The sequence below is a fragment of the Hibiscus syriacus genome, unplaced genomic scaffold (genome assembly GCF_006381635.1).
Source record: "Hibiscus syriacus cultivar Baekdansim isolate YM2019G1 unplaced genomic scaffold, ASM638163v2 tig00109923_pilon, whole genome shotgun sequence".
In the NCBI taxonomy this organism is placed as follows: Eukaryota; Viridiplantae; Streptophyta; class Magnoliopsida; order Malvales; family Malvaceae; genus Hibiscus; species Hibiscus syriacus.
The window spans coordinates 564,200-621,366 of record NW_024062529.1 but is presented as its reverse complement, the minus strand read 5'-3'; the positions used below and the strand labels follow the sequence as shown (position 1 = coordinate 621,366).

The 57,167-nt window shown below is 33.1% G+C and overlaps 5 protein-coding genes and 1 long non-coding RNA gene across 7 annotated transcripts; 2 read left to right on the top strand and 4 right to left on the bottom strand.

The window, feature by feature from the left end:
• The first annotated feature begins 227 nt into the window (after nt 1-227).
• Nucleotides 228-6,619, top strand: LOC120210354 (cullin-4-like). The gene is made up of 17 exons (XM_039209112.1): nt 228-673; nt 1,201-1,316; nt 1,429-1,775; nt 2,618-2,798; nt 2,987-3,109; nt 3,203-3,490; nt 3,630-3,755; nt 3,871-3,972; nt 4,059-4,112; nt 4,860-4,966; nt 5,069-5,129; nt 5,228-5,359; nt 5,465-5,602; nt 5,702-5,782; nt 5,869-5,949; nt 6,064-6,144; nt 6,263-6,619. Exons 1-17 carry the CDS (start codon nt 358-360, stop codon nt 6,374-6,376), a joined length of 2,448 nt encoding a protein of 815 aa, XP_039065043.1. The 5' UTR covers nt 228-357; the 3' UTR covers nt 6,377-6,619.
• Nucleotides 6,620-7,178: 559 nt separating this feature from the next.
• On the bottom strand, nt 7,179-7,628 carry LOC120210283 (outer envelope membrane protein 7). Its single transcript, XM_039209047.1, has one exon. It carries the CDS (start codon nt 7,541-7,543, stop codon nt 7,322-7,324), a length of 222 nt encoding a protein of 73 aa, XP_039064978.1. The 5' UTR covers nt 7,544-7,628; the 3' UTR covers nt 7,179-7,321.
• A 3,023-nt stretch (nt 7,629-10,651) lies between these two features.
• LOC120210351 (F-box/kelch-repeat protein At1g30090-like) lies at nt 10,652-12,467 on the bottom strand. The gene has a single exon (XM_039209109.1). It carries the CDS (start codon nt 11,917-11,919, stop codon nt 10,777-10,779), a length of 1,143 nt encoding a protein of 380 aa, XP_039065040.1. The 5' UTR covers nt 11,920-12,467; the 3' UTR covers nt 10,652-10,776.
• Nucleotides 12,468-15,390: 2,923 nt separating this feature from the next.
• On the bottom strand, nt 15,391-19,939 carry LOC120210352. 2 transcript variants are annotated; one of them, XM_039209111.1, is made up of 4 exons: nt 19,624-19,939; nt 18,917-18,990; nt 16,027-18,743; nt 15,391-15,944 (listed from the first exon to the last, which is right to left on the bottom strand). In XM_039209111.1, exons 3-4 carry the CDS (start codon nt 16,631-16,633, stop codon nt 15,667-15,669), a joined length of 885 nt encoding a protein of 294 aa, XP_039065042.1. In that variant the 5' UTR covers nt 16,634-18,743; nt 18,917-18,990; nt 19,624-19,939; the 3' UTR covers nt 15,391-15,666. The 2 variants fall into 2 exon arrangements, with proteins under 2 accessions (XP_039065042.1, XP_039065041.1); XM_039209110.1 differs by having other exon boundaries at nt 16,015-18,743; nt 19,624-19,935.
• A 1,170-nt stretch (nt 19,940-21,109) lies between these two features.
• LOC120210353 lies at nt 21,110-22,961 on the bottom strand. Its single transcript, XR_005524498.1, has 2 exons — nt 21,593-22,961; nt 21,110-21,506 (listed from the first exon to the last, which is right to left on the bottom strand). It is a non-coding gene; the product is annotated as an uncharacterized LOC120210353 (long non-coding RNA).
• An 11,934-nt stretch (nt 22,962-34,895) lies between these two features.
• Nucleotides 34,896-36,974, top strand: LOC120210350 (9-cis-epoxycarotenoid dioxygenase NCED2, chloroplastic-like). The gene has a single exon (XM_039209108.1). It carries the CDS (start codon nt 34,987-34,989, stop codon nt 36,763-36,765), a length of 1,779 nt encoding a protein of 592 aa, XP_039065039.1. The 5' UTR covers nt 34,896-34,986; the 3' UTR covers nt 36,766-36,974.
• Nucleotides 36,975-57,167: the final 20,193 nt, after the last annotated feature.

Genomic DNA, 57,167 nt, shown 5'->3' with positions numbered 1-57,167 from the left:
TTTAAAATGAGGACTGTAGTTTGAGAATGTGTATTACAATTAACTCTATTAATTTTAGATTTTGATTTTTTTTGAAATGGGCCTATGTATACTGAGCCAACTTTAAAGAAAAATCAAAGACTCCAACTACAATGGCCCAATTAGTCCATGGAGGTCGAGGTAGGCAGCAATGGGTAAAATTTTCTCTATTTTGTTGTTCTCTCTTCTTCTCTCTGAAATCAATCCAATTTCATTTTTGTTCATCTTCTGCTGCTGCCTTCTCGATATCTTCCTGTACTGTAAAGAAAGGAAATCAAAAGGGAGAAGAAAGAAGAGGGAAAGGTAAAATTCAATGAAAATGCTTTGTTGATCACTTTCATGTCTCTCCCCCCAACCAAACGCTCTCTCAGCTCCAACGCCGCTTCTTCTTCTTCATCTTCTCACTTCCAGCCACCAATGCAGAAAGCCAAGTCCCAAGCCATGGCTTGCTCTCTCAACCCGAATAAGAACGGCCTTAACAACCACAACAACAACGACCAAGGCGACGACGACGTCTTTTTCGACTATTCTTCTATGGCCATCGACGACGATTCCAAGTCCGACGATGCTCGTGCTCCAGCCGCCGCTAATTTGTCTCGCAAAAAGGCTACCCCACCTCAACCCGCCAAAAAGCTCGTCATCAAGCTCGTTAAGGGTTTGGGTTTCCTTTTAATTGATCTCATTTCTTTGTCTAATTTATTTTTTTGGGTGTTCTAATAAAATCCTTCTTTCTTAGTTAATTCGAGAGTTTGATCTTAGCAATTGAGTGGCTTTGGTTGTTGGGTTATTTTTGGAATGGAAATAATTGGGGATTAGAGGAGTTTTAGAAACTCAATGTTTTGTTCGATATTAGGATCTTGGTACTGGTAAATTTATGTTTATTGCTTTTACTGTTATACTGAGCTAACACTAATTAATTAAAATTTAGTTGTGCCATTTATGCCTTGTAAATTGAAATATGTTTGTTTATAAGCACATTTGAAGTGTGCTTGCATAAGTATAATCAGTTAACTGATCTTTCCAAACGACTAAATATGGCTTTTAGTTAGTAGGTGATTGTTATTACTAAGTCTACTTGCAAGGAATCATAATGTGGTTTGAAGTAGGTTTGTTTCTTTGTGCAAATCAGACATTGAAATATTTAGAAATACAATTTTGACTTCTTGTTTTGGTTCTTTGTAGCAAAACCGACTTTGCCTACGAATTTTGAGGAGGAAACATGGGCAAAGCTGAAGTCAGCCATTAATGCTATATTTCTGAAGCGACCAGATCCTTGTGACTTGGAGAAGCTCTATCAGGCAAGTCTCGCATATTTCTCTCTCTGTCTCTATATATAAATTTATATTTTGATTATGATAGCCATTTTCAGTGTGAGTAATATTGCCCCTTGATAATTGGGTGTTCTTTCAGGCTGTCAACGATCTTTGCCTGCACAAGATGGGAGGAAGCCTTTATCAACGAATTGAAAAAGAGTGTGAAGAACATATATCTGCAGCATTAAGATCTTTGGTGGGGCAAAGCCCAGATCTTGTGGTTTTCTTATCACTTGTTGAGAAATGTTGGCAAGATCTTTGTGATCAAATGTTGATGATTCGTGGTATAGCCTTGTTCCTGGACAGAACATATGTTAAACAAAACTCAAATGTACGTTCTCTGTGGGACATGGGCCTGCAACTCTTCCGTAAACATCTTTCTCTGGCTCCTGAAGTTGAGCACAAGACTGTCACTGGTCTTTTAAGAATGATTGAGAGTGAGAGGTAATTCTATGAAACTCAGTTTGAAATATGCAATTATTTTGTTCTAGTCTCTTTTATGTGTGTTCCAAAGTAATAACCTATGCAAAAGACGCATGATAGTCTTAGATGGACATTGTAATGGATTGGGTATCATTGAGTGTTGCAAAACTTATGGATGAACTATCCCTCTTGTGATGCCGTGGATAAAAATCTATAATAAATTGAAAACGCATACTTGTTGCCTGTTGTTGTATTGGTTTTACTATTTGCATAAAACATTTTACAATCGGATGAACAGTACAATTGAGATAAAAGAATGCTATGTTTTTTAACTTGTATTAGATGCCTTCCCACCAAGTTGATGACGCAATGAAATTTCCGTCCAAGTACAAGAGGAGAGGTAAAAACTGAAAAAGTAAATCTGCAACATTTTGAGTATTTGTCAGGTCAAATACTCATAATTTTGTTCTTTCAATGTCACTATTCCCTTGAGTAGTTTAGTTCTCTTTCTGTGATTTTAGAGGTACAAGGGGATTGCATATTTTCTATTGTGGAAAGAAGTCTCTTGAAAGGCTGATTAGGATGTCTAACCAGATGAACGTTAAACTTCTTCTTTCTGGATCATTTTAATCATCTATGTTTCCATCATTATCAGGGAGGAAAAATAAATCCCAGAAATGGTTGGGGAACGCACTATTTTGTTGCTTTCTATTTTGTAATTATCTTTCATTTTCCTTGTTACGTATAGTTTCCTTCCAAGTAAATTTTGCCTCCTAATTTTCCTGAATGATGTTAGTCGTCAATTCCCATCTTTCAAGTGTTAATTAAATTTGTGTATTCACTGTGTATCTTTGATCATGCAGGCTAGGTGAAGCAGTTGACAGGACACTACTTAACCATCTTTTGAAGATGTTTACTGCTTTAGGCATTTACTCGGAAAGCTTTGAGAAACCATTCCTGGAGTGCACATCCGAGTTTTATGCAGCTGAGGGAATGAAATACATGCAACAATCAGATGTCCCAGATTACTTGAAGCACGTAGAGGTGCCTCTTCATATTTCACGTTCTCTTTTAGAAGTGACTGGTACTCTGTATTTGACTTTTACATGCTTTATCCTTCTAACAGGAACTTTTAATTTATCATATAATTGCATATATACGGAATATGCATGTTTATCCCTCTATGATTTTTGTGTAGGTTTGTATTAGTAACATTTTGTGTACTCTTGCAGATGAGGTTACATGAAGAAAATGAACGATGCTTTCTCTACCTAGATGCTATTACAAGAAAGCCACTTATTGCAACAGCAGAAAGGCAACTCCTTGAAAGTCATATACCAGCCATTCTTGATAAGGTGTGAATATGAATTTTTAGTTTTCCTTTGTGCTTTGAAGACCTGCTTGGATTTGCATCTTTTTAATAGTAATAATTTCTCTGATTTCTGCAGGGATTTATGACGCTGATGGATGGACATCGTATAGAGGACCTTCAGAGGATGTACTCACTATTTTCAAGGGTCAATGCTCTTGAATCACTCAGGCAGGCCCTAAGCTCGTATATTCGGAGAACTGGTCAGGCCATTGTCATGGATGAAGAGAAAGATAAGGCCATGGTCTCTAACTTGTTAGAATTCAAGGCTTCACTTGACTCTGTATTGGAAGAAAGCTTTTCCAAGAACGAGGCCTTTTGCAACACCATTAAGGACTCATTTGAGCATCTAATTAACCTCCGTCAGGTTAGCATGTTTGGCTTTTGTATGGGGAGATAATTTTTTTTTTAAACTGCATTCTTCCTTTCCTTTTCCTCAGTGAATTGTAATTTAGATCACCATATTTTAAACTTGACTGGTGGTTGGACTCTGATGTGTTTAATAGAACCGACCTGCTGAGCTGATTGCAAAGTTTCTGGATGAAAAGCTTCGTGCTGGTAATAAGGGTATTTCTGAAGAGGAATTGGAGGGTACACTTGATAAAGTTTTGGTTTTATTCAGGTTCATCCAGGTAGAGTTTTCCAATAAAAAATATTAGATTTACTTTCCCCCCAAATAACAGTTTACTTTTCTTGCCCTACAAGTTAATGCTAGAGATGTGAATAATGTTTTTGTTGATAACTAAGGGCAAAGATGTTTTTGAAGCATTCTATAAGAAGGATCTTGCTAAAAGGTTGCTTTTAGGAAAGAGTGCTTCTATTGACGCTGAGAAATCCATGATTTCTAAGGTCAGTATCTAGTTCTTCGCATCAAATGACGCGTGCTCTAAAAATTTATTAAATTATTAATTTGTTATGTTATTACGACACTGCAGCTGAAGACAGAGTGTGGCAGTCAGTTTACGAACAAACTTGAAGGGATGTTCAAGGTTTACCTCTATATCTTTTTTGTATAAGTTCGTAAAAGAAATGCATTCTATATATGTTGCCATTGGAATTTCTAGTCATGAATCTGGTAAAATTGCAGCCTTTAGGGTTTTGTAAAACATGGTCATTTCATAGCTTTTATAAGCATTAAGAATATGTTACTTGTTGGCGGATGATACCAGGAGCATTATTCCTCATGACATGAGTTGGATTAATTATATGTAATTCCAGCAAACAGTATGTATTGAACTAATGAGTAATGATCATATAATAAATTTGTCATGCCTGAGGATAGATCATACAAATAAATGTTAAAGGAATAGACGAGAAGAAAAAAGGATTCTACAAGGCAAATTATCTTTTAATTCTTGGATTACCTGCTTGTGTACTGGTTAACATAAAATCAAACAATCTAAAAATTATGAGTTTTTTGTGGTACTGGAATATATTTCTCTGTGACTCGATTTTCATGTTCAGAATATGCTTACACGCAAAATTTACTCCTAAATTTTTTGTACCTCAGTGGTTGGGCACCTGGATTAGAACTATGAGGTTGTGTTTGTAATTAAACCACCGCCTGTTCCATGGTCAATTTTGCTGTATGCGGTTTATGGAAAAGAGTTCTTACACTTGCCAAAAATACAGTCCTTGTTGTATGCGTATATGCATGCATGTTTTGTTTGACCTATGAGAAATTGCAATTTAAAACTTAATTGACTCGTATGTGGATTCTTGCAATATTAAACCAGGATATTGAATTATCGAAGGAGATAAATGAATCATTCAAGCAATCATCCCAAGCCAGGATGAAACTACCATCAGGAATTGAGATGAGTGTCCATGTCCTAACAACTGGGTAAATCATACTTAAACCATTATTTGAGTTAAACAAAAGCTGCTTAAGCATTTAGTTTATTTTCAAGGTATTTGATTCCCTTTTGGTTTTTGAGCTGGGCAGGTACTGGCCTACATATCCACCTATGGATGTTAGGCTTCCTCATGAATTGAATGTCTATCAGGTTTGTTTCAGGCGTTGTGATTGAATGTTTACTGTTATAGACACCAGGAAGCTTTTATCTAAACTTACCTAACTATTCTCTTCTACTTGGTCTAACAGGACATCTTTAAGGAGTTCTATTTGAGTAAGTACAGTGGGAGGCGACTAATGTGGCAAAATTCATTGGGTCATTGTGTGTTGAAAGCAGATTTTCCCAAAGGCAAAAAGGAGCTGGCAGTGTCCTTATTTCAGGTTTGTCTCTTGGTGTCTCATGAGCCATTTTTCTCCTGTCTTATTTTCTCTACAAGCTGACAAGTTCTTGACAATTTTTCTGGTTTGTGGCCGTTAAACCTCTAGACTGTAGTCCTGATGTTGTTCAACGATGCCCAAAAGCTTAGCTTTCTAGACATTAAGGACTCAACTGGCATAGAGGACAAGGAATTAAGGAGGACCTTGCAGTCCCTTGCATGCGGGAAAGTAAGAGTCCTGCAAAAGGTATGACAACAATATAATTGCACTCACCATTTTACTTCCGTTTTTGTGCTGGTGAAGTAAGTGACATGCTTTTTTATGTGTTGACCTCGTGTGTTGCAGTTTCCAAAAGGAAGAGACGTCGAAGACGATGATTCTTTCATTTTCAACGAAGGATTTACTGCTCCTCTCTATCGTATAAAGGTACATCTATTTTCAATTTCAAGCTATGGTGGCGAAGTAATATTTGTAAGATAAACATCGAGCTGACTTTTCTTTTCCAAATGCAGGTAAATGCAATCCAGATGAAAGAGACAGTGGAGGAGAACACAAGCACCACCGAGAGAGTATTTCAAGACCGTCAATATCAGGTTCGGGTTTGCTTCATTCTAACATTCTCTTCCTTTTTAGCTGTCCAAAAATATAAAATAAAATAACACATGGAGCTTAGTCTAATATACATATTATCACTTGATTTATCGCAGGTCGATGCTGCTATTGTTCGGATAATGAAGACGAGGAAAGTGTTGAGTCACACTCTTTTGATAACTGAACTCTTCCAACAGGTATGCATATTTGGAAAATCATGTATAACAAACACAACAGTTGTCTAAAGGGATAATATGATTTTAAGTTGCATTTGGGCATAACCATTTCTGAAAACAAGTTTCTTTCATTGAACAGCTTAAGTTTCCGATAAAACCGGCCGACTTGAAGAAAAGAATCGAGTCTCTCATCGACAGGGAGTACCTGGAGCGCGACAAGAACAACCCTCAAATATACAATTACTTGGCATAATTTACCATTTCTTTTCTTTTTGCTTTTTATAACTGATATCACCTTGTAAATGACGGTAAACATTGGCCTTCTCCATGAGACCGGAGCTGAAATCCCATGTCAGAGCCGTGTACAGTAACTTTGTAGTGTTTGTTTTGTTGCAATCGACATTGTAATTGTAAAGCATATTTAGCCTCTGCATCTGATACTTTCTTGTTATGAAATTTACACTTGAGTTACTTGAAATATGCTGCATTTCTTTTCTATTTTCGGGTTGCTTGTGTGTCCCTTTAATTCAGGTTTTGTTTTATTTTAGTTATTTAGATTCATCTATTAGTGTTATATTTTCGTATAAAACTAAAGAATGTTACATAGATTTTATTAGTTGTGGGGATAGGGACGAGAGATGCATATATTAAAATTCGGATACCATTTGTGGCGTTCTCACAAGTTATTTTTATGGTTGTTCGGTGAATCAGTCTCTCTGGAACCAGTATTTTTAAAAGAACGTGTATGATAGGATAGGATAGGATAGGATAGGATACTCTTTCTTAACGTGATGTTTTCTTCCATTCAAATAGCTAACAAAATGAGAAAATTTGTCTAAAAAATCTTTATATTCAGAATAAATTAATTCTGAATAAAAAATTGAATTAGATAGAATAGAATTGTATAATATTTAATCCAAAATAATCAAATATCAATAATTATATAGAAAATAATCCAGATGAGTAAACTTTTGGAGTTCTGTTATGTTTGATTGAATTAGATCAAAACCTTAACCAAAACCATAATGAAATTAAAAATAAAAAGCTTATCAGTATCGTAATAAATCAACAGCACCATATTCATTCATTCAAAGTTCAAACATAACAATGGCGAAATCACCTTGGACAAAGAGCAAGAAAGTAAAATCACCTATAATCAAGTACGAAAAACACACCCAATTCTCGTATTTTGAAGCGATCATTTAAGGGTTTGAGTTGAAGAAATACCGGGGGGAGACTGGGGATCTGGGTTTGTGTTGAGAGGAGCTCGGATATCCTCGTCAGGGTCGTAATCGGGGTTAAGGGATCGGTCGATGGCTTCACGGCCTCTCTCAAGGCAAGGCTTGCAAGCGATCTCGATTGCTATCCATCCTAATATCACTCCCGCTATTGCTATCACTGCCGCTGTTACTGCTGCCATTGATGATATGATTGATTGCTTTCTCTCTCGATCTACACGATGATGATCAGTTCCTTTCTTCTTCTCTCTCAAAATAATTTATTTTGGGTTTCTTTAGAAATCCTTCCTACTGTTATTTTTTTAAGTCTTCGGCCCATCACATCTTTGATCGGAGATTTCTTTGGACTTGATGGATTTTTCTTGGGCTCTTTGGGATTCCACTAGCTTTCGAGTAAATTAATTTTTAGTTCTAATTTCGAATTCCATCCCCCCACTTTACAAAAAATTGAAAAATTGGTCTATTTTCTTTAATATATTAGAATCCAACTCTTTTAACTTCACAAAAATTACGACGTTAATCAAAATGCTCATAAACATGGGAACATAAACGATTGATTTTGATTAACTATTTGCATATAAATTGCTGGACTGTTAAATTTTAGGTGAATGATTTTAACATGAAGATTTAACAGTATTATTATTTTTTTATTAACACAGCAAACAGAATAATAGATTAGCTAAACTCCAAGCAGTCCTTCTGCAGCAACAAGGAGACCTTCTCCGGTGGCTCTAAAAAAACAGTAGTTTCGATGGGAGCACCTCACCCCAGCACTGCCAACCTATCAGCAACAACATTTCGCTCCCTACGAACATGTGAAACTCTTTCAACCCAATCTCGATCGCGGAGATCATGGACAGCGGCAGTCAAAGCATTTCCAGCCAAAGCCTCCGATGTGTTGTTGAAAATGCGAGCAACTTCAATATTGTCCGTTTCAAGCTCCACAAATCTGAATCCTAACCTGCAAGCATGCATTAGAATGTTGTGGATGCCCAAAGCTCACCTATAATGACTCAGAATCGTCCTAAACTCCTTGTAAAACCAAGTACATATATTAAATTCTAGTAAATTAAAGTCGACGGACTAACTTCTCAAATTTCATAAAATAAAAGATGAAATTCATTATTACAATTTAATTTTTATTTTGATATTATTAAAAAAATGATAAAATGAGATGAAAGTAGTTTGAACTTTGAAAAATTAACAAAGTAATTGAATTTAAACGTAGTGACATTTAATTATAAAAAGGGCGTTGATAGACTTCTTTAAGAGTTGTATTATTTAGAAGAAGAAGAAATTAGGATAGACACATTAATATTTCATATATGATAGATATCATTAGTAAAATAAATAAATAACATGAAAAAATTAATTTCAAGATGAGAACATGTCCACCCGAGCAACCCTTACATCCGTTATTGGTATCACCCGTCTAAATCAGAAGACATGTCTAAAATCTAAGAGAGATTTGATAGAAATACTAGACCCATGAAAATGAGTTTAGACAAAAAAAAAATCTAGAATAGTTTATAATATGAATTGAGGTTGAGTATTATTATTTAAGGTTCTTTTATACGTTTATAATATATTTTGATTGCTTTTACTAATGCTAATTAGTTACTTTGACCAAATGAAGTAAACAGCTAGAAAAGCCGTCAATGTGCGAGATTTTGGATTAATACAAAATCTTCAACAACCTTAATATATTATTAGTTTTTTCATGAGAGAATTAAACGGCACAATTCTCTCTTAATTCAGTAATAAAGTGCAATTAATAACGTGCCTTCCACGTTGAATTAAAAGAAAAACAAGGTTTTCTCATTCTCTCAAACAAAAGATACGGATTCATTTCAATTTTGGTTTCAAAAATTAGAAAATACTAAGAGAGGATTAACCTTCACTGCAAGTCAGTCTCTACCATGAAAAAAATATTACTTTTTTTTCCCTGCTTAAGACTCTTTGTTAGGTCCCGTTTTAAAAGATACATTCATTTTCGTATTTTCCTCAATAACTCGTGCACAAATCAGAAACAAGTTGTTTTATTAATCCTACGTATAATAAATTTGATCCGTATTTGATTATTAGAATCAATTCATTTAATCTAAGATATGACATGGACTCGAATGGTTTAAGGGATAGTTGGTTGTTGGTGTATTTACGTTGATATGACACTCTTTTTTCTCTATACAGAATCAGAGAGGTTTTTCAAAGAGATCGATGTTAATGTTTTGTATGTGCAATTTGAATTAAATCATACAAACCTTTCGTTTCAAACATATACATATATGGACTCAACATGATGATTCGAATTTAATCGAAACTTGAAACAAATTAAACTAAAGTAAAATCAAACCAAATTTTAGCATGATCGATATGAATCATATCAAAATTGATCTGAATTGAAAGTAACTTAAATTTGATTTATCCAAATCTAATATAAATTAAACATTAACATAATTTTGATTTGATAATTGAATCAAAATGAAAGGATATTTTAGTGGTTCAATATTATTATACCATTAGTTAACCACCACTTTTTGTATTATCTATTTTTTAAAACTTGATTGGTCTTATACTAACTCGACCCAAATTAAACTGAAGACCCAAAAGTTTACCCGAATTGAAAATCGATCAACCCGATATTAATCTGACTCGAAAGTCGGTTGATATGATATTGACCTAACTCAAAAACTGATCAATTTGATATTGATCCAAACAAAAAACCAACAGATCTAATATCAATCTAACCTCAAAACCAATCGATGCAATATTAACCTGATCTAATATTCAACTTAACTCAATTTATCATAGATTCGAACTAAATTCGAACCAAATCTATGTTGGTCTAAATCAAACCTAAATCGAATACAGTCGCGACCAAAATAATCTAACCCGAGCACGACCCCATTTCCAATTCTAACATGTAGTAGTCGGCTTTAGGCGTGAATGTTGAATATGAGAATCTATTCCATATAGATATGTTATTTTTAAAAAAAGATAAAGACTCACGTATTTGGATAATACAATTATTACTTGTATATTTGTGTTTGGATATACATTGAATATGAATATTTGGAAGGGAAAAAAAGAGTTGGATTGGCATAAACTATTACTATAAACAAGAATCTGATTAGTTGAAGGGAAATTCTGTCCAACCATAAACTGAATATGGCCATGATTGCCATTTCAGGAAGTATACATTTAAAAAGAAACAATTCCAAGATCATCTTGGGTTTTGTTAGCAGTGCAGCAGACAAGAATCAGATTTGTTATTTCTTCAGATTCTGCCATTGATGAACAAGATCTTGTATACAGTACATTACCAATCTCAAACCATAATTAACACAGAAAGTACATTAACCAGAAGATTGAGAGAGCTATGGTTGATACATACTGTTACTATAATTTATTAAAGCTAAGCAAACAGAATCTGAGAACATGAGGGTGTCAAGTCCGAAAGCACAGGGCCATCGATAACGTGCCATTGAACACCGAAGCTCCTCTTCTTCTCGGAGCTGTCTGATTGATTCAGGTTTGAGATGTAACCCACGGCAACGTGAAGGTTGCGACCGACTATGTATATTATGTTATCGTATGCATTAACAGCAAATGGTTTGCATATCTGCTCGGGTAATGGTGGACCTCGTATTGTTTCCCAGGAATCAGTGTCTGGGTAATAAACCTTAAGCTTCATTCTTTCGAGGTCGGAAACCACAAACAGGTGACCATAAACCACCACACTTGAGCCGGTCCAGCCTTCTCTCAATCCCACAGCCATATTCTCCCAATGATTAGTCGTTGGATCGTAAACTTGACCCCTTGGAGAGACAAGGAATGGCCATAACCAGCCTTCTGTCACATGAAGCTTTCCATTGAGAACTGCAGAGTCATAAGATGCCATATGTGCACCCATGTTGGCTATCGGGTGCCAATTTCCAATCACGGGATCTAAAACCTCAGCTGAATCAAGCTCAAAAAGATCCGCAGTGTTTCCACCAGCAACATATATCATCCCATCGATCACCCCACTTGCAAAAAACGATCTCGCAGCGTTCATATTTTTCATCACAGTCCAACTGTCTTTACGAATCTCATACTTGAAGACCAAGTCGAGGGGGCAATGAACGTCAGCGACCATCCCCCCACAAACAAAGAGCGCACCCTCATGAGGAAACGAAACACAACTAATGCCATGGGGACTAATAATGTCTTCGCACGGCATCGAAGGGATGCTATGCCAAGAAAAGTTAGTAAGGTCAAGAACCCGCCATCGAATTTCCCCTGTGCATTTGTGGAAGGCAAACACAAAGAGCCAAGGGTCTTTGAAACCTAGTTTCTTCCTCAGGGTGAAAAACCGATCTTTATTACCGAACAAAAAATGCCATTGTTTGCATACGGCTTTGCAAGCGGTATGGCTATCGATCGGAAGCCTAAGGAGACAATTAAGGGATACATCATCAGGAAGGCCTGGAATTAAGGGTTCTCCTTGAAGAGACAACTCGAACTCTAACAACAATGAAGATCTAATCAGGCTTCTAAAATCAGGGACAAATTTCATCTTAGAACCCCCTGAGCTTATACAACTATCTATACTTGAACAATACTCAAAGGACCTTGTTTGAGCTTGAAATTTCCTTTTTTCTTTCCCCTTCTATTTCATCAAATGGATTTACCTAAGAATTCAACAACTTAAACATCCAAATCCCAGTAATTACACACTCAAATTCCTATGTAGCAAAGATAAGAAATTGAACACTTTTCTCTTAATATAGTACCGCAGTGGCCAATCAAGATATCAAAGTGAAAGATGATAACACTTAATCAATAAGAAAACAGGCAAAACCCATAATTTATTTTTGCTCCTATGAATAAGAAAACCAAAACCCCCCATAAAACCCTGATACTATGGTCTGCAGAGATTGATAATTCAGAAAACAGGCAAAACCCAGAATTTACTTTGGCCTACAGAACTTGAAAACAAATAAGAAAGCATTAAAAAGAGACGAGAAACTTATATGTGAAGACTTACAAAAAGGAAAGGAAATTTCTTTTCTTGAAAAGTAAGTTAGTCGGTAAGTTGCTATAAAAAAAAATGGCGATTTTGTATTGAGATTTAAAGCTGGTTTTATTATGAAAGAGGCATCTTGGCTCCCTACCAGAGGTGTTTCTGGGCCGGCCAAGATCGAAGCCCGATTACAGAAAGTTTTATAGGTTCGACCCTAACTGCGTAAACAAAATATATATATTATCAATAATAATTACAAAATATTCTAAATAAATACCTTATTATCGTCACCACTAAAATAAATAATTCCCATAACAAAAGGTCAAAATACCTATTAGGTTACTCAATTATATGGATTATATCAATGTACTGTCTTTATTATTAAATTGATCAATTTAATCCCTTTGTTATGGAGATTGGTTCAAACTAGTTTCTCCTATATAGAGATTAGTTTAAATTAATCTATCTACTATTAAATGGGTTGATTTAATCCGTATACCAATAAAATAAATCGAATAAGGCCAATCTTTTACAGAGTTATCATTTTCTATTTAGAAAACGTCTATTACTAGTTAACCTAATTTTAATGTTAATTTTTAAACATGAGACTGAATGGGAATTTGGATTTATTTCATTCTTTTTACTAGTAATTGATTAAATAGATCTGTTTAATTCAATCCAAGTTGAATTCCCCTTTTATTTAACTTATAATTGATTAATAATTTATATAATATAAAAGAATTACTTTACATAATAAAATAATGAACCAAATATTGAAGGTGAAACTAAGCCCTGCATCATCATTCAGAACCAAGTCCAAAACAATCCATTATGATTCTGTAAAACCAACCATAAGAACACAGTTACAATGTGTTCCATTGCCTTGGCCTGGTCACAATGTAAAAGAAGCAGTCTCAAAAAACAACAATTTACAATACATAAGCTATTGCTGTAATGAGCATATTTGAGGACAGTTACAATAGAGCCAATACAAGAAAAAACCATGAAGGTCAACCTAAGCGTTGTTTTGCTGCATCTATTTTCAGAACCAAAGTCCAAAACAAACCATGAAATTTCCAGTTTCTATAAATCCAACCATAAAACACAATTACTACTTTTTGAAATCGGAATTATATCATGTAAGGAAAAGGATTGATAAAAAACCACATAAATTCAGAAATGCAAGAAGAAATCTAAATTAGCTAGACCTTCTTCCTCTTCAGCTCCAACACCAATTTCTACAACAGATGTCGATTAAACAAAATTACCGAAAAGAGAAAGATCGCTTAAGTACAGATTCTCTGATTTCACATGAACATTGAGGTCATTTTTTTTTTGTCATTCCATATGTTATTAGCTAATGCATGATCTCTTGCTTCCTTCACCGGTCAACAACCTTGGCTTAGATTAGCCATGAGAGAAGCTTATCAACTAGCTAGGTGAAGCAAACGGTCCTACATACCCGACAACACGGTTAATGCCAACGAAAAACCAAGAACTCCCCCAATGCTCATATGGAACCTGAGAATCTACAGCTAAGAGAGCTTTCTCTTCTCGACATTTTTGTTGAATCGACATCTACTAGAGAAACTGATGTTGGTGCTAAAGAAAAAAAATATCCAACTGATTTAGATCTGTCCCTGCATCTCTAGACTTTTGTGGCTCTCTCTGTGATATAACAAAATAATACTAGATCAATGAAGGAATGGTTTCTGCTGCCTTCCCAATCCTGCATATCGGAAACTCATACACTACTAATATATCTACAAAGTCAATTTATACTAAATTTTATGTTCAATTTTTAGATAAACTATTTCTCTCCTTTTATTTAATAAAAATATTATTTATATCAACAAATATTTAATATAAGAAAAAATAATAAAAAGGTAACCAAAATCTGCCATATTTAATATTAGTAATAAAATGGTAAAAAAGGTAGCCGAAATCTGCCATATTTAATATTGGTAATAAACTAGTAAAAAAGGTAACCAAAATCTGCCGTAGTTAATATTAGTAATAAAACGGTAAAAAAGGTAACCAAAATCTGCCATATTTAATATTAGTCATAAAAAAGGTAAGGAATCCAACTCAGCCAAAAACAGACAAAGAATAATAACTATGGTGATGATGCAATGCACCATATGATATATTGCAGTTACATAATACTTTAAAATAATTATATTTACGAAATTCACAAACCGACTTTCCTAAGTGGTTAAAGGAATTAATTCGAGTACCAGTAACTGTAAAGGTGATTGAACGTTCATTATCAAATGGTTAAAAGTAATTAGAACATATACTACTTTGTAATCACCTTTAGCTTAATAAAAAAATATATATGTACGAAATTTTAATTTTAAACTAAGTATATATATATATATATATCAAATTTAATATGTTAGATAAATACAATTTATCTACATATACAATACATAAACATAAAATGATACTGGATTGATAATGATTTGAAAAAAATTGAATCATATCAAAATAAAATTTTATGTATGTAATTATACAACATCCCACTGCTAAGCAGTTTCTTTAGTTTGTAACCAAAAAAAATTATACAACATCAAAATTTATTTATTACTCACACATTATACCAAAGTTTTTGTATAAATAGTTTTGATATAACCCTTAATGTAAAAGGCTACAAGTACAATCACAATGAATATGCATCCAAATCATATGATTATAAAAGCACTAATGGATGTAACTTAGAGTAACTTTAGAAGGGAGTCATACATAACAAAGATTAAAATCAAAACAAACACTTCAGCATCTCAATCTAACATGTTCCATGGTTTGGCATGACCGCAGTTCAGCATCTTTAATGACCATACTCGAGAACAGTTAAAATAGAGCCAATAGGAGGGGGAAATGCAGGTGACAATTCCAAATATTGAAGGTTAACCTAAGCATTGTTTCCCTGCATCTATTTTCAGAACCAAAGTCCAAAACAAACCACGAAATTTCCAGTTTCTAATGATTCTATGAATCCAACCATAAGAACACAGTTACCACTTTTCGAAATCGGAATTATGTCAAGCAAGGGAAAAGATTAATCAAACACCAGTCCACAAGAGATTTCATATCAACTAACTTCATATAAAATAAGTTAAAAACAAAGTGAACAACTGACCGTGCACTTTGTAGATATATCAACAGTCAGTGCATAGCAACATTAAAACTTGAATCACCAACATGAGTTTCCAAAGCACGCTTTGCCAGGGATGGGGAAGGTAACAGAGACCATTCCCTTATTGATCTAAATATCATAGAATGAACCACATAGGTCTACTAGAGCTGCAGAGACGGATCTAAATTAGCTGGACATTCTTCCTCTTCAGTACCGACATCAGTTTTTGCAGCGGATGTCAATTCAACAAAATTGTCGAGAAGAGGAAGCTCTCTTAGCTGAAGACTCTCTGGCTCCACCTGAACATCATGGGGAATTCTTGTTTCTTCGTTGGCATTCAAAGTGTTGCCAGCTATGCTGGACCTCTTGCTTCTTTTGCCAGTTGACAAGCTTCTCTCAGATTGACCACCTTTTTCCACACCGGAGAATGGAGGATGACCTGGCAAAAGTTACAAACAAGTGACCAAGGTCAGTATTTGTTATAGCCAAGGTGGGATTTAGAAACTTACCAAGCGTATAACCTTGAGTTCTCTTCAAGGCATCTCGAGAGGTTGGTAGCAGACCATCCTGGATAATCTGGAATTCACCGGTATTAAACTGACAAACGCCATTTGGGACCAAATATGACGAAGAACCTGTAGGAAGGCCAGTGGTTACAACACTACCAGATGGAACAAATACTGCAGAAGACATGGCTGCACTGGCACCAGCAGGAACAAATGCTCTCGGAGCCAAATTGTTACAGGGTAAAGCTAAAACAAAAGAAGACATGAAAATCTGAGTTTGAGGAAATCGGAGATTACCGCCGGTGGATCTCTTCCTGCCAGCCTGGTTTGCTTTATTCGAGCGGAACAATGTACAGAAATCAATTGTAGGCAGAGCTCGAGCGTTTGAAGTAGGGCTGTTTGCACCAGCCAAGTTCTGCTGAATGTTCAGTGGGGGAACAGGATGGTTTCTATTTACATTGATGAACTTACTAGGTTGGCCAGGAAAATTCAAGTCCACTGATGATCCGTTCTCCTGATGAACCCTAAGATGGCCAATTAGAGCTCGATGGTTTTCAAATACTTTGTTGCAATAGAAACATTTTTTACCATCTGCATCTTCGCTGCCCGAAAGGAAATTCATGATAGAGTCTAAGAAAGAAACACAAAACTAAGCACCTATCAAGAAGAGAGAGACTAGAAAACTATTGTAACCCTTGCAATGAGGACGACCATTCCTACCGTTTTATAGGCCTTCAAGGTGAAGAAAGAAGTCATAGTGGTTAACACCAATTGATGTAAACGAAAATTATAATAAAAGCCATTTAGGAAAGTTAAACCATAGAGGGCATAAATGGAAAATAAAGTTGCCATAGGCAAGATCCAGAATAAAAAAAACTCCGCCTTGTCCACAATAACACATATTTAGGGTATAGTAATAAATGGCAATCTAGAGAATCAAAATCTTGCTAAACAAATGTCAAAACAACACGTAGAAAGGACATCAACAACCACAAGGTCAAGAAACAATTTGGCACCTACTATTGAGAGTCAGTTAAGGGGTAACTTTGGAACATCAAGTTTTTCTATGTGGCCCCGACTTTCATATCTGTGTCCAATTCGTGCTCGTGCTCAACAGATATATGTTCAGTTTTTCTTTATTCTTTTCTTGATATTTAGAAAGACCTAGTAAAAAAAAGACGTTGTCCATTTAAGGTATCTGATGTATCTAGCATTACTAAATTAGAGGAAACCAAAGAGCTAGGATAATATAAGTCACATTAACTACATATTATCTAACCATACCCAACGGCTTCAGCATTATCCACTCTAGAATTAAAAAAAATTAAACTAGTGATTTGACGCTCTATTTAAGTGTAAAAAGTGAGTGGATTTTGCAAAGAATAAAGAAATGTCACAAACACCTAACTGAATCATAAAGTTAAGTAGAGCCATTCATGAGAGAGAGAAAAAAGAATGCAATAGCACATAAGACTTGATTTTAAATTTCCGGTCCATACCAAATGCATCCACGAGAAGCCCATGAGAAATAAAAAAACCACTTAACATGTTATTTTAAGAAAACCCCATATTACTTGATCCCATTCAAGAGAGAGAAGTAAAGAATGATCCCATTAAAGAAAGAGAAGTAAAGAATGCACATCAGTCAACTCCTCAAGTACACACTGCCAAACTGAGATTCTTATAAATTTTCTTTCCCAATTCTTGTGAAGGTCCTTGTTCTGAAAAAAGTGAAGAATCAGACTATCCTTCTTAAACGTATTTTACGAAAATCCAAGAGTAGGAATGGAGAACATCCCATGTATAAACTCCTCTAACAATATTTTAATTAATACAAGTCAATCAAACCTAAACAAGGAATAAACATAAAGTAGAGAGTTTCGTGATTCTTTCTCAAGTTCTACCATGAATTTGCATTTGGCTAGAGAATATGCAAAGAAGCATGCAAATACTAAAACATGCTTCTATTGCAACAAACATCTGGAGAATGGGTCATTAAGGGACTTGAATTTCCCTAGTTGTTCTAGTAATTCCATCAACATCAACTAGAACCCTCTTGTACCCCTACCAAACAAATAACAGAAGATGTCCTTGTACCAATATTAGCATATCTTTTTTCACAAATGGCTGCTACTGACACAAATGACCAAAAATAAATATCAACAAATCAAAACTTCCTCGTTTTTGTGCAATAACCACTTAGATACATCTATAATCCCGTGACAGATAAATTGAAGTGTTAGAGAATGTTTTCCTCCACGAGAAACTATGCATTTCTAATGGATATTTATTGTACAAGAGATGTTGTAATCTACACTGGTGCTTGCATTAATAATAAGTAAACTATTTTAAGACATAAATTATAACAGCTAAGCCACATCTTATTTGAATTTGTGCAAACCACCATAAGCTGATGCAACATCTGGTTAAAAGGATGTCGTTTCTCCAAAAACGTTATAGGCACAAACCTGAAGGATCCTAACTATAAAGCACCAAACATTGATTCATTCACCCCCATGCCCTAATCACTAGTCTGTTTTTTTTTTTTTGATAGCTAATCACTAGTCTGTTAAATATTCACAAGTCTTCAATAACTACAACTCTATGGTCTATCTTATTGAATGTGGAGGATATCATATATATTAGCTTTTTCTGCTGTCCCTAGTCCTAGAAGACCATGTATCTGTCCAGCATTGCATCACATGTAACCAGCTAGCACACGTAATCTGAATCTGTTATAACAAAAGGGAAAAGCAATGAAGCAAATGCACGATAAAAGGAAAGTGTTGGAAGGAACCAATTGTTAAAATAGATAAACGATAAGCAAAATAGGCAAAACAAAATTTTAAGATATTCATTTAAGAGTAAAGTTAAATTGCTATAGTGTCAATTGTAACTTACTTACCATAATAAGGATGTCCTCTGCATTAGAATTCCCATTAAAAGAAGAACCCACACACAATTGACCATAGCAAGTACCTGCAATTATTAAAATTACTTATCACAATGATAAAGATAGAATTAGAATTTCAGCAAGGAAATAGCTAGACTTGTCCGAAAAAGAAAACAATAAAAGAACTTGAAACTTGCATTCTATAGGAAGGCACAAACCGTGTATCATAATTCATAAATGTTTTATAGCTTATTACCAGACATAATTATCTACAAGAAATTCAGAAGTTATCTTCAACAACTCAACAAATCATAATAAGATAAGTTGAATACAAATTACACTATCTAATTAGCAAATTGTAGGCTATTTTTTCAGCATAACTTCAAGACATAGATGATTCCCCATTGAACAAAAGTTTGCCATGAGGACTAATGGAAACTGAAACCCCGTTATTCACTTTCCCGGAAAAGAACACCCCCCCCCCTTCTTTATTTTTTGCTTTCATAAATGCACAAATAGAATTCTAGAGCTTTGTCTTGCTAAATTGATAGATTCCCATTTACAGATCATTAACTCGCAATTCCCACTAATAGAAACAATATATGATAATAACTAAACAAAATGAAAGAACATAATAATAAAATAAATGATCGAAAATTTTCCCTGCACCTTCATATTCCCCAAATAGATGAACAAAACAACGAAATAAAGCTTCTTACCAGAGGAAATTTCTTCAAGAGACGACATGGATATTCCTTATTTTCAAAGGGAACGAATTGCCCAGAGCTGTACAGCGCTGATGAGTGATCGATGGGGAGGGAAAAAAGCTGCAGAAACTCAAACCACCGAGCAAAACAATTTCCTTTTCGTTCTTCTACATTTTCTTCGAGGCCGTCATAGCCGATGAGAGCATAAAATTTTCAATGTATATAAATGGGCTTCTTTCAATCTGAGACTACAATCTCACCATTAACACAATTTCAAAGCAAGTTATAAGTTTTGCAAGCCTAACCCATATCCATAAAACATAAAGCTTGGGGAAGTATTACCTTTCTTTCTCTACTTGATCTTAACACATCTTCACACGTCATCAAATATGTGCACATTTTAAAAGAAAATACATCCATTTTTATATTAAATAAATACAATTATTTTTTCATTAAACTGAAATGATTACAGTATATATTCTAAAATTCTAATTTTTTTATAATAAATGCTCAAATATTTTACAAACGTTAGTGCACGGCTCGTGACATCTAAAACTAATAATAATTTTTAATCACTGAATTAGTTTGATTCACGCAAATAAATACAATTATTTACATACATAATACTTGAAAAGTAAAATGATGTTATATAGATATTAGACTTGTGATTTATGAAGATTTAATCAATTCAAAAATTTTATTATATCATTAGACATAAATTAGAATTTATGTATCATATTGTACATCATGTCAAAGTTTATATAAAGTTTTGATACTCTGTTTCTTTATGAAAAAGGATACAACAACAACAAATGCACATCTACATCGCATTAGAACAAATAATTACAAAAAACATTAGTGAAACTAAGTTAAAACTAAAATAACTCTAGACAACACTCACAAACACATGATTTAAGCATCGAATTTGGGAATTTGAGTAACAAGGTCTCAACCTTTGGAGGAATTGCCAATGTGAATAAGGTGTTCGGGAAATAAACATAGAAAAATATTTTTGTTGTGATACAATATTTCCAATGGATGTATAAATCCATATCCATAGACACATTTTTGTTGTATTTTTATAGTATAAGATAAACACAATTTTCAACAATATCAATCTGAACCAAACCCTAAAACCATATACAAAGCATCTCAATCTAACACCGCCATGGCCTGATCACAGTGTAAAAGAAGTATTCTCCAAAAACAGACAAAAATTCCAATACGTAAGCCGTTTTTCTAATGACCATACTCCATAACAGTTACCATAGAGACCAAAAAGAAGAAGAGAAAAACTGTAGGTGACAATGGCTAATATTGAACGTCAACCGAAGCATTGTTTGCCTGCATCTACTTTCAGAGCCAAGTCCAAAACAATCCTTGAATTTCCCTGTAACTTATGTCTATATGATTCTGTAAAACCAACCATAAGAAGACAGTTACAAGTTTTCGAACTCGATAGAGACTAGGCAAACACCACAGTCCACAAGAGAGTTCATAATAAGTAACTTCTTATAACAAAGGTTTAAAACAAACTGAACATTCACTTTGTAGATCAGTGCACAGCAACATTAAAAGTTAAAGCATCAAGGCGAGTTTCTGAAGCACACTTTGTCGAGGGTGGTGAAGGCAACATGACTCTAAAGATGCAGTGACAGATCTAAATCATCAGGTCCTTCTTCCTCTTCAGCACCAACACCAGTTCCTGAAGCAGATGTCGATTCAAAAAATTGACGAGATGAAGCTCTCTTGGCTGCAGATCCTCCAGTTCCTCATCAACATCGAGGGAAATTCTTGGGTATTCTTCAGCATTCACTAGGTTGCCAAATACAGAGGAACTCTCGCTTCCTTCGCCAGTCGACAAGCTTCTCTCAGATTGGCCAACATTTTCGTGCCTGAGAATGGAGAAAGACCTGGTGAAAGGTACAACAAGCAACCAAAGTCAGGATTGTTACAGAAAAGATGAGATTTGGGAGCTTACCAAGATTATAACCTTGAGTTATCTCCAAGGCATATCGAGAGGTTGGTGACAGACCATCCTGGCTAATCTGAAATTCATCAGTATTAAACTGATAAATTCCATTTGACCAATATATGACCAAGAATCTGAAGCAAGGCCAATGGTTACAACACTTCCAAATGGGACATATACAGCAGAAGAACTGGCTGCACTGGCATCGGCAGGAACAAATGCTCTCAAAGTCAAACTGTTACTGGATGAAGCTACAGCATTCTGGGTTTGAGGGACTCTGGAATTGCCACCAGTTGGTCTGTTCCTGCCAGCCTGGTCTGCTTCATTCGAGCGGAACTTTGTACTGTAGTCGATTGGAGGTGGAGCTTGAGAAGTTGGAATCGGGTTGTTCGCACCAGCCGAGTTCTGTGGGCTGTTCGGTAGGGAAACATGAGGGTTCTATTTATGTCAACAGAATCACTAGGACGACTGGGAAACTTTGAACCCCTCAAAGATGGGTCATCCTGATGAGTCCTAAGATGGAAACCCAAGATCTATAGTTGTTTAACTCTTTATAGCAATAGAAGCATGTTTTACTACTTACATGCTTCTCTGCATCTTCACTACCCGAACAAAAATTCATTGTAGAGCCTGACAAAGACAGAAAACTCAGCTACTTTCAAGAAGAGAGAGAGAGAGACTAGAAAACTAATGTAGACCTTGCAATGAGGACGACAGTCTTATACTTCGTTTTATAGGCCTTCAAGGCGAAGAAAGAAGTCATAGTGGTTAACAACAATTGATGTAAACGGGCAATGACAAAAAAGCCATTTGGGAAAGTTAAACCATAGAGGCATGAATGGAAAATAAAGTTGCCACAGGCGAGATTCTCGCTAAAAAAAGTTAAAGTCCGCCTTGTCCACAATAAAACACATTTAGGGTATAATCATAAATGGTAACCCAGAGAATCAAAATCCTGCTAAATAAATGTCAAAACACCACGTAGAAAGGACACCGACTACCACAAGGTCAAGAAACAATTGGGCACCTAATATCGAGAGTCAGCTAAGGGGTAACTTTGGAACATCAAGTAAAACATAAATGCTCTCAATGTCATATCTATATGGCCCCAAATTTAATATCAGTGTCCAATTTGTGCTCTTCAACAAATATATCTCCAGTTTTTCGTTATTCTTGATATTTAGGAAAGACCTAGTAACAAAAGGCCATTGTCCATTTAAGTTATCTGATATGTCCAACATTATTAAGTTAGAGGAAACCCAGGAGCAAGGATAATACATGTCACTATAACTACATATTGATAATCTAACCATACCCAACAACTTCAACATTATCCGCTTTAGAAATTGAAAATTTTAGACTAGTGATTTCATGCTCAATTTTTTTTTTTTGATAAGATTTGAAGGCCTCATTAAAAACCTCCTTCTTGATTAATGGAGCTTGTATAGAAGCTTCTTAATCATCTGAAGGAGGAAAAGAGTGCCTTATAATTTCATTATAGAAAATAGAATTACAACCTTGGAACAACTATTCCAAAAAACCCTTACAAACAATACAGGAGCCAGAAAACCAAACTAAAGAAGCCAACAACATAAAAATCAACCTATACCAGCCTTTGCTAAACCATCAGCATCCATATTCGCTGTCCTTGCAACCCATCTAACAACCCCCGAAAGTTCTAAGACTATCAACAATATCTCTAACAATAAAACCATATACAATTGGACATGAGTCAACATTATTTATCCAGACTACTGCAACCCTGCAATCACTCTCAACGATCAGCCTATCTTTAACCCTCCCTTGAAAAGAGGCAAAGAAAGAAATACCCCTTTGAATAGCTTTAAGTTCCTTCAATGTTGGAGGTCCTGAACCAGCAGGCTCCTGAAAAGAACCTAGGATTGCACCAGATTGATCCCTCATAAGACCTCCAAGACTTGATTCCTTCCAATCACTGCTAGTGGCTGCATCCACATTTACCTTGACGAAACCCATAGGGGGAGGTAACCAAGGGATTATAGAAGACTTCAAGAAATTGTAGGACGAATAGGAATCTCCTATAGAAGGATCATAAATTAAAGAGTCCTTAGTAATAGAAACATCCTTATTCTTTGCTAGAAACCAAGAGGCCAGCCTAACTCTTGTTAAGAAAAATAATTCAGACTGATCAAGCTTTACCCCTTCAAAAAAATAAAATTTCTGATTTTCCAGATTGACCAAATAACAACCCCAGGAATGAAAGTCCTTATTACAGAATTGGATTTCAACTCATCCCAAGCTAGAAGAAAACTTTTTGCTTCTGCAGGAAACACAGAACTAAACCTCCAAAAATTTAGAAATTTGTTCCACAAAGACCACGCAACCGAACAAGAAAAGAATAGATGCGATGAAGTTTCTTCAACCATTCTACAAAGAGGGCATAACTCATCCTCAATACCTTGAACACCTCTTTTAACCAATTCGGTTTTAACAGCAATTTTGTGAAGCACAATTTGCCACACTAATGTTTCAACTCTAGGGGGACCAATCCTCTCCAAACAATTTTATTCCAGAAATGAACATCTTCTGAACCTGATCCACACCTCTCAACACAAGAACCGACTTTATAAACACCATCCCCACTACCTTTCCAAATCAAACCATCACTAGAATCAAGAGATAGAGAAAAAGAAGAAATGATGCTCACCAAATTACACCATTGTTCAAGCTCCCAATCATTTAAATTTCTTCGAACTTGAACATCCCAAATCCAACCCGAAGAAAGAAATTCCCCAAACTCACAATCAAAATCGAGAGCAAGTTAGTTTGGCAGAGAAGAGATGTCACAAGCATCTAACTAAATCATAAAATTAAGTACTACATAGGGTTAGTCTATTATTATTACTATCATAATCATCATCATTTCTCAAGTGTCGCAATGACTCCTATATTGAGAGCCATCAAGAGAGAAACAAATAATGCATCCACGAGAAGCCCGTGAGAAACACAAAAATCACTTAACACGTATTTTAGGAAAATCCCCCATAGTACTCAATCCCATTCGATATAGAGAATTGAAGAATACACAACAATCAACTCCTCAAATACAAATTGCCAAATTGAGATTCTTATAAAATTTTCTTTTGCAATTTTTTAAAAGTCCTTCTCCAGCAAAAAAGTGAAGAATTGCACTATCCTTCTTAACACGGTATTTTAGGAAAATCCTAAAGTAGGAAAGGAGAATATCCCAAGTATAAACTCTTCTAACAATATTTTAACCGACACTAGTCAGTCAAACCTAAACAAGCAATAAACATAAAGTAGTGAGTTTGATGTTTCTTTCTCAAGTTCTACCATGAATTTCCGTTTGGGTAGAGAAGATGCAGATAAACTTGCAGATAATAAAACACACTTCTACACCAGTAAAGAATTTGACAACTATAGAGCTCAAGGTGGGCCACCTTAGGATTCATCAAGAGAAGGTTCATTGAGGTCCTTGAATTTTCCTGGTCGTTCTAGGAATTCCATTGAAACTAACAAGAATCCCCCTGCATCCCTACCAGACAGCCAACAGAAGATGTCCTTGTATCAATAACAAATCTCTTTCACGAATGGCTGCTAGCAACACAGAAATGCCCGGAAATAAATATTAGCAAAACAAAGCTTCCTCATTTTTGTGCAATAACCACTTAGATACATATACAAATCCCATGACAAATAAATTGAAACTGCAGAGGGTGTTTTACTCAAAGGATAAACTCCGTATGTTTATTACTCAAAAGGAATTTCAAATTCACTGCTAAATAGGCATCCAACATCGTAAGAAAAATAAATGATCGAAGATCTTACCTGCACCTTCATGTTCTCCTAAACGATGAACAAAACAAAGAAAAAAAGCTTCCTACCAGAGGAAATTTCTGCAAGAGACAACATGGGTATTCCTTATTTTCAAAGGAAACGAATTTCCCAGAGCTGTACAGTGTGATCGATGGGGGAGAAATAAAAAAGCTGCAGAAAATCAAACCACCGAGCAAAACAATTTCCGCTTCTTTCTTCTACATTTTCTTCGAGGCCGTCGAAGCCGATGAGAACATAAACATTATTCAATATTGGTAGATAAATGGGCTTCTTTCAAATTGAGCCTACAATCTCACCATTCAAAGCAAGTTTGGGTCTATAAGTTTTGCAAACCAAACCCATATCCGTAAAACTTAAAGCTTGGGGGAAAATATTACCTTTCTTTTTCTATTCGTGATCTCAGCCCATCTTCACATGCCATGAAATTAATTCAAAATTTTTAAGAAAAAGGAAGACGAGTTATTTCGATATGGACATTAAGTAGAATCAATTTATCTTTTTTTTAAATTTTTTTAATAGACTAATATCACTCTGTTGACGTGTCATTGAACTGATTCAATAATATTTTGTCTGATACAATATCAAAATCATATAATAATTAATATTTTTTGATTTTAGAATGAAACTACAATTCATCAACATATTTTTCAATTTTTAGAGTATGAAGTTAAAAGCTTTCAATTTATTCGGAAAATACACTCTCAGTTAACACCTCTTATCTTTCTTAGATTGTGAATTCAATACTCATTCTTATCAAAATTCGATTTCCTCTCTCCCAAACTTTCCTCTCTCCTCTCTCTATTCTCTCTCAAATTTAGACTATCGAATTTGAATTCAAATCTTAATTGTGTCTTTAACAATCGTAAATCACGACCCTCCACTTAAATCATAAAAGATGAATCCCCTTGCAGGATCACAACCCCTATCTATATTATTAATCAACAACAAATTTAATAAACTAAATTAAGCTGAATTTTATTTCAAAATATCGAAGATTATTTTCTTTAATCTTTCTATTTATCACATACCTAAAATTTATTTACACGACAAGAACTGAAAAATAAAAAATAAAACAGAACTTTAGATTTGGTTGAAACATAAGGGGGGAGTTGTCAAGTGCAATGTCACCAAACATGATATAACAATATATATTCTTCCGTTGTAATAGTTAAAATCCAATTGACTTTTAATTTTGGTTCTTGTAAGCCATTTACTTTGATGATGACCCCCACATAAAATTTAGGCACTTGCAATGAACCATGTACCTTGTCCATGGTAGTGCAATTTTATTTTCCCCATTGTATCTCCATTTAGTCAATTTCTCTTATATAGAAACAACATTTGGTATTAAATTTTATCTTATTTATATATTATTGTCTAATCAACTCGTGATATAATTTCAATTAAAGATTTTAGCAAAAAAAATATTTTAACATTAATTTAATTGCCAATTTTCATTAATCTTTAAGAATTGATATTAAGTGAGAATATATATTATATTTATATACAATAGAAAAACTATTTAATTTGGAGATGTTTCAATTTACATAGAAAGTAGAATCAAAATTTGGCGTTGACGCAAGTATAGTCTCCATATATGGTTTTTCAACGTGCCATCACTATCTAGGGTTAGCAATTTTCTTAGGATTACCTTATTGAAAGAAATTATTATTATTTTAATTAAAAAAATCATTTGATCTTTATGAAGAATAAGATTGAAAGAGAAAGTCATATGTGGGAGAGAGCCATCTTGTTATTTTGTTTAGATTTAAGTGGTCGATTAATTGCATTTGCATTTTGTCTATGACTGCATGCATGGTACATGCAACCCTATTTGTACCGTAAATAAGACAAGATATATCGTAAGTTATTTGAGTTCAATTTGATCAAAGTTTGGTCAATATTTGAAATGAATAAATTCGCCTCAAGATTGAACTTGACTCGAGTTCTTTGCAAGTTGAACGACTACTTGATATACGACTCGAAAAACTCGTAAACAATTCGAAAAAAAATTATATATTAAATTTTAATTTTTTAAATATTCATATATTCATATATTTTTGTTTTTAAAATACAATATAAGATTTTCATGTACTTAAGGTTTAGGTTAAGTTTGAGCTCAAGTTGATCTTGATAATTTTTAGCTCATGAGCTTTTGAGTCGAACTTATCTTTGAACTTTTCGAGTTGAGTCGAGTTCGACTTGTTTACAGCCCTAACCCTAACACAATCGATTGCAATCTTAACATTTGTGTTTAAATTCCGACATTGTAAATGAAACAAACTGAGTTGAGAGGGTTATTTATATAATGAATTTATATCATATATCGAATTTGAATTAGTCAACCAATAAACTAAATACGAACAATTATAAAAAAATCTTTTGATTAATTCGAATCATTCTATTTAAACAAGAAGATCAGACTCCACTTTTGTGCAATGTAAAAAGGTTATGCGTTTCCCAAATGCAATTAGAACTAAAGAAAACCTGGTTCATGCATCAGGACAATGAAAACATCTCCTAGGATACTTCATCCCCAAGAAGAAGCAAATTTCGAAGAAACATTCATGGAATATGAAGTTTAACAGATTCTGAGGAAATATCGTGCGAAACTCTTTGTTTGGGAAATATTGCGTGATTATTTTAAATACGATTTATCATGAAGAAATATCAAGGGATCGATTCTTTTTAATTAAATTTCTTTTTAATTAATGTCCCTTTGTGAAAGACGCTATGGCTTTGAGGTGATGAAGAATATCCAACAACTTTCACATTAAATTCTTCCACCATGTTTTGCATACCATGTGCTTACCAAACTCAAATCTCATGATGGAAATCTCTTTCGGAACCTAACTTTGCCTAATATTCTTATTTTTAATTGTTTAATGTAATATTTATACTACCCAGATTCCTTATCATTCATAAATCGAAGAATATTAAATGCTTAAACATGTTTAATCTTACCTCTCATGTGTATTGTGCCAATGAAAATATCAATCGAATTAACTTGAACCGATAGTTTCTTTTAAGTTTTAACCATATTTAGATATAGTTTCATGTATAACTTCTAGGGTGCGTTTGGTTCACGGAATGTAAGATTACCAGTGGGAATAAAAGATTACCAGGGAATAGATTACTGGGAATGTTGTATTTTGTGCTTGGTTGGTTTAGCAGGAATGTAAGATTACCGTGATTGGTTAAAGGAATAAAAGATTATTGGAATGTATATTTGACCAAATTGTCCTTATTATATATTTGTATAATATTACAAATTGTAAAATATTTATATATTTTCTTTAAAATATTAAATTCATAATATTTATATAATTTTTTTACAAAATTAAAAATATAAAAAAAGTTTAATGAAAGGGTAAATTTTTTTAACCCCTGAACTTCATATAAAATTTTAATTATAGATTTTTTTGTAAATCTAAAATAATTTAAGGATAAATTTGTAATTTAACCTTCGTAAATTTTTATTATTCAATGACAGAATAATGATATTTTTGAAAAAAAATAAAAATTTAAGGGCATTTTAGTCCAAAACGCCGGTAATGTTACAATACTTAAGGGAAGGGAAGTAATGACATTCCCGGTAATATACCCCAAAAAATCTACTATTAGTAATAAAACATTACCGGGAATGAATTCCCAACCAACCAAACATTGGAATGTGGATTCCCATGAGAATCACACAATCCTTGAACCAAACACCCCCTATATGTTATATTATTATACCGCATCGTAACGTTTCATTAAAGAGAAAATAATTTTTATTTTTTTCTTTAATCCTAAATAATATTATTTATATTTATTGTTTAGATTTTTTAAAGTTGTAATTAACTAACAAAGCACAAAGGTATATATATATATATATCGGTTTAGGTATCATTGTGTCTTAATTTATGAATGAGATGTTTCCTTAATTATAATAATAAATTCATAAGATTTTTGAGGTTTTATATTCGAACCCGATCATATGAAATTATTATATGTTATGTGAATTCTTGATCAAAATTTTATTTTAATTTAAGTTTTACTCTGTGGACAAAACACTATTTAAATATATTTAAATTATCAACCTAATCATACTTTATTATGATTAAGTTGAATTATACTTATTTAGATCTATATTATATATTATTATTATAATTATACTAGTAAGTCAAATAACTATTAATTCATAATGAATATCTTGGTCTATCTTTTTTCTAGAAGAGTTTGACCCTCTCTTCATTGGTTCATGAACATTAAAGAGAAGGAAATTAGGAGAAAATGGAGGAACCATATCTTACCCACTTTCAGAATTTATTTTCTCTTTTCCTTTTATTAATTAGTTTATTAAGTCTTTGTCACCGAAAATAACTATATATATATATAAGTTTAATACTTCCATTTTTATGATATTTAAATAATTATTCGATTGATATATAAATTTATTATCAGTTAAATGTAGTTGATTGAATTTTCATATAATCCTGATTTTATTTATGAGTAACATATATTATATATAAGAGATGACTATCCAGCTTAGTTGGTAGAGTACAAGGTTCTTAACCTTGAGGTCGTGGATCGAGTCCCACGGAGGGCATTTCATAATTCGGAGTCTTTTACGGAAGTTGCTCTCAACCTAGTATTGGGGCAGCCTACTATCTTACCTTCCCATTATCCCATTACATATGGGAACAAGGGACAATCATATATTATCTATAACTCAAAACAAGATTAATTTGCCATTAAGGCACTAAGTATATGTGCCAATAACTTAACTTCATTGTGCATTCCATGCAACAAAACCGTTGATAACGATAATAACCGACTTTTAAATATTAGCAAAAGAAAGCAGAAACCGAGTCGGTAGCAATAAGATTGGCCAAACAATTTAGTGTTAGTTAACAACATGAAGTCTTCACTCGACCGTGTATCAATTAACATTAGTTGTTCTAATCTTTCATCCATTATGGATAATCCACTCTCAACAAAATAATCAAAACAGCCTTATCAAATATACTAGTGCTTAATGCTTATCAAAATCCAACATTTGTAAGACCAAATTAACATTTTCCATTCAAGTGTTATTTTTCGTGTTCTCTATTGAATTTCGAATTATTAAGATTACTTTTTTTTATTGTCGATATAGTTTAACACTCTTTAAAATTTTATAATTTCATACTTCTTAAATTTATAATATAACTTCTTAACTTCGTACTTTTAGCATAAAATCACGTGTCTATCTCAAATAATAATGTGTTCAAGTTTTGGTAAAACATATTAATTATATAATTCACCTACAAACAAAGAAATTTGAATCTAGAAATGGCATTTCTCAAAAATTTCCCTAAAATGTTTAATGATCTTTCAACGCCGATGATTTATTAAAATCAAATGGATTACTAAAAAATTATTCTTATTCCAAAATTTATCAATTCATATTAGATTTATTGATTCAATCCTTATTATACATATTATCAGTAACAGAGTTAAATAGACAACAAGTTCGCAAAATTTTTCATTTAGTGACATTTTAAGTCACTCCAAGTTAAAATATTACTCAAATTTAATATTATCTTCTAAAATATTAAAATAAATATTTATTTTTAAAAATTTCAAATTATAGATCGTCAGTACATAAAATATTAACTTATATATTCATATAAGCATCTAACTAGAGAGTTGAACCTAACTGGAATTGCGGTTTTGGGTGTTAGAGATGGACCGACAACTCATGCAGATTAAGATATGCATTTGATTAAATGAAGTTTAGAAGTATATATCTTCCAATAATTTATGAAAGCAATCTTCACTATTGTCCCATTGGGATTCTCTTTTCACTTTATTTTCTGGCAATCAATTAAACAAATTTAAATGTCGTGTTTCCCATTGGCCGTTGGATCTTATGTTTCACATTCCCATTAATTTATATACCTACATTTATGTCAGGTGAAATAATAAATAATTTATATAATACGATTATACAATTATTTATTAACTGACAAAATAGGTAAAATTATGTATTTTATTTTGAAATATATATATTAGATGTTGTTTATTTATTTTGTACTTTTCTTTAAAAGATTTTTAACTCAAATAAAATGAATTAAGTGAAGGATCTAATGATTAGATTATGAAGATCATAACATCTATTTGCGCCGCTCTTCATAAAGTTCACACGGTTAATTAATACCATTAATTTTTTGTTTTCATCAAACACTACAAAATTAAACAAGATAAATGGCCACTCTATTTTTAGGATGTTTGGAATTTTGTTACTCAAACAAAAGTTCTTGCAATTGAATCATTCAACTTTTAAAATACTATCAATTTGATCACCCTATTAGGAAGCCGTTAAATTGTTGATAAGTAGTCTTCTCCAATAAGGCACAAAATAAAAAAATGAAATTGAGGCTTAGGGAATCGAACACAAGGTTAAAGAGAGTTATGTTTGATGAACTTCCGAGTAATGGAAACGATTTGAAAATGATAGTGATGGAATCATATAAAATAAGTCTATAACACGAAACGAAAGTCCAAAGGCTTGTTAAAACTCGAAGTTTCAAATTCAAACATAAATCTAAAAGGTCCGAACAGAATTAGATGTACACAATCTTCTTTATTTATATAAAACATTTCAAATGTACCAAAAATATTAATATTCAATATAGTTTTCAAATAAATTAAGCTAATTAAAAGCATAAGCTAAAGACTGGTATATGTATAAAAACGGCAGCTAGTACGTGAAGCGTGGAGATAATTTATTATTAAAATGAGTAGATAAAGTAGTTAATTGAACAACACATAATCTTCCCATGCAGCCGATATGTTTGAGAATCATCCACCTATGGCATCTAGGCAATTAAGCTTACATTTTATATTATAATTAATCAAAGATTATATTCTAATTAAGCGTATTAAGAATTAAAGATTAGAAAGCAAGCTAGGCTGTAATTTGCTGACTGGGGGGAACCAGAAACTACTTAGCCCTTAGCCTCATTTTTAATATGTTTAATGCAGGATAAAATCTTCATTTAAGTGATTTGCTTTAGGAACATGACAATGTGAACAGATGTGCAATGTTTTTGTTAATTAAGGCACCTAACTTTCTCACTTACTCCCCAACATGGAGAAGTTATTAATTAAACTTGGTGTCTACAACTGATCCAACTTGAGCCTACTTGCTTCCGAGGTAGTTCGATATCGCCTACGAGCTACATTTTAACAGAAAGTTGAAGAAAAAGATGTCCATTACTCACCATTATTTCCATCCTCTACTTTGTCTGGTGATGGCCCCTCGACAACGTTTGAAATTGATGATAAACTCTAAACCCTAAATTTTAAAAAGATATGTAATACATATACAAACTATTATCTATCTCCTGTCACCATCTTGATTTTCAACCATAACTGGCATTAATGCCATTATCTTTCTAGCCTGAGTGCTACTAGTGCGCCTAATGAAGTTCGATTTTGTTCTGCATAGGTAACGATCGGATTCAGGGAAGGGGGACCTCTAAACAACTAGATATGACATTTAGTTAATGGCTAAAGATTAAACAAATGTTGTGTTCATAGTGGATGGTATTGAAAATATTCGGTACAAAATTTATTGTGACAATGATAACTGATAATTACAGATGTTATAGGGACTCAATGTTAGATATAAAATTAGGGGACGTCAAAAAATATAGGTACTTTAATGTCATCTTTCTAGTTTGTAAATGCCAATGGGATATATGGGAAATGATAGTAACACATATGCAAATGCCAAATTCAGCCTCCATTGTCAACCACACAAAAATGAGTCACTCCGAATGGTTTATGATTAAGAATAGTTAAATTATCTAAAAATTATAGATTTTAATACGATCCGATCTTAGATTAAATTATTATAAAATTCAAATTTAAAATATAATAATAGATTTTAAATTCATTTAATAGGAATGTCGTAGTCGAAATGATGGGATGTTAAAAGAGAAGAAGGAAAGAGCCCCGGCAACTGACATTAAATTCCAATGAACCAATGTTGCTGGCAAGTGGGGAAGGCATGTTGAGGGATCACGTTCATGGGGTTGTATTGTGTATAAGTGTATGAAACAATAACGACCAGCATGTGAGAGAAAATCACTGTTGTTGAAGGGAGGGAGGGAGGGAGAAAAAACCCATTTTTTATGTTTTAATAATTCGAACACACCATAAATTAAGCGATCTCAGTGATTAAGAGATTATTATTATCACTTGAAATATCGAGTTCTAACATCTGTATGTAGGGATATGATTGTTCATTGTTAAATGGTTGAGAGTCTTTAATTAGATACTACCTTATATACATGTGATAGTTAAACCTAGAATTCCTTTTGTCCTTGTATATTTTTATAAATGTTTAAGTAAAATTATCAAAATTTATATCTCGTGATTTAAATGTACGTTCAAAAGAATATATATTAAGTTACTGAATACTTATAAATCTATGATTGTTAGAATCACACATCAATTAGTTAAATTGATTGAATTGAGAATTGATGGTTAGATTGATTGAATTAATCAGGATAAAAATCGTTGATTCATCGAATAAAACAAGTTTTATGTTTTTAATTAAATTTTTTATTTTTTGTTTAATTTATTTTGAATTGACAGTTCAATCAGTTAAAACTCATTTACTCATTTGAATCAGACATTAGTGATCCAATTGATTTAAACATCAATCTAAATTTTAAATTATTTTATAAACCACGATTTTAAGTACAAATATATATATATATATCATTATAATTAATTATGATAAAATATATTCAAATTAATAATCAAGACATATCAAATACGACTTATACATGGTAAGATCAAGAATCTGCACTAAACTATAATAAAATTTGGACTCAAAATGCACATGATAAAGATTTAAAATTGAGATTTTTAGAATTTATTGAGTGATTTTGATGGTAAAAATGAATATTACTATTTTAGAAAACATAAATTTGAGTAATTGTAATTGTAGGGTGTATACATGTTGTTATATATTAAAAAAAATCTAAACATATTCTATCTTACAATTATGTTGAACTATTTAAAAAGTTAAAATAACACTAACTAAATGATCTCAATGGTTAAGAGATTTGTGGTTATCTTTTAAGGTTCTATATTTAAGCACCACATATGTCAAGATATAAATATTCATTGTGAGATGATTAGAAAATCTTTAAACATATATTAATTTGTATACTTTCTAAATTTTTATATAAAAAAGTTAAAATATATTTTGAAGATTAAAATTCAAAGACGTTAGTTCTATTTTTATATTTTTTTATGTATTTATTTATATTATATGTTTAGCATTGACCATTCCAAAGACCAAATGGCCATTGCAAACAACGGACCACGTGGTGATCCCTTAGGTGTCTGAGGTGGAGGCTCTTTCTCACCTCCCCAAACTCTATTTATACCCATTTTCTCTCGCTTTCGTTCCTCCAAAGGCACCTCTTCACCCGCCCTTCTTTCCGTATGTTTGCTTTCTTCTTCCTCACTCACTCACTCACCATTAAAACACTTGTGATTTCTCCGATTTAAAACCAGCCATGGCTTCTTCAACAAATATTTGGGCCAAACCCCAATTTCCCCATTCTCTTTCTTCCTCCTCTGCAATTGTAGACTTGAGGTTCTCTCCAAGGCTAAAATGGCAGCCCAAGAGGAACAAAGGCATCAACATTATTCACTCAGCATTGAACTCTCCTTCGGTTATCTGTTTCCCGAAACAAAAAACGTACCCGAATTACAAAGAAGATGTAAGTCATCAACAGCCGACGAAGTGGAACCTCCTGCAAAGAGCGGCGGCCATGGCGCTCGACATGGCGGAGAGCGCGTTGCTCTCACGTGAGCTTCAACACCCACTCCCTAAAACATCCGACCCACGCGTTCAAATCGCCGGAAACTTCTCTCCCGTCCCGGAACAGCCGGTGCAGCGTTCTCTCCCCGTCGATGGCACCATCCCTTCTTCTATAAACGGAGTTTATCTCCGGAACGGAGCTAATCCTTTATTCGAGCCGGTTGCTGGCCATCACTTGTTTGACGGCGACGGGATGGTTCACGCTGTTAGCATCAACAATGGCGACGCTAGTTACGCCTGTCGGTTCACCGAAACGCAAAGGCTTGTACAGGAGAAAGAATTGGGCCGCCCTGTTTTCCCTAAAGCAATCGGCGAGCTCCATGGCCATTCGGGGATCGCAAGGCTTATGCTGTTTTACGCTCGAGGACTCTTCGGCCTCATCGATCATAAACAAGGCACCGGCGTGGCCAACGCTGGTTTAGTCTATTTCAACGACCGAGTTCTGGCCATGTCCGAGGATGATCTCCCTTACCACGTTCGCATCACTTCCTCAGGTGATTTGGAAACAGTTGGACGATACGATTTCGATCAACAACTCAAATCGACAATGATTGCTCATCCCAAAATCGACCCAGTTTCCAAGGAACTCTTCGCTTTGAGTTACGATGTTGTCCAAAAACCGTACTTGAAGTACTTCAATTTTTCGCCCGACGGTAAAAAGTCACCCGACGTCGAGATTCCCTTACCGGTGCCGACCATGATGCATGATTTCGCCATCACGGAGAATTTCGTTGTGATCCCAGACCAACAAGTTGTGTTCAAGCTGCAAGAGATGATCACCGGCGGATCTCCGGTGATTTACGAAAAGAACAAGAAGTCTCGGTTCGGGATTCTTTCGAAAAACGCGAGCAATGCTGACGATATCATATGGGTCGAATCGGAAAATACCTTTTGTTTTCATCTATGGAATGCTTGGGAAGAACCGGAATCCAATGAAGTTGTGGTGATCGGTTCTTGCATGACACCACCAGACTCCATTTTCAACGAATGTGACGAGAGCTTAAAGAGTGTACTGTCCGAAATCAGGCTGAATTTAAAGACAGGTGAATCCACGCGCCGTCCCATAATCTCGGAATCCGAGCAAATCAACCTGGAAGCCGGAATGGTGAACCGGAACCACCTCGGAAGAAAGACACGGTATGCTTATCTCGCCATTGCCGAACCGTGGCCGAAAGTGTCAGGGTTCGCCAAGGTCGATCTTTTAACTGGGGAGGTAAAAAAACACATTTACGGCAACAACAAATACGGCGGGGAGCCATATTTTTTACCACGAGATGACAATTCTGAATCAACCGAAGATGACGGCTACATTCTTTCCTTTGTTCACGACGAGAAGACATGGACATCGGAGCTTCGAATCGTAAATGCCATGAATTTACAGATTGAAGCTTCCATTAAATTACCTTCCAGGGTCCCATATGGCTTTCATGGAACGTTTATCCAAGCTAAAGACTTAGTTAATCAAGCTTAATTATAGGTAAATTAAGTTTTAAAAAAATATTTTTACCGTACCGTAATTTTTTAGACAGATTTTTTTTTTGAGGAACTTGCTTGTAGCCTTTTAGCATTTGTAAGCTCAGCTGGTTTTTCTTTATTTCTTTCATTTTTGTGTTCCTTTTCCATTTCTACATTGTAGATGGTAAAAATATTTTTACAGTAATTAATTTTATGGCTACAAAGATTTCCCCTTATTAATTATTATTATTACTTTCTGGTGCATATTTTGTTTATTTTTTCAAAGGTTAAATTATAATAATGTTTTTCACATTTCAGTTTCAAACAATACTATATTACATTTTTTTTTGTCTTTTTGGTTTTCTTTGTCAGCTATTAATTTCGTGTATGTGATGGATTTCTGTGTGATAGTTTTTAATATAATTAAATTTTGGGAGACCTAATGAATTTTTTAACAAATTTAGGAGAGATTAATTAAAATGTTAATACTTAATGAGATTTTTTAATAAATTTGAGGGTTTAAATTCAAATTTTTAGAAAATAATTCAAATTTTCCCAAATATTAGAAGTACCAAGATTCCTGTTACAGTCCGCCTCCGCTTGGTGTCTCCCTTATCATTAGATAACCGACAATTATATTTTAATCAAATAAAGTTCAAGGATTTAATTATATTTTAATTATACCTAGATAATCACTAGATAACTCTTGTCAGCAAATACTCGTGTTTAAATTTGATAAAATATTTATAAAAAAGAACTTTATTTTATATATAGAATTTAGTTTATACCATTTATTTTATTTATGGTGTCTAACTAAAAATTTTATTTATGTTTATCTTATTCAAAAACTATATGTTATTAACATATATATACTCATCTTAAAAAATATTTCTAGTTCCACTGTTTTTCTCATACACTCCTCACCACACTAGAAACTGTTGCTAATAATTCTTGGTACCCAAATTCTTGAGGCTGGAATCATTTTACCGATGTTGCGAACATGGCATCCTATGGAAAATACAATGGATCAGGTAAAGTGTATGTAGGTAATGGTAACTATTTGCCTGTAATGCACTTTGATTATATATAAGAATGTCAACAGACAAAAAATGCAGTCGAAGTAAGAGCAAGAGCAGCAGAAAATTGAAGTTTCTTCCATGTTTAATGAGAGAGAGAGAAAGATGGTAGCAGCAAAAGCATAAGCATAAACCTGCATGAAAACCCCTAATTGAATATGGACCAAATGGTTTGCACGTGAAGTTCACATGGGAGTAAAAAACCCCAGGCCACCGAAAATCAGCAAGAAGACCAAATATACAGCTACTTCGGAGAAAGAATGGGTGGCAATTGGCAAAGGGGCCAATGTTCCTTTGCAGCAACCAAGTGTGCACCATTCATGCTTACACGTGTCCCTGCAAGATATTTCTTTTTAAAAAAGTGGAAAGCACACGTTTACATAGGAAAAGAAATGGAGAATTTGTTGTGTTTTAGTGTGTGTTAATTTCATCATCTAACTTCCCCTAAAATCTGTGCACCATGACGAATTTCATGATGCAAACTTCTACTACAACGGTATTTTCTTTTTATTTTCTTAATAAGTTTAACGAGTCTTGTTTTTGTTGACATATTTTAGATGCTGTAAATTTAAATATGTTTAAATACAATTGTCTTTGATTTAAGGGATCACGAGCATTACAATACTCAAACATAACAGTAATGGAAATGATCACAAAATAAAATAGAACACCAAGATTAATTTGCATAAAAAATTTTAAGTAATAAAAAATACATACAAATAAGCAACTTTTTCAATATTAAAATTAAGAAGAATACAAAAAAAATTTGTAACTATGGTCCTACACGAACTAGAAAACAATGGCTCTTCACATGTATGTCTATGGATCTCTCATCATTGGATTGGTGTTAACACAACACCCGTAGATATTTCTAATTGAGATGCCTTTATCCGTATAGCGAGATAAGTTCTCTGACTGGAGTCCATAACTCTTGAGGTAGGGAAAAATTTACTTTTACGTCTCTCGATCCAAATTAGAAATGATGAACCGTCGTGATGTCTATGTAAATTATACAAGATGATTATGAATTTCTTTGTAGATTGTGTAAGATGCCTTCGTTTGAGTCACATAGATGCATGTAGGGGTGAACAAAATTCGACTCAACTCGACTCGAATTGACTTCGAGTTGTAATTTCATAAATTCGACTCGATTCTAAAAAATTTCAACTTCGAATCGAGTCGAGTTTATAAAATTACAACTTGAATAGTAACTCGAATAACATAAAACTTTTAATAATTAGTGAGCTGATTCTCAAGTTTGAGTCGGGTCCCTTGAGTCCATATGATATATTTATATTACATATAAAAAATATGAAGAAATATATATATATATATATATATATTGTATATAGTTATAGAAAACCATTTAAATTATAATCAAATAGTATATCATAGTGTTGTAAATATTTACAATTAAATCTAAACAGAAACTTGAACAACTCGACTCGACTTGAATTTTATAAACTCGACTCAACTCGAAAAATTTCAAATCAAGTACGAGTTATAAAATAAGACTCGTCCACTTGGATAATTTAAATTTTTTTGATTTGACTCGACTCGATCAAATGCTCACCCTAGATGCACGTAGATCCATCACCATTAGATTGATGTTAATAACATATGTGGATGTCTCTAAATGAGATGGGTTCGAGAGAAGCTCAATGATTGGAGCCCTTGACCTACGAGGTACACGAAATTTTACTTTTATAACTTTCTATCCAAACCATAGAGGATGAATCATAAACGTTTACTTAACTCAAATTGTATATCAGACCGGCATTATACAACCATCACTAATGGTTCTCTGTTCATATTGGAAAAATAAATCATTACTAACCACCATCTCTCCCATTAAACATTAACAATATTTTATATCCTTAAACATAGTGATGGAGTTTTTCATACTTTTATTTAACATGTTGTATCACTTAAAAATGTGAAATCATATTTTAAATTAATACCTATGTTATCAGTTATACATGTGACAGCTGCTTCAAAGTCTAAAAGCCCGATGAATCATCAATGTTCCAACATCAACCAAATCCAAATCCCCCATAATCATAGATGTACCGAGATCAATTGTACCCACGTATTGGGAGGCGTTGGAGTATTTTATGAGTATAATTAAAGAGTTATTTTGAACGGAAGTGAGTGTGTGGAGCACACATTGTAGCCACGTATCCTTCTCCTGGATTTCGGTTTGCCTGACCCTTTGAGCTTCCAGTGGGTCGTAAAGTGACGACACACACAATTACTTATTTATTTATTGGTTTCTGTTTGTGAATGCGGTGATAAGATCATGTACTTGGAATGTAGAGGAGAGAGCTGGTCTGGTTGCAATGTAACTCGTATCAAACAATTTGTATTTTTTAATCAACGAAGACCACCCCTAATCAATGCTACCTCTTTAGTAGCTTGTATGCCTGGGGAGATTTTATGTTAATAATGTCCACTTAAGAAATTATATTATAAATTTATAATAATATAAAATTAGATAATCAATATAAAATATAAAAATATTAAATTATACAAGAATATAAAATTTCAAGGGGCGCGATTGCACTCCTAAATCCATCTATATATATTAAAATGATAGAAGGAGACAAATATCCCAATCTAGGAATCCAAGCTTTGTAATTGATTTCTCCAACACTAAAAGTAGAGAACATATTAGCTATACTTAGGCCGCCAAGAAACCTGGGTGACTACGTAGACGCCATGCCAATCAACTTATAAACCACAGAGAAACATATATATATAATATAGATGAAAAACAAAGGAGAAACGCGATGACTCCTTGTAAGTTGGAGGGCTGACCTGACAGCAAAACCAAATAAATACACCTTACTTGGGTACCACGAAATGGGAACACTTCGATACGATGAGCCTTGTTTTTTTTATTGAGTTAATTTCATTCTAAAAGCAGTCTCTAAACTTTTGAACATTTGAATTTCATCCCTAAAATATGACCTTCATTCTTAATTGATTCCAACCTTTTGAATAGTCCAAACTCATCCCTAAAACATGATATTAAAAAATTTAGAGACTAAATCAGAGCAAGGAACCCCATCATGTTCATGTTAGAATATTAAACCTCCGCACATGTAATGATGCGATGCCCAAAAGAAATTGTTGGTGAACATGTTTGAGCATATTCTGGGAAGAAAAATATTTAGACTTGGATATTTATTAACCATCCGTGGTTAATATATAGCTGCATTGTATTGAATTCAGCCTAAAAACAAGACAATGTAAAGGACACAAGCTTTTGATCTATCAAATTGACATTGGGCACTACATTTCAGACCATTATGATCGTTGAATAATTTGTAAAATGCCCCACTTGATGGGTTTTTTTTAACCATCCGTGGATAACTCATTAGTCGATTAATATATATTGAGATATTTAATAACTCTCCAAAAAATTTATTATTTAAGGTCTTTTTACAAAAGTTTATGTTTGCACTTGAGCATTCCATGATCATATTTACATCATTTTTAACATATTTTGCATTAAATGCATGCTGGGAGTGAGTTGGTAAATTTCGAGTTATTTTTGGTACATTTTGCTTTGACACTCCTTTACTTTAATTTGCCTTGATGCTGCGAATTTTTTATGCTGTCAGATATTGTTGTGAGTAGCAGAGAAGCAGAATTGTGGTGTGTCCAAATCCATTGTTGCAACAATCGATGAGTTAGCAGACAGTACAAGAGTAATTTCTGGAATTAGACAGTTGTCCATATCTGCTTTAAAAAGGCTGGAATTTAAACAAAAATATAAATTTTTCTATTGGTGGAAGGTTTGACTTTGGGAGATTATAAGTAAGACACTTTTTACACACCTTAGGCTGGCATTCTTAAAACCCTAATTTTTCATAGCCTCATTTATATTTCTCTCTTGTCGCCGACCATGGAAACTTAAATCCATTGGGGGAAGCTGCAATCACACATGGGACAGCTTCAACTGTGCAAGCGTTGACCAGCGATTGATTGGTTTCTTCTTATCTTTTGATTTTGAACTCGAGAAGGGGAAAAGTTTTATTTGTTTAAGTTGAATGCTATTATTAAGGATGATGTGTTAAACTTGGATATTATGTTCGCTACATATTTGATGAAATGTATATGTTTAAGTTGCTTCAGTAATTGGATTAGTGTTGTTGGATCTTATTTTTTGGTTTGTTTATAGAGATGTAAATTGTCCAACAGTGCATTGAGATACGAGTTACATTTTGAGTAGCCACGGTGTTTGTGAGAGAAGTGTTTAGCATAGAGAGATTTATGCTATTTGATTGTCATAGCATTCTCAATAAGCATATTTAGACTATTATATAGAGATATAGACACTCCTTGTACTCTATTAATGAACACTTTAAGAGAAGAATAACCTGCTAGTGAAATGCTTGACGCACTGATCTGATTGTCCTAGTATCCTTAAATTGCATGTGGTTGTTAACACTTCATAATCTTTTGTTCAATTAATTCATTGTTCCATTTATGATAGTTGCAATCCCTTCCATTCTATATTGTTTAGAATTATATTGTCATTACATTGTTCATTGTAGTTATTATACAAATTTTAGTACTTTTATCTACCGCAATTTAATTAGTAAACACTAATCTCTGTGGGATTCGACACTCGATGCATTAATTTCTATATACTCTATTACTTGATAGGATAGTGTACACTTGCACTTATTACCACTACATTAATCGAAGCATCAATATTACAAATATCATTATGGCAAAGATTCTTAAAAGTCAATTTATTATGTTCATAATATAAGAATTTGAACTCTAGACATTGTTTAAAGATTTAGCATTTCATCCCACCAAATGCACTCTTAGACTCTTTATCATAGTTAAAAAAAACTACAACATACATATGTTTATCGGGTGACAAATGATGAATCTTTGTAAACTATATTATTAGAAGGAACAATTAAGAATGTTTTTGAGAAAATGTGAGCATTACTTTTAACTCCAAAAATGGTAAGTTGAGGCCAGTTGAAATCATAGATGCACGTCCACATGCACGTTTTTGTGATCGAAAAATCAAGCTCACAAAATTGATCTCGATACTATGGATGATGATGATGATGCAAATTGCAACTCATGTATCTTTTGACATTTCAAGCAATGCTGATACATGTACACATATGGCCATGTCAGGAAAGCCACATCTTTCACCAATCTGGATCGAGAACCTGCAGCTTTAGGTACTTTGGGAGAAAAATATGGCTCGTATTCATCTTGAAGGAAATCTTCAATCATGCCCGAAGATAATTTAATGTTATTCCACATGGGAAGATTTAGAATGTAAATCAAGAAAACAGTACCTAAACAAAACACTATAAAGGCCCAAGTTTAGTTTATCGGCCCTGTAAAAGAGTCCTTAGTAGACCGTCCACATGACCCTACAGCCTGCACAATTATCTCTCTAAAAGGGCCATACATCACTGATCTAGAACAACTAATTAATCACTGTAGGGGCATTGGCTCTCCGACTAAATAGCACATAGTAACAAAATTAGAGGAGTTTATTGTAATCATTATAGATTACTGTGGGAAATTCTTCGCATAATGTCAAAAAAAATCTCACAATGGTTAATTACGGTTCATTTTTGTCTCTATTTTTTTTTCTTAAAGTATCTTGATCCCCCAAAATTTTAGAGTAGATACCCTATCGTTTAACTAAATGGTTACTTTGGCCTCGTTCATTTTTGGAGAATTTTGGCATCCAACGTTATATTTGGAGCGTTAACTTTTGTTGACTAACAATTTTCATCCACGGACGGGTCTTTTTGTCCTAAAATAAAATATTAAAAATCAAAATACTTCCAAAAAATAATAGGAGTTAAAGTGACTATTTATCAACGTTAACTGTATTTTTTGGCATTATATCGAAATTCTATAAGTGGAACGTTTGGGATTTAAGAATAGCATAATGACAAAATTAGTACCTAACATTTGACAAAATGTTCATTTTGGCTCCTATTCTTCTACTTCTTTTTTTGATGCATTTTTGCGTTTTATTTTGGGACAAAATACCCCCATGGTTGGATGAAAACCTTTAGTTAACTAACAGTCAATACTTCTCGCTGACATGACATGTCCACATGGATTTGAAGTTGACATGGCATGGGCATGTGTAATGCCACATCAACAAAAAATAATTTTCAATTAATTAATTATAAATAATTATTTCTTTATAAAATTAATAACAATCAGGAGATATTTTATCTCAAAATGAAATGATGGGGTCAAAGTGCTTAAAAAAATAATAGTGGTCAAAATGAGTATTTTCTCAAATGTTAGGTACTAATTTTGTTATTACGCCTTTAAGAAGAAAAAGATTATTCAAAGCTTACCTCCAGGATACCATGCATGTCCTTTGGATTTAATATGAACCAAATCATGTTTCGGTTTGGGCATTTGAATGGTATAAACTAACATGCATGAACTTTCCCCAACCTAGTTTTAGGTTAGGCCGATGTGGGTAATCCCTTACATTAATTATCAAAACCAAACCTGAATTCCATGATTTCCTCTATATCTAATTCATGGAATCTATGTTTTCAACATGATTGCATTTCGTTCATTTCAATGTACAAAGTTCAAAACGCAATCTTGTTGCTAACCCTTTCACTGATATTAGTCAAATAGTACTTTTATCCCTCTCAATTTTCAGATTTAAATACTTAATAAATCATTGTCATTCTCAATGTTTAATCCTAACTTTATCGCCATCAAAGACGAACACGCGTTATAAGTGAGAGGTGGGAGAGGCAATGCACCCCAACTTTGATCGTCTAATTACATTTAGACTCACTGTCATTTTGAAATCATTGTAATTAAACCCCTCCCAAATATATATATTTTTGATATAATTCTTTTTTTGGACACTCTTAATTTTAAATTTTATAGATTTAAGCCTTGACCCAAATTTGTCTGTTTTAATTATATTTTTTAAGACCTTTGAATTTTAAAATTAGTGAAATTAAATCCTTACTCTATTTTTATTATTTAAGTAATTTTTGAGGATTCTATTTATTTCAAAATTTAACAACTTGTCCTGTTATAATTTAATCTCAGCTCTGTCCTTGCTCCTTGCCTACATGCAGATAACTAGCTTCATGAAGATGTTAACCATTCATTGCCAAACTGCAAATGGTAAGACCGGCCGCCTCCCCCCCAACTCAGGTTGTGTAATGAGCCACTCGCTAGACAATGGCACATTCTTGTGAAACATATGCTGCTAGCTTTTCAATGAATTAGGTATATATTATCTTATCTGGTAATGATATGATATGGTTGTCTTTTCTTTACGTCGATCTTTCCAATGGAATTCTTACATTACAAACATGTTTTTTTAGGTATTCCAACACATGTACAGGAGTAGAAATCAGCTCTGGAAGAAGATATTATGTTTCCCTTTTGAGCATAACATAAACGTTTATGGCTCTGGTGTGGTTGCATGATTTGTGCAAACAAACAAGTCGAGGAGCCTAACTTTTTTTCCTTCAAAAACAGGAACGAATGTAAGATTTCATGTTAAAAAACGAACTTATAAAATTTTAGAAAAAAACAAATAATAAATAAATCATATAAATTATATGAAAATTTAAAATTTCCAGAGAATAATCGTCCCACGAGTCCCCCTCGATCCATCTTTGTGTGAAGGGATGATTGGGAGACCTGCCTATTTACAATACCAATAAAGCTGGTTTCTTTCAAAAACTATGTATCTTGTCTAATAGACTGAAGGGAAAAGGTGGGCTGTTGTGATCATGGTTTGGTTTGGGTGGAACCTAATTCTGGTTACGGTTCGTTGGCTACCATCTAAACCTGCTAGCTTTAACTTGCTTTTCTGCTCCACGAAACTCCTTTCCGTATCTTTTGACTTTACTTTTAACAGAGAATTGTTTGTAATGTTTGTTTGTTTTAACTTGACCTTTAACCCGTTTTAAGAAAAAGAAGAAAGAAAAATAAAATACGAACGTTCTAATACTGATTTTATCACAAATGATGATCAATGACCGGTGGTAAATTGACTACCAATGACGGCTAAAAAGATCAATGATCGGTGGTAAATTGACTGCCAATGACGGCTAAAAATTTGGCAGTGCCTAAAACTGAACCTTTTAAAAGTTTAGTGTTAAAATCAATAGGCTCTTAAAATTCATTGCCCAAAAAGATGTTTTGAACATTAATAACCTCTTCAAAATGAAGTGTTTTGTCTATATCATCACCAACTTTAAGTAAAGAGTTTGATTTCATCATTTGATTTATTTCTTTTTTCCGTTGGTTTGAATATCTTGCTACTTTTTTTACTAAGTTGTTGTGGAATAATAGAATTTTAGTGTAAAGTACTAAAGTTTGAATAAACATGCAAGTAAACTATCTCTCTAAATATATATTAAGATTCTCTTATACACAGTGCAAAACTGCTAGTTTTATACCTTTTCAATATTGTTGGATGAATGAAATTATAGGCTGAAATTAACTTTTTATTTTTTGTGTGAATATCTTCTCATTTTCTATTATTAATTTCATCATTTCATTTCTCTCATCCAACGGTTCTAAAAGGGTGTAAAACTCTTAACTTTACATTGAGTGTAATTAGATCCTACCCATACATATATATATATATATATAAGAATAAAGATTTCCTTTAAAAAATATAGGAATAAAGGCGAACACAATATTTATATTAGGAGTATGAATTTAAAATTTTCAAAGATTACGATCCTCTCAACACCTTTTTCAATCCATCGATATCTAATTATATACTATAAAAATTGATTCGTAAACATATGTTTCTTACATATGACATGACCTTATTATCATTCAGACTTAATAAAAAAATTAATATGTCAATGAGGATGTCGGGTATTACAATATTTAGGAAGATACGAGTTTGAGCATTTTTTTTTAAAGTTAAACATATTTCGAACAAATATAAGAGAAATAAGTAGTTAATTGAGTGGAAGCAAGCCCACCGAACAAGAGTGTGAGCTGCAACATTTGCAAATCGAATTTAAGTATCAATAGATCAAATATCAATATTTAATTCAAATATATATATATATATATATATATATATATATATATATATATAATTTTATGTTTTATAGATGGAATAAGATACGGATAATTTATATTTAAAAAATCGAATCATATTCTATATACATAAGATTTGTCTCTAAATTTTATTCTAGTTTATTGTACCATTTGTGTTTCATATTTATTTTGGTATGACTATGGATATATTTTAATTATTAATTTATTTTTATTTTGTAATAATTATTTTTTATATTAATTTATTCAAATCCGTATTACCTGTCATTGTGATTGTACATTATGTATGTAACTTTAAGAAAAGCTCTACAATGATACAAAGATCCAGCAAGGTCCAAAATCCAAATTTCCTATAACTTAAGTCGTATGCTTACTAATTACTATTATTTATAATTTAACCAAGTTCAAAAGTTTGAGGGTGTATGTTATTAACAAAAACAGTCTTATATTTACTTTATTTGTTGAATAATAAGTTATATAATAAAATTATTATAATAATATGATTTTTTAAATTTATCTCAGGTCAAATATTACTGTGAATTAAGACATTAATAATACATTAATACCAGTTATATAATAAAATTATTAGAATAATAATGATGTATGTGGTCTTTGGGTTCGAGGTGACTATGGTTTCAACATCATAAATGTAACACCCCCAACCCGTACCCGACCCGGATACGAGTCCGAGATGTCACATTGACTTTCAAACTTTGACTCTTGACAAAATTCAAAGAAAATTTAAACTTTAATTAGAGTAAAAACAGCTTATTTACATAACTTGACCATAATAACTAAAATTAATCAGAGCATATTAACTCAGTCCTTTAGTACATGCCAATTATATAACCAAAATCATTTAAATCATCTATTTTCTGATCTGAAATTTGTAAGGGAGATGCTGACCTGTCTTGCTCTCTTAGCTTTTCTTCTAGCTTTCCGGAACCTACGTGTGAAACACTCACATGCTAAGTCGATGACTTAGTGAGGCAAATAAAATTTATAATGCACTTAATAACATTTAACAAAGCATGCATGTTTCATTCTATCATGCTATACTAAATCACCTTATTTCATCATAGCATACAAAATCATATCAGATTACTTAACAAATTATACCTACATACACAAAGCATCATTAACAGTTTATCTTTTAATCGCATACTTTTATACTTAAACCCCTTAATCAAACAATATACACACACACAACATCATATCATTTCTACAACATTTATCATATCACAAACATATATTTGTTGTTATTATATCATGATTAGACCATGGACATATGTGAGAACTATAGGTATGTGAGTCTATAGAGGTTGTGCACTAATGCTGTCACCACAGCTCGTATAATTGTACCGAAGTGCCGCGTAGAATTTACACCGTAGTGCCATATAAGATTGTCCATAAGGACCACATATAAATTCCTTAAGAACCATATACATATACCAAGGATCAAGTAAGTGTCTCAAAAGACCTCATACATGCTCCAAAGAATACATATACGTCCCGAAGGACCACGTAGAAAATTCCTTAAATATACATATGCTAAGGACCAAATACGTGTCGCAAAGGACCTCATAGATGTTCCATAGGATACCTATATGTCCCGAAGGACCGCGTAGACCCTCGACTCTTGGCATGCAAACTATACCCCAAAGCTCTCAAGACACATAACATGGGCACTATCTTTTATATCCTTGCACATATTCATGTAACATATCATATATTCATATAAGCTTGTAGCTTCATTCACACATACATGTAATCACGTAGTTCATATCAATTCGCATATGATTTCATATTCATATAATCACGTAATTCACTTACACATAGCACATTTTCATGTAATTCACAGATATCCCTTAGCTTATATCTCTTGATCATTTAATCACAACTTCTTATCACATATCTCATAGTCATGTTTTCATATATTCATTTCATCACACATGCTCATAGTTTCTGGTCATATTATTCACATTCTCTGACTTATCTCTTATGATCTAGTAATCACTACACTTATTTCATATAACTTATTACCAAATAATTCACATATAAACACCTAGATCACTTTCACATAACTTATATAAGTTTCCTGAATCCTTTCATATTACCTGCTAACATATATCATATAGGTATATAATAACTTATCTCTTTTTGTCTACTTTATGCTTTATTTCCTTGTATTCCCTTAGATTATATAACTTATGTCGTATATCTAACATATATATTACACTTAATCGTATTTTATTTATATACTACTTTAATCCATTTAATTAATTCAATTTCATATATTCCTTATAACCTTTTCATATAACTCCATAGATCTTTAGCATATAATTTATCCTATATATATACATATCATCGCTTTATATTCAAGTTCCCTAATTGATATATTATTCCCATTCCATTCTATAATCCAATCTTATTTAGTTTCCTCAATTCTCATTAAATCAAATAACTCTATTTTACTAATTCTCATAACCATGTATTCACATAGTCTTATATTTCATTATCTTATTACTTATTTTTATTCTCCTATGATTCTTCATAAACCTCTATTTCCATTTCCCTACATCTCTTGACTTATCTTCTATATTCATATAATTTCATAACTTATTTGATATTCTCTCATTAACACTTAATAGTGTGTGTACATAAACCACATAGTACATACAAAACATATCAATTCATATAATCAAGCATACATACACTCATATTCAACTCATGCCTTTAATCATGAATTCATATGTAACTCTTCAGGAAATAGACTCATCGCAAGTCTTCTTCCCATCACCCATCATATACTATTGAATATGCACTCACCTGGCCTCACTAGTCAATTCCAATCTCTTATATTTCCCTTTGATCGATCTTACTTGACAATGATTCTGGAACTTGTTCAGGCTCTGAATCTACATAATTATACATTTTCAAGACAATTATTAGATACCTACATCTTGTAATTCGATACTAACAACTTAAACGAACTTAATAAACTAATATTCATTTCTTCCTTTAGGGGGAATCGGTTCCCTCCTGTGGGGGTATCGGTTCCCCCATGACATTCTGTAAATTCTGGTTCGTTTGAGGGGGTATCAGTTCCCCTTGAATGGGTACCGATTCCCCTAGCCCAGAAATCACATTTTGAGCTCGAAAATCACTTCATTTTCAGTTCCACGCTTCCTATTTCACTTCCTTTAATATTCTTAATTCAAATATACATACTTAAACTAATAAATTTTCATTCAATATCTCTTTAACTTAAAAATCCACTCCTCCACATAGTATTCAAGAATCATACCAATTTTTCCATGTTACCCAAACTTAATTCTAACACTTCTAGCTTCTTATTCTCATAGATGACAAGTCAAATTCAACTTCCAATTTGAGTAATGAACTCTATTCCAAAATTTCATTCAAAAACTTTTAATCTTTAATCTCTCCTAATTCCACCATAATTTGTTTTTAAGATGATTTAAGTTTTCCTTAAGCTTAATTATCATCCAATGATCATAACCAAATCCTAAATTCATCTAAATATCTGTAACACCCCAATTTAGGGGCTAAATTTAAGAAAATATAAATTGGTGAATTTAATTGGTATTTTTGAAAAGAATTGGGGATTAAATTGTAACATTTCAAAGTTGGCAGACCGTTTTAAGAAGTGCAGGAAGTTCAGTGACTAAACTCATGGTTTACCCATTTTTATTATGAGTTGAATTATAAATCCCCCATTCCCGTATGTTTTCTGGAAAATTTTTCAGATTTTCCCTCTCCGATCAACCAACTTTCAACTCCGATCTACTCGTCGTCCGACCTCCGATCGACGAGCCGAAACCACCATAATGTTCGTTGTCAACCAAGGAACAAAACCCCTCAAACCTTTCGTCGTGAATCATCACCGCTCGTCGTGAATTTCAGTCGGAAGTATCGTCGGTAATAACTCAGTTTTAGTTGGTTTTTCATCGATTCACGACGATCGAGTCATCCGTTTACGACACCTCCCGCACCATCGTGTTCCTAGAGCCGTTCTGAGTCCACCGGTGTCCTCCCTTTTCTCCGGCGGCGGCGGCGCGTGTGGAGGTGAAGCGGTCAAAGTTTCCGATTCGTTGAAATCGAGCTCTCCGCCGTTCAAAAAATTGAACCAAGCTTTGTAAGTATCTCGAAATCGATTAAAATAATTTTTAGGAATTTTTCCGGGAATTTTTCGATATCAGTGCACTGTTCACGCGCCCCCACACGCCGCCACTGCGCGTGGGGAAGGAAAAATGACTGGTTTGACCGGTTTTGTAACCCATTTGACCGGTCACAACCCGACCTGACCCGTTGACCCGACCCGACCCGTTGACCGTTGACCGGCGTTGACCACTATTGACCAAAACTTTGACTGGCTTTGACCGGGCATTAAACGACCTTTGACTTTGACCGAGTATACCTATCCTGACATTTTTCGACGTTCCAAATCCGATTCCGCAGTCAGTTTCTCGAAATTCGAACCCGAAGGTCTCGAAATTTCCAGTCAAACACATTGACTTTGATTTTGACCGAAAATTCCAAACTTCCGAAAAGTCATATTTTATGCTTTCGACGTCTTGAATCCGAATCCGAAGTCCGTTTCGCCAAATTCGAACCCGGTAAGCCATATTTAACTGATATATCACCCGATTTGATCCGTTTATCGCAATTAAGCTTCGTTTCTGATATAATTTCTGTTTATATGGATCCGAGGAAATATTGGAAGTTGAATTGAAGATCAAATGTGTTCGAATGGAATTTTTATGGTCGATCAGTATTTCACGGAAATCGAGGTAATACTTTACTACCTCTTTATGCTTTATGGAACATGTTTATATTGATAAATGCATGAACAAGATAATGTTGGTCACTTTGGTGGTGTTGAATAGTTTACACACTCGATATGGTGTGGTAGAAATTCTGTAACTAATTACGGATCGAATGACTAATATAAGAGATTAAGGAATTGTGAGATTAAATTACAAGTTTGTGATTAGTGATAAAGAAATCAGCCCTGTATCTACAACTTATAATTTATTTCATCAAAGGTTAAATGTTAAAGGTACTTGGATGGGAAATTATGAGAATACTCCGGTAGGGTAAAATTATGAAAATACCCTTATGTTATAAAAAGACAAGATTTGAATATGGAAGTTAGATAAGAGGATTTTACAGACATATTGATCTGATAAAAATATTGATGTGTATAAGAAATGTTAGTTTTATTTGGAAATTATGGATAACTGGTTTTAATCCTATGAGAATTTGTGAAGGATACTAGAAGTTTGTTGAGAGAACCGTTTCAAGATCAGAGAGTATTCAAGAAAGCAATTAATCATAGGATCTCTAAATTATATTATTTTCGTTAAGAGCTAATATCGAAATTATCTGGTTAAGAAATTACGGAAATGCCTTAAGAGGTAGAATAGTATGAGTTGACTCTGAATGAGAAAATACTTAGAGGATTCGTACTTAACTCGATTAAGTACGGATTTGATTATTAAAATCCTGACTTCGTGCAGGAAAATTCATGATGTTCCGTTTGTAAAATCTGAGAAGGCACTTGACCCGGAAATATCCAAGTTATGAGTAAATACCTGAAGAACAATTTGTCGGGGGTGTTCTGTTATCAGAATTGTTCGAAAGGACTGAAATAAATGATAAGATTGAATTTAATAGTAAGATTAGACGGAAGGAAATGATTAAAGTACACTGAATCTGTACAATGACCAAAATACCCCTGTAATGGAAATGACCCAAGAATATCACCAAGCTCAGGAATGATTGGATATCCTCGAGCTCTGAAATAAATGGAATAAAACTGAACACCAAAATAACCTTATGGCCTAAACTAAGTAAATACCTTGGATTAATTAAGGAATCCAAATAAGCATAGGTATTGGACTACCTTTAAAAGTTATGGAACATAACTTAAGTGAGCTGATCAACCTTAATAATATGTCAGTACCTGAACGACATAGATATTACTTGAATGCATGTTCGTCTACTCAAGTTTAGCTCAATGATAATTTTAGAAGTATTCAGCTCAGCTCAACTCTAGATTGCATTTGGTACTAAGAATTGGATATTTGTTCGACAAATCAACCACGAATACCAAACTGAACTGAACGGAAGTACAATATGTATCTGAAATTCAGAAACGTACGGAATTACTCTGGAAAATCCCGAAGTAACTGGAATAGACTTGAATGCTAAATGAACTAAGCAACCTCAAGCACTAAGGATTAAGTAAGTGATGTGAATGAGTCTGGAAACATTAATGAACATACACAATGTACTGTTCTTCTGGATCATGAACTACAAATCAAGCAAGTTAGTATTTCATGATATATTGGAAGCGTAAAATTAAAATAAAGACATTGGAAGATCTATTCAGTGATGATTCCAAAAATGATCTATGGACAAGAGCTTGTGGTATTAAAGAGTAAATACCATGGAAGAACAATGAATTGATCAATCGACAAGCATTAATTTTGGGAGTTATTCATTTAAGAGTTGTTTGATAATCCGATCAATCGACATAGATTGTAAATGTCCTGAATCTTCATTTATTCCTTACAGCTCAAGTCATATTCTGAATAATTGATGATTTTGTCAGTTAATGAACTCTTCCAATAGTGATTCTGAATTCCGATATTCTATCGGCATACTAAATAACTGTGTTTCTCTGCCTGATACAGTACCTCTAAATAATACCTGTAAACTCTGGTGTGTTCCCTAATTATATAAATATTTTATCTGATTTTTGAATTGAATTCTGTTCTGATACGTTACCAGAATTCTGTTCTGATTCTGATCTGGATTCTTTTCTGATATTTGATATGAATTCTGTTTTGATTTCTGATATCTCCGTTTACTGACGGAGAAATGTTTTATCTGGGGGGTTTATTGTTGGAGGAAGATTACTGCAGGCTCCTCGGCTGTGTGCTCAGGGCCTTACTGTTACTGGTTGTGCGGGGTGTATGGTTCCGGGGAACCTACACAAACAGATTGTGAAAGGATGGGAGTGTATATATATATATATATATATATATATATATATATATATATATATATGCTTTAAAAAATATATATATATATATATATATCTTTTTACTGGTTTTATGGGAACACACTAGATAACCTATTCTGATCTCCTGAACTCAGTCATCCGAAATATTTGTCTGAACTGAAAGCTCATTGCCGTTGCCATCTGAAATATCAGTAGAATCTCTGCTCAGCATAAAAATCTATAAACGTTCAGAAATAATAAGGATATGTATGTTTATCTGTATCTGCACGTTCTTCAGCATTATCTGGTAGTTATGTATTACTGAGCTTTTCAAAGCTCACTCTATTACTCACCTTTTCAGGTTAAAAGAATTGTACCAATGCATCTATCGACTTCAGTAAGGGAGTTTTTCCGGCGTTGTTGCAGAATATGGTACATGTGATTAGGGGGCATGTAATTGTATTTTGATTTATATACGAGTTTGGAAATCTGTTTTATTTTTAAATAGTGAAAACTGATTTTATAAGTTTACATGTTCTGATAAAAAGTTTTAAATTTTCCGCTATAATTACAGTGGGTCGCTCCGGTGGCCCTAATGTGACTTCCCGGATCGGATCGGGTTACCCGCATCGGTCTGGGGGGTTACAATATCACCTAACAAGAGATCTTACCTTTGCTTATGGCTTCACGGTGGAAAAGAAGAGAATGAAGAAGAGAAGTCTGGAACTCTCTCATATTTCCCATATTTTATAATACTCAAAAAGGGAAGATAAAAATCTTTCCCATGAAAAGACCATTTTTGCCCCTTTAGTTCATCCATCTTTGCTATTTAATCCAATATTAAAATTCTTTACTTAAATCCCGAGACTTTTAATTTATTTCTAAATTGAGCACAAAACTTTCAAAATTTGCAATTTAGTCACTGACCCTGATTTGGGACGTTACAATAAAGTATATTTTGATGCAATCAAATATATTCGAATTATTTTTTAAATTTTTCATTCTTTCGAAAGTGAGAAATATAAATTTAGTCCTCCCAATTCTTTTTTTTTATCTATTTACTTTTGAGGCTCATTTTTATTAAAAGATTATTGTTCGAATTTAATGAGTGATCTTGATGGTAAAAGGAAATATTTATCTTCTTAGAGATTCTAGATTTGGACAGTTACTTCTTTAGGATATGTACATGCTATCGATGATTACGAAAAATTCTAAATAAATATAATCTTATAATAACTCCAAACTATTAAAAAAACTATTCATTCTCATTGACCTGGGATATATACATAATCAAGTATATGTGTTTTATATAGACTTATTATAATATATATTTAAATTATTAATTTGATTTACGATGATTGTGACAGATAATTCTATCATGCGATAATTTAATTTAAGATTAATTTAGGACAATCTTTAACTTAGAATATTATCGTGTTTAACCTAAAAGTATACAAATTTGTAACTTTTCGGTTGTATCATTTTCGGTTACAACCGAAAAGTTACATTGTAGGAGCTTACAATCGAAAAATATTATGACGAATGTAACATTATTTGTTATAACCGAAAATGTTACTCTATCAAAGATAGAATTTTCGATTATAACTCATTTTTTTAATCTTATAGATCAAGTTTTATTTTAAAATTTCCGGATCGTGACACTTGAAAAAAATCGTGGAAGGATTGGCAGAGAAGGAATCGAGCGGCAGCAATTTGATTTTGTTTTTGATTGGGACCCATTACGCAATTTACAAGCCCATTTTCTCCCACGTGATTACGTCCCCCACAACTACACGTGAATCCCTCATGGGGTTCCCTCTCTCTCTCTCGGAATAATACCCAAACTTTTCAATATAATTTTTATTTTTTGAAATAATAATTTCAGTATAATTCATTCCACAGCAATCTTGAATTTATTAATTCATTTAGAATCATCTGCTCTTTTATAAAATAATTATAATTATTTTTTAATTTAAAAAACAAATATGTGGTTTTGACAAGAAGAGTTGGGGGTTCATCCACACATGTTTACTTGATTTGACATACCAATCAAAATGTCAAAACCCAAATTATTATTATTGTCTAACTTTATAGTTATACTTGAACATCAATATAACAATATAAAAAACATGTCAAAATTTGATGGATCGTATAAATTTTAATTTATCAAATTTGATTCGAGTATAATATCTTTTTATATGTCACTCGACTTAATTTGAGTTTAGGAAAGTTTCACCCAATCCAAAGCCTAACTTGATTATTAGGGTAAAATCTACATCTGATTCGACCTGCACAAATATATATTACTCTTGTTTTTATTAAATAAGATAAGGACTCAATTGGAAAAAAATAAAGATAAGAGTATTATAACAATTATATATAAATATATAAAGGTCAAATATACTATTATTATTGAGTCAGGTCGAATATTTTTTAACCTAAACAGAACTCGAACCGATTTTATCCTTAAAAATCTAACTAGAATTTGAATTTTCAAAAGAAAAAAAAACTTAAACTCTAAAAGGTTAAATCAAGTCAACTCATCAAATTCGAATCAATTATTCATCCCTAAACATATTCATTTTAATCCTAAATCATAAAATTTAAAAACTCTAAACCCTAAACTCCTAGACCCTAAATACTCCCGCATCGTATAATAAATAAGGTTGAATAAATTGAAGTTGATATAATTTATGTGTTAGATAATTTTTTATCAAATAAAAATATTATTATTCACATCTAAATTAAATAAATTATTCATTGAATATCAGTAAAATCAGAATCAACTCATACCACAAAGAAGGGATAAATGAGAAGTATCCAAACGAACTTGGTAACAAGCGCAGTAAGAACCATGTCACCTGAGACAAACAGTGGCGGCAGGACAAAATTAGAATTCTATGAGAAAAACGAAAAAAAAAAAGATAAATTGATCGATAATATTTTTTATTGTCTAATTACAAAGTAGTATATGTTCAGAATTTTTTAATTGATTGAGAATGTACATATATTATACAGACACAATTGTATGAATTTAAAATTATTTAAAAAATAACATTTTCTTTTACCAATGAAATCACTTGATGACCGAACGAACGAATTGGAAAAAATGTGTGTCAACTTAAAAAAAAGTGTCTTAGCATGGTTATTATACCATAGATCAATATTAATTGGTTAGCTGTATATGTGTAAATTCCTCTATATAGTTCATATATTTCATGGATGATTAAA

What these genes read in the sequence shown, in the direction of transcription:
- LOC120210354 (XM_039209112.1), top strand. Translation starts at nt 358, where the DNA reads ATGTCTCTCCCCCCAACCAAACGCTCTCTCAGCTCCAACGCCGCTTCT. An exon ending in TACCAGCCATTCTTGATAAG is followed by an intron (nt 3,110 to 3,202) that starts GTGTGAATATGA and finishes TGATTTCTGCAG; the next exon opens with GGATTTATGACGCTGATGGA. An exon ending in AAGTAAGAGTCCTGCAAAAG is followed by an intron (nt 5,603 to 5,701) that starts GTATGACAACAA and finishes CGTGTGTTGCAG; the next exon opens with TTTCCAAAAGGAAGAGACGT.
- LOC120210283 (XM_039209047.1), bottom strand. Translation starts at nt 7,543, where the DNA reads ATGGCAGCAGTAACAGCGGCAGTGATAGCAATAGCGGGAGTGATATTA.
- LOC120210351 (XM_039209109.1), bottom strand. Translation starts at nt 11,919, where the DNA reads ATGAAATTTGTCCCTGATTTTAGAAGCCTGATTAGATCTTCATTGTTG.
- LOC120210352 (XM_039209110.1), bottom strand. Translation starts at nt 16,633, where the DNA reads ATGAATTTCCTTTCGGGCAGCGAAGATGCAGATGGTAAAAAATGTTTC. An exon ending in AACTCAAGGTTATACGCTTG is followed by an intron (nt 15,945 to 16,014) that starts GTAAGTTTCTAA and finishes AACTTTTGCCAG; the next exon opens with GTCATCCTCCATTCTCCGGT.
- LOC120210350 (XM_039209108.1), top strand. Translation starts at nt 34,987, where the DNA reads ATGGCTTCTTCAACAAATATTTGGGCCAAACCCCAATTTCCCCATTCT.